Here is a 72,089-nt window from a genome sequence, read left to right as displayed (position 1 = left end):
AAGCAAATGGGATGCATTGAGTTTTCTGATGGAGTCCAGCACTTTGCTTTCAGTAAGAATGTCTGAAATCATTCTTCCAAACGGAATAGTCGTTCTTGAAAGATGAGGGTACTTCGCCCTTTCCTCTTCTCTTGACTCAAGGATTGAAGTCTTCAGATTCTCAAACAGAATGTGAGAGATGTTGATCTCAGTCTTTTTGCCAATGCAGAAAAGAGTGTGCTTGTGATCTGGACTGATGTAAGAAGAGGAGAGCATCCTTTTTCTGTGGTGAAGAGAACCCAGAATAATCTCAGCCCATACTCTATAAAATGGCCTCAAGGTGCCTGTGTTATTAGAGTCAATCCCAGAAGACTTAGAGATTTGTTTTTCAACTATTGACCAATCAACAGATGTATGTCGAAAACCAGACCAACCTTCTTCATCATTCAGATTGTATAGCTTCCTGATCAGTTTTTCAGAGATAACCACTTCATGCCCTAGCACGAATGAAATGATGGCCGTTGGGGTAACCGTTGCATGTACCCAGAAATCCTTCACAAGATCAGGATAAATTGGACCAACCAATCTATTGAGATACTTGGACCATCCTTGCTCAAGGATTCTTGCATCACACTTAAAGCCATTCGCTTTAAGATTGTTGAAGTCCACAGCAGTTTCACATAAAACCTCCAAGTCCTTCGTGGGTATCAAGCAAGTTTTCAAAGGAGCATATTCATAATTTCGTAGAAGGATTTGTGAAGAAGTAAGTCTTTCTTTTGAGGAAGATGAACAGGAGGAAGAGTTCATGATGATAATGCTTTGAGATCAAATCAGAAAACTAGGGTTTGAAGAGAAATGCAACGAAGTGAATGCACAAAAGAGAGAGAAAGAGAGAAAAAGAGGGAATGAAGATGAAGCGGGTTATTTAAAAGATTTAAAAAGAAATCATTATGCATTTAATGAGAAATGACATTAGGAGAGAGAACACAGTAAATGAAATGATTTAATACAGTTACCTAGGTCGGCGTCTTTTCAACTGCACGCTTTGTACAAACCGTACAGACACGTGTTCACCATAAGATAATAGATGACAGCTGTAAATTTCAGAATAGACTTTACGCCTTCAGATTCAGATCACTGCTTCTGATCTGATCAAGTTTTTCTTCAGGAAATACTCCTTCTGAAGTGTGCTGATATAAATCTGAATGATCTTCTGATCCATTACTTCTGATATGCACAGCTTCTGGAGATTCACTTCTATGTTCTGCAGCTTCTGATACGACAAAGTTGTATCTGCAGAAATTCTTAAGCTGTTTGTTTCATTAGAAACAAGTTTATCATCAAACCAGATATTTATTGATTAGTCCACAATCAATGTTTCAATATTGTATATTCTGTAGCATTTAGAGCATTCAGAATACTTAAGAACGAAACATCATTGCTTTAGAACCAAACAAAGCAGATGGTTCCAAGACTAATAAACTTTCTTTTCTGATCTCCTACGAACATAGTTTCTTCAACAGATTTAAGTACCAGAACTTGGAAGACAGTCCTTCTTCCCTTCAAGTGTTGAGACCGACTTGAGTCCAGGTGACATGTCATGTTGACTTTTATCTTCTTTGTCGCCAAGAGAATCTGCAAAAGAAATAGTTTTTTTCTTTGGTACCCACAACTTCTTGGGTCCTTTCTTGTTAAATTTTCTCAAGTTCTGATTGAACTTGGGTTTAACATTGTAAGCAATAGGAGAAACAGCATGATAATTCTTAATGTGAGTTTCATGATATTTCCTAGGTTGTGTCACATGCTTTTTGGTGTGTGTTATGTGAAAACTTTGAGCATGTGAAGTGTGCCTAATATCATGGGAGTGACCATACTTGAACTGATCATACAATGGCTTGTATGTGAATTTCATTTCATCAACAGGTTCAAGTTTGTATGGGGTTTCACCCTCAAAACCAATGCCAACTCTTTTGTTTCCAGACACAGCATATATCATAGAAGCTAGCTGACTTCTGCCAATACTTCTAGATAAGAACTTCCTGAAACTTAAATCATATTCTTTCAGAATATGGTTTAGACTAGGAGTGGATTTTTCTGAATCAGAAGGAGATCCAACATTATTGGATAATTTTAGAAGTTTTTCTTTTAATTCAGAATTCTCCAACTCAAGCTTCTTTGTTTCAAATTCAAATAGCTTTTTCAGCTTTTTGTATTTGAGACTAATCTGAGACTTGAGTTCCAGAAGTTCAGTTAGACCGGAAACTAACTCATCTCTAGTAAGTTCAGAAAATACCTCTTCAGAATCTGATTCTGATGTAGATTCTGATCCGTCATCTTCTGTCGCCATCAGCGCACAGTTAGCCTGCTCATCTTCAGAGTCTGAATCATCTTCTGACTCATCCCAGGTTGCCATAAGACCTTTCTTCTTATGAAACTTCTTCTTGGGATTTTCCTTCTGAAGATTTGGACATTCATTCTTGAAGTGTCCAGGCTCATTGCATTCATAGCACATGACCTTCTTCTTGTCAAATCTTCTGTCATCAGAAGATTCTCCACGTTCAAATTTCTTTGAACTTCTGAAGCCTCTGAACTTCCTTTGCTTGGTCTTCCAGAGTTGATTTAGCCTTCTGGAGATCAAAGACAGTTCATCTTCTTCTTCAGATTCTGATTCTTCAGGATCTTCTTCTTTAGCCTGAAAAGCGTTAGTGCATTTCTTGATATTGGATTTTAATGCAATAAACTTACCTTTCTTTTGAGGCTCATTTGCGTCCAGCTCTATTTCATGACTTCTCAAGGCACTGATAAGCTCTTCCAGAGAAACTTCATTCAGATTCTTTGCAATCTTGAATGCAGTCACCATAGGACCCCATCTTCTGGGTAAGCTTCTGATGATCTTCTTTACGTGATCAGCCTTGGTGTATCCCTTGTCAAGAACTCTCAATCCAGCAGTAAGAGTTTGAAATCTTGAAAACATCTTTTCAATGTCTTCATCATCCTCCATCTTGAAGGCTTCATACTTCTGGATTAAAGCTAGAGCTTTAGTCTCCTTGACTTGAGCATTTCCTTCATGAGTCATTTTCAAGGACTCATATATGTCATAGGCCGTTTCCCTGTTAGATATCTTCTCATACTCAGCATGAGAGATAGAATTCAGCAAAACAGTTCTGCATTTATGATGATTCCTGAAAAGCTTCTTCTGATCATCATTCATTTCTTGCCTTGTCAGCTTTACGCCACTGGCATTTACTGGATGTTTGTAACCATCCATCAGAAGATCCCATAGATCACCATCTAGACCAAGAAAGTAACTTTCCAGTTTATCTTTCCAGTATTCAAAGTTTTCACCATCAAATATCGGCGGTCTAGTATAACCATTGTTACCATTGTATTGCTCAGCAGAGCCAGAGGTAGATGCAGGTGTAGATTTTTCAGATTCACCAGCCATCTTTTACTGAAGCGTTTTTCTCTTCCTGAATCTTTTCTAAACACGGTTAAGTGCTTGCACCTTAGAACCGGCGCTCTGATGCCAATTGAAGGATAGAAAAACACTTAGAAAGGGGGGGTTTGAATAAGTGTAGTTTTAAAAACTTGACAGATAAAAATAAATTGCACAGTTATTTTTATCCTGGTTCGTTGTTAACTAAACTACTCCAGTCCACCCCCGCAGAGATGATTTACCTCAACTGAGGATTTAATCCACTAATCGCACGGATTACAATGGTTTTCCACTTAGTCAGCAACTAAGTCTTCCAGAGTCTTCTGATCACACACTGATCACTCCAGGAACAACTGCTTAGATACCCTCTAAGACTTTTCTAGAGTATACTGATCCACACGATCACTCTAGTTACAACCTGCTTAGATAACCTCTAAGACTTCCTAGAGTATTCTGATCCACACGATCACTCTAGTTCCTTACAACTTAATGTAATCAATTCTAAGAGTATTACAATTGCTTCTTAAAAGCGATAATCACAAACTGTGATATTTCTCTTAACGTTTAAGCTTAATCTCACTAATATATTACAACAGCAATGTAGTGAGCTTTGATGAAGATGAAGATTCTGAGCTTTGATTTGAACAGCGTTTCAGCAAGTTAATATGAGTTGTTTTGGTGCAGAATTGTTAACCTTGCTTCTCATCAGAACTTCATATTTATAGGCGTTGGAGAAGATGACCGTTGAGTGCATTTAATGCTTTGCGTGTTCCGTACAGCATCGCATTTAATGTTATACGCTTTTGTCAACTACCTCGAGCCTTGTTCACGCTGTGTCTACTGACGTAGCCTAGAATAGCTTTTAACGTTCCTTTTGTCAGTCAGCGTAGCTTGCCACTTGTACTTCCTTCTGATCTGATGTTTGTGAATACAACGTTTGAATATCATCAGAGTCAAACAGCTTGGTGCAAAGCATCTTCTGATCTTCTGACCTTGAAGTGCTTCTGAGCGTGATACCATCAGAACTTCAGTGCTTCTGTTCTCTTGTTCTTCTGATGCTTCCATAGACCCATGTTCTGATTCTGCTTCGACCATCTTCTGATGTCTTGCCAGACCATGTTCTGATGTTGCATGCTGAACCCTTTGAGACAAAGCTTCTGAGCGCTGAATTATGCGTACTCTTTATATATTTCCTGAAAAGGAAATTGCATTGGATTAGAGTACCATATTATCTTAAGCAAAATTCATATTATTGTTATCATCAAAACTAAGATAATTGATCAGAACAAATCTTGTTCTAACACATGCCTATGTAAAATAGTAAAATGCACAAAACATTGAGGGTGCCTCATTAAAAACCCATGCCCTTGCAAGATAAAAGAGTGCTATCAGCCAATATTCTTTTATTAATGATTCATTACAATTTTCAATTGTAGTCAAATTTTCGAGTTTGTAAGCACCATTATTGAGTATCTCACGGATCCTGTACGGGCCTTCCCAATTAGGAGTCAACTTGCCAATCTTCCTAGAGTTGGTTATTCGCTTCAAGACAAGATCCCCTTCATGAAAGCTTCTCGGCCGTACCCTCGAGTTAAGCCTCCACGCCATTCTATGCTTTGCAACTACCTCTTTTACCTGAGCCATAGCTCGGATTTCTTCCACCAGGTCGACAATTTTATCCAAACCCTAACTTATTCCGTCATTAAATTTTTTCCTACGCTAGGTAGGCGAATCAACCTCAATCGGTATCAATGCATCGGCCCCGTAGACCATGCGAAACACAGTCTCCTTGGTCGCTGAATGCGGGGTGGTATGATAAGACCAAAGTATCTTGTGGAGGTAGTCAGCCCATAGTCCTTTCTTCTTCATGTCTGGAAAAATTATTTTATTAGCAGCCTCTTCCTGGTCGTTAGCATGCGGATGCTCCACAGATATGAATTGATTTTGTATTCCTAGGTTCCTGCAAAATTCAACAATAAACGAGATCGCAAATTATGTGTCATTATCAAATACAATAATATCAGGCAGGCCAAAACGTCATATGATGTTTCTCCAATAAAATTGCCTAACTCTTTCCACCGTAATCTGTGGTACTTCCTTCGTCTCAACCCATTTAGTGAAATAATCCACTGCCACTATTAGGAATTTGTGCTGCCCAGTCGCCAGAGGATTTGGGCCAAGTATATCGGAACCCAATTGGTAAAATAGCCAAGGAGAAATCACTGAATGTAGCAACTCGGCAGGCGAATGTATGAAATGAGCATATACCTGGCACTTTTCACACATGTTGAAAAATCGAGAGTAATCCTGCAACATACTTGGCCAATAATACCCAGCTCTAAGTATCTTTCTTAAGAATGCTCACCCTCTAATATAACTACCACAAACGTCGTCATGTACCTCTTTCATTAGTGGTCTTACCTCCCATTCAGAGATGCACTGTAACATCAGTGTCGATCTTCCCATCTTGTACAGTTGGTCGGCCACCATGATGTATCTAGCTGCTAATCTCTTATTCGTCGGGCCACCATCTTATCGTCGGGCAACTAATCCTGGGTGAGATACCGTATGATAGGCCACCTTCAACCCTGAGCATTATCCAACACCATAACCTCCCCAAAATCTATGCTTGGTGAGTCTAGTGTTTCTTGGATAATCGACCTATTGAACCCTGAGCCTTTTGTATTGGCGAGATGGGCTAGCAAATCGGCTCTTGCATTTTACTACCTTTGAATGTATGACACTTCAAACTCAACGGACCCCTTGGAAGACTGCAAGATTTCCTGTAGATACTTTAACATAGTTGGATCCTTTGTCTGATAATCTAGCTTGATCTGGCTAGCAACCAACTGAGAGTTCGTACGGACCGAGAAATGAGTGACTTCGACTTCTTTGGCTAATCTCAAACCAGTGATGAGTGCTTCATATTATGCTTGATTATTGCTAGCCTAAAAATTGAAACACAGTGACTGCTCCAAGGTTATATCTCTTGGCCCCTCCAACACTATTCCAACTCCACTTCCTTAGAGATTAGACGAACCGTCCACAGACAGCACCCTACACTCTGATGTTTCCTTAAATGAGGGAGAGCTCAACTCGACCAGGTAATTCGCCAGGAGCTAAAATTTGATGGTGCTCCTGGATTCGAATGTTATATCATACTCTGACAATTCGACGACCTAGGACACCATTCTTCCGTCCAGATTGGGCTTCTTTAATATATGTTTGATTGGACAATTTTTCTTAATAATAACAGGGTGTCATTGGAAGTAATGCCTCAGCTTCCGCGCGGTTATCACTACGGCCAACGCCAACTTTTCAATCTTCTGGTAACGTATCTCATCCCCTTTCAACACCTTACATACAAAATACACCGACTTTTCACCTGTCTCCCCGTCCTGAACAAGCACCGAGCTAACAACTTTATTGAATACATATAGGTATAAGATGAGGGGCGAGTTTACCACAGTTCGGACTAGGATAGGTGGTGACGAGAGGAACTGATTCACTTCACTGAAAGCCTGCCCTCATTCCTTTATCCAATTAAACTCCACCGACTTTCTGATAGCCGAGAATAAGTGTATTGATATATCGTTGGTGCAAGACAAGAACTGAGAGAGGGTGGGCAGCCTTCTAGTTAACTGTTGTACCTCCTTCACCGATGATGGACTCCTCATGTCTATTATTGCTTGGCATATGTTTGGGATCGCCTCTACCCCCCTGTGAGTAAGCATGAACCTCACAAATTTATGGGCTTGTACCCCGAAAGTGAATTTGTCCGGGTTGAGGCGCATAATAAACTTTCGTATAGACCTGAATGTCTCATCCAAGTCGTCAATGTTATTTATTTCATACGGCGCCTTGATCACCATGTCGTCCACATAAACCTCTAAGTTTCTCCCGATTTGGGAGGCAAACACCATGTCCCTAAGTTGTTGATAAGTGACCCTAGCATTCTTTAAACCGAATGGCATCATCTTGTAATAGTAATTATTGTTGCCAATCATGAAGGTCGTCTTGGGAGCATCTAGAGGGCTCATATGTATCTAGTTATACCCTGAGTATACATCCATGAATCTGAGTAACCAGAACTTCGACGAGCTATTGATGAGCCTATCAATATATGGTAAAGGATAAGGGTCCTTAGGACAGGATTTGTTAATATCGGTGAAATCCACGCACATACATTATTTCCATGTTTTCATTTTGACCATCACTATGTTGGACAGCCAAGTGGGGTATTTTATTTCTTGGATGAACCTTGCGCTCAACAGTTTTCTAACCTCCTATATGATGGCTTGCTTCTTCTCCCCTTCGCTTTTTTTGCTTCCTCAGAGCCACTGCCTTCTGCACGGGATCGATGGACAATTGGTGGCACATGATGTTCGGGTCGATTCCTGGCATGTCGGACGGAATAGGTCCACGTTACTCCTCAGTATGTAAACGATATATGATTCCTCTTCGGGTGCCAACCCGAATTCGATTTACGTGGTTTGAAATTCCTCGGCTCTGATCTGTACTTTCTTCGAGTCCCCTATGGGGATCAAGCTGTCTGGTGCAGAATCTTCCTTGGGGTTGAGATCTACCAAATTAACCTTCAATTAGTTGACCTCTTTTGGAAGATCTTCTCCTACCTTTTTCTACATCTTCAAACTGTCCTTGTAGCACTTGCGGGCCAATTTCTGATCCCCCTCAATCACTCTGACTCTGCCTTCACACAATGGATAATTCATCGTTAGATATAGAGTGGACTGAGCGGCCTCTAGAATATTGAAAGTTGGCCTCCCAATTATTATGTTGTAAGGTGATGAGGTGTCTTACTTTCACGGACTTGGCATTATCTCCACTCCCGAACACGGTCAATACTGGCATGTTCCCGAGTACCTGCACTTGCTCACCAGCGAAACCGACAAGAGTGCCTTTGAATGGGAGCATCTCAGAGGTATCCATGCCCATACCCTTGAAGGCGTCTCAGTATAAAACATCAGCGGATCTATCAAGATCGATCATCACCTGCTTAACACTCCATTCCAGGATATTAACCCCTATGTCGTTCTCATGGGCCAATACACCCCTCGCATCCCGCTTGGAGAAGCTAACAGTTGTTGACTCTCCTCCTTCACTCTCGGTAGACACATCCTGGGACACATGCATCACCGTCCGAACGTATATTTTTTTTCGTCGAGTTGGTTTCCCCACCCCGGAAAACCCTCTTGTAATGGTGCTTCGAGTGTGGTGTGTCACCCGTGCTTCACGCATCTCTTCGGCAGTTTTACCCTTCTTGCTATGTGCCTTTTCTGACCCAAATTATTTCTGAGAAGGACTTCTTTTCCTTGTTGGCGATGACCTGTCATCCTTGACGTAGGACAACAACTTTCCACGTTGAATGAGTATCTCGGTCTCCTTTTTGATTTGCTGGCAATATTTTGTATGGTGCCTCTTCATGCGATGAAAGGAGCACCAGGGACCGTCTTCCCTTCTCATCATCGCGTTGATTAGCTGAGGCCGGGGTGGCCTGACTATCAACTCTAAGTGATCTACCTCACGCAATATGTCTGCTCTTCTTGTGTTAAGTGGAGTAAAGGACTCATGGTTTCTATCAAATGGCCTCTGGCTCTGGCGTGTCATATTCTGATCTCGGGCTGTGTGCCTTTGATTTTCCTTTCTAGACGCACCTCCTTCCGACCTGGTCTTCGGATTTTCCTTAGCATCCTGGTTTCGCTTCTCCATATCACTTTACCCACCCTTAATGTAGCATTCGGCTCGGTTCATTACTTCCTCCATGTTAGAGGTTAGTCTTTGACCCAAGGACTCATTAAAGTCGTCTTCTCTCCGACCATTCTAGAAGGCCCTACGAACATTTCTTGATTGGGATGAGAAACTTTTATGGTATGCTCGTTGAACCTCGCTATGTACCCGTGTAGGGATTCAGAAGGACCTGACGCACATTGAACAAACTAGCGGTGGACACCTTTCTGTGTTCGCTAGTCGCAAAATACTAGACCATTTTGTGGGTTATGTCCTGGTACCCGGTGATTAAGGACCTCTCCATACTCATATACCAGCATAGGGCGACATCTTTGAACGTCCCAGTCATCAGCTTACATTTCAACGAGTCAGAAGCTCTGACTATGAGGATCTGACTATTGATGGAAATGATAAGCTCTTGGGGATCGCTCTTGCCATCAAAGGATCGCTCTTTCCCGTGATGGGCACCAAATTTTCTTGTAAAACACTTTTGGATCACCTCCCAGAAGCTAATCCAGCGAGGTTACAACTTTTTATGTAGACCTGAGTGTGTATATGAATTTCTTAAGGAATTCGAGTTGCACGGTAGTGATATGTGTGAACTCAAGAATGAATGTCTTACTTATTCCTCATGTGGGAGCCCTTATTTATACCTTTGTGCTAGTGATCTGACCTCATTAAGAACTGGCCCTTGGATATCCCTATTAATGGTGGAAATCCTAACCTCCGTCGTCGCTTCTATGAAGCATAACGCTCTGCATAACGGTTCGTGGGAGTCTCTTCATGTTTCTATAACCGTCAAGTTGACTAGGATGAACGGGGGACCGAAGTGGTACCCAGGATATCACTTCGGATTGCATGTCGTCCCCGGGAAGAGGTGATGTTAAGGCCAACCCAGCTTCATGACATACATAATCTTCCTTGCTATAGTTCCAATCTCAGATTCTGGGCTCACAAGTCGGTTTAAGTATTTTTGGTATGTACACAACTATTCAAAATGTCATAGGCGAGTTCAGGCTGATCTCGAATCATATCGTTAAACTCATCGTTATGAAAAAGGGCGAGTTCTTCCAACCACGAGATTGTCTCGACCCTAGATCATAAAATTAACTATGCTTCATTGACTCAATTACAACTCATATAAAAGTTAAAATAAAACTTACACACGTGCATACAAGAAGACAAGTCACTTGATTACTTTTTTTTAGGATTAAAGTACAATAAGTCCACGAAGAGTATCTAAAATTTTATAGACGAGTTCAAGTCAATTTTGTAAGCTTTATTGTTTCCCAGCAGCACTGATCCACCATCTTGACCACACAGTTCCTCAAACAAGTATTTGTTTGGAGTCATGTTCCAAGTGCAACTTGAATCCATAATCCATTCCTTGCAATAATTGTTGCTCGAAACTACAAGAACATCAAATTATTCAAAGTCATCTTGCACAATGACTGCATTATCATTGTCCTTCACACCATGATTTTTCTGTCAATTTGGGCACACCTTTTTTGTGTGGCCCTTCTTTTTACAATGATAACACATAATTGCAGAAGTGTCACCATAATAAGATTTCTACTGACCTTTACCCTTCTTCTTCTTAAACTTGTCACCTTTCTTCAAGAATTTCCCCTTAACGGACAAACCTTCACCAACAGACGATGGTTTATGCTCATTTCGTTCATTCAAATCCTTATAGTACAAGGTTGATTGAACTTCTTCAAAGGTCAGAAACTCTCTTCCATACAAGAGAGTTTATTTGAAGTGAGCATGACCACGTCCGTTTGACCACTCCCGAACACCGCAGAACAGGTCATGTATAAACCTTTGAGTTTCGTCCACACCCCCACCGCCATCTTTTCCTTCGACACTTGTCGGAAAACCTTATCACCAAGGCTCAAAATGATTGTGTAGTGGGCATTCTCTTTCATCGTTGCATTCTCCTTCGCTGTTAGGGTACCATCCATCTTTTCAATCCTTTCAATGCTTCTAACAAACCCTGTTGAACAAGAATGGCATGCATCTTCAAGCGCCATAAACTAAAATCGTTCACACAGGTGAATTTCTCAATCTCAAACTTTGTTGAAGGCATCTTCTCCATGCTCACTGCACCAGTCTATTGTAACGGAGTACATACAAGAATAAACCAAAACTATGAGAAAGATTGAGTTTCTTGAACAAACACAAGAAATTCTATTAGGTTTCACGAAAGAGAGAGAAGAAGGAAGAAGAATAAAAATTAGGATTTGTTGTAACTGTATTTACTTTCTCTATTAGAGTTTATAGGTTACAAGTGGATAGCAACAATCAACCTCTCTCACAATTCGACTGCAGCCAACTCACCAACCTGAGAGAACTAATGTATTTATAGATTACTAAGCTAACTTAGGCTACAAGCTAACTTAAACAATTGGGCTAAACAAACACGTCCAATTCGACATGCTAACAAACCTAGCATTATCGACTACTACATGCTAGAACACAGCTCGACTACAGCATACACGACTTCGACATCAGCATATGAACAAACTTTGACAACATGCTCAATTCCTGTCGAACTAAGACTATCCATGTCGAGATATTAGAGTTCGAGCCAAAATCTCTCACACATACACACACTTGACATCCACTAACCTCGCTTTAGGGTTAAAGCACGCTAAATCCTTGAAGACTATTCAAAATGTCATATGTGAGTTCAGGCCGATCTCGAATCGTATCGCCGAACTCGTCGTTACGAAGAGGGGCGAGTTCATCCAACCACGGGATCTATTCGATTCTAGATCATAAAATTAATTCTACTTAATCGACTTAGCTACAACTCTTGTAATAAGTCAACTAGAATTTACACACGTTCATACAAGATGACAAGATATTTGATAACATTTTTAAGGGTTAAAGTATAATAAGTCCTCTGAGAAAATTTTATAAGCGAGTTTAGGTTGATCTCGAGCCTTATCGCCGAACTCACTTCAATGAAAGGGGACGAGTTCATCCAACCACGAGATTAACTTGGCCTTAGATAAGAAAATCAACTGATCTTCGCTTACTAGCTACAACTTATGTAGCAGTTCATATAGAAGTTAACAAGTTCATACAAGAAGACAAGAAAATTGATAATTATTAATGACGTAAGAGACATAACCACCAATATCATTAAGGCACAAAAGCGATGGTGAATGGAATTCAGTACAAGTACACTAATAGACAACTAAGAAAAATACCCCTTTTTCACAAAATCCCTAGCCTGAAGATTTATGGTTCACCGCTAGTAAAGTCATACGACATACTTTTCGGAAGTAGTGTTATTATGACAATGTATCATATGCTATGACATCAAAAGAAGAGTAATGTATATTATATTCTTTTTATCAGCCCACAATGTATACAAGATAAGGTTATATTTTATCATATCTTTATTCCATTCTCACTACTAAATTCTAAGCAAATAATTACCCGAGTAAACATTATGTAATTAACTATTATAGGTCGAGATAGAAAAATTGAGTGTAAGCTCATGGTTCTACTAGAGCAAGACATGGAAATCCACTATCCCATGTATGAGTTGCATTAAAGTATTCTTTTAGGACTTCTATTGTAAATTTGCTTCTCCATCCATTATTCAATACTATTATTATATATTAGTTTTTGAATGGATTAGTATCATTATCGATATTAAGTTTGATTGTACTTTTGGTAATACGAGTTTGGTCCTTCATTTTCAACTATTTTTTTCTTTTCATATTTTCCATTTATAGTTGTGTATTATTATATAGGAAATTATTTTGTAGTGAGACATTTAGAGATAATTTATAAATATTTTTAGAAGCTTTTTTTTTTTATGTAAGATTGAAATTGACACTTTTGTTTTAATTGAAATGCATTCAATTATGATTATTATGGACTACGCGGACGCAACAATTAAAAATTTTTTAATTTAAAATTTTAATATTAATTCTTTTAATATTAAAATTTTAAATTAAAGAATTTTTAATTGTTGCATCCGCGTAGTCCATAGTAATCATAATTTAATGTGAATATTATTATTTGATATTTTTTAATTAAATAAAATAATATTTTACATTTTATATGTTGTTTTATATTTTAAATATCTTATATTTTCAGAGAGAAAAATATTTGTATAAATAGATCAACTAATACATTTCTTTTGATTAGTTAGTGAGATTCATTTCCTTTTTAAAAGATTTGTTGGATATGTTCAATTATCATTTTTATTTTTATTTTTTGATGAATCTTGATTTTTTTTATTTCCATCTTTTCTATTTTTTTATTTAATAATTTGTTTTTATTAAAGAAGACTCATTTCGATTTTCTTCAAAATTTAAATTATATAAATTTAAGAAATTTTAAAACATTCTGTAATATATTTTTTATACATATAATAAAATTATTATATTCTATTCCTATTTTAATTTGAAACAATTATCAAATGAATATTATGGTTCTGTTTATAATTTTTTAAGTAAATAATATATCCGAATTATATAAAAATTAAAAGGCCATCAAATATTAAATCTTAGACTATTAATTTACACCTATTTGTCTCAACTAAAATATACTAGTTGAATTATCTCATCCATCTCATATTAAAATTTATCTTATTTTATATTTATAGTAAAAAAAGTTTATTCTAAAAATGGTTGAATTAAATTAATAAAAAATAATTTGTTTAAATTAACACATATAATCATATAATAAAATTATTTAGTTTTTTTTATATTTTTATCTAAAAAATTTTAAATTGGTTTTTCAATTTTTCAATGATTTTTTCTTTAAAATTATTTTATTACTTTTAATTTTTTTCAATATTTATGTTTATGTACTAGATTTAAATATATTAAATATTATTTTTTAGAAAATTAATTTTATAATTTCAATATAATATGCATTTATTGAATGTGTATCTAACATACAAATGATAAAATAACAATATTACATTACTTATCATCCTGGGCAAATCAAATATAGGGATAACAATTGTACTTAATGTTAGAGCATCTCCAACCGTGAACCTATTTTTGGGTTCTTTGTGGGACCTATTAAGCCACGTCAGCTTGAAGCAATTCAACTAATTTTTATCTCCAATGGTGCAACTCTGAAGAACCCATATTGGGTCCCACAATTTTACTTTATTTATTAATATTTTATTCATATTAAATTTTATAATAATTAAAATAATAATTTTAATTATTTAAATTAAAATTGATATAAAATAAATAAAATTCAAATTGAACTTATAATTTAAAATGATAATTAATATTAATCTCAAATACATGACATATAATTAAAAACAATAAAAATAAATAACATCACATAATAAATTAAACTTAAACTTCATCATCTACGTGTCCAAAACGTTCCCAAATATACTCGACTAAATTTCCTTGAAGTTGACGATTTGTTTTTCTCGAATACTTGCTCTTCTTTGTAGTCTTGTTGCAAGATTCGGATGAGGACCGCTAAATGTTTCGGTTGTTGAGTTGTTGTCATCCACATTATCATAAGAGTAATCAAAATTACCTCCATATGTATGTCGTTCGTCTTCAACAATCATGTTGTGCAATATGATGCATGCATATATGGTATGCTTGAGGGTGTCCATGTGCCAAGCACGTGCTGGGCCACGTATAATTGCAAATCGAGATTGAAGCACTCCAAATGCCCGCTCCACATCTTTTCTAGCTGATTCTTGATGTTGAGCAAATAACTTTTTCTTTTCTCCCTGTGGCATTGAAATGGTTTTGACAAATGTAGCCCACTCAGGATATATACCATCTGCTAAATAATACCCCATATTATATGGTGTCCCATTGATTGTATATTGCACATTGGGAGCATGTCCTTCCAAAATATCGTTAAACACATTAGATTGGTTTAACACATTAATGTCATTGTTTGAACCTGCAATACCAAAAAAAGCATGCCAAATCCATAAGTCTTGTGATGCCACTGCTTCAAGCATGATTGTGGGCTTACCATGATCACCTCGACAAAATTGTCATTTCCATGCAACAGGTCAATTTTTCCATTCCCAATGCATACAATCAATAGAACCCAACATACCTGGAAAGCCACGTGACTCTCCCATTTGTAAAAGATGTTCAACATCAGTGTTGTTAGGCTTTCTCAAATACTCAGCCCCAAATACAGCATTCACGCCCTGAACGAATCTTTGTAAGCACTCAATTGAAGTGCTTTCACCGATTCGAACATACTCGTCTACAATGTCAGCAGCAGACCCATACGCCAACATACGAATAGCAGATGTACATTTCTGCAATGGTGAAAGACCCATTTTACCAGTTGCATCGACCCTCATTTGGAAATATTCATCATGATTTCCAAGGGCATCTACAATTCGAAGAAATACATGCCTATGCATTCTGAACCTTCTTCGGAATTGAACATCTGTGTATACTGGATTTTCCGAGAAGTAGTCATTGAACAATCGATTATGCCCTTCTTCACGACCTCGATCTATCGTTGTTCTTTTCTTTGGCCTAGAGGAACTTCCAGATTGAAGTTCATTCTGAAGCTCTTGTTCTTCATCACTGTCGTCCATAAATTCTTCTTCAACCAACTCCCAAAATTCTTGATCGTAATTATCTGAATCGTCTGAATCCATTTTAGTAAATAATGAGAGAAGAATAAGATGAGAATGAGAAAATAATGACATAAGTGGTAGTATATATAATAGTTTGAATAACGACTAGTTTGAATAACGGCTAGTTTGAATAACGGCTAGTTTGAATAACGGCTAGTTTGAATAACGGCTAGTTTGAATAACGGCTAGTTTGAATAACATAATATTTATTATAATTTAAAGTGGTACTAATGACCATGTTACATAGGTGTTGATAAATTAAAGTGGTACTAATGACCATGTTACATAGGTGTTGATAAATTAAAGTGGTACTAATGACCATGTTACATAGGTGTTGATAAATTAAAGTGGTACTAATTACCATGTTACATAGGTGTTGATAAATTAAAGTGGTACTAATTACCATGTTACATAGGTGTAGATACTAACTACATTCCATATTTTTTTTCATCTTATTACAATATTTTTCATGAATATCTCGTTGACTATCGCTCATAGTAGAAGTGTCTTTCATCATTAGTTGCACTACCTTTAATTCTATCTCGTCCTCCTTACTTTGCGCTAGTCTTTCCATTAACATTGCTCTTTTATTCCTTGCATCTTGCGTTTCATTTGGAATTTCCTTTGCCTTACCCTTCCTTTTTGCTGCTTTTTGTCCCATTGGACGCTCCATTGGTGATGATGAGTTAAACTCATAACTTGAAGGTGTATTTGGGTTCTCCGATGATGCCTCACTAGCATAAGTCTTTGTTATTTTTGAAGAACTTTCAATCGATTCTCCCATCCATTTAGGTTCATCTTTTAACAATCTCCATGCGTACTCAAGGTTGAATGTTGTACCTTGATCCTGAGCAAAAAATGCATTTGCAGCGGCCATGACATCGTTCTCCGATGTCCCACTTTTCTTTCCATTAACAGCTTGTTTGTAACACCCAACAAATTTTTGAACCAAGCCATTTATTCGATGCCATCGACATTTTAATTGTCCCTTTAACTTTTCCCGCGATTCCCCATGATACTGGTTATAATTGGCAGCGACTCTTACCCAAAAACTCTCAGCCTTTTGATCAACTCCCACAATTGGATCCTTTGAAACATTGAGCCATGATTGGATAAGTAGTATATCCTCATCCCTTGCAAATTGCTCTCGAGATTTTTTTTTAACAACAACCCTTTCTTCTTTTTCAGTACCAACTTGAGTAGAAAATGGTGGAACTTGAGTAGAAAATGGTGGCATCGGTGGAATTTGAGAATTTTGAGGATTAGGATTTTGATAATTTTGCATGAAATTGAACATAGCTTGTTGATAATGAAAATGATTAGGATCCATTTGACCTAAACAATTGTAATTTGAAGTAAAAAAAAATGAAAATTTGAATTAAAATGATGAAATTGTGAGAGAGAAAATTGAAATTGAAGAGAAAATATAAGTGTTGGTAAAATTTGTGTTGGTTAATTTTTTTCACAAAACTATATTTATAACTAAAAAATAACTAAAAGAAAAAAGAAAAAAAAAGAAACTAGCCGTTGGTAACGGCTACTTTTATTATTAAAATCAAAAAAAATTTTGAAGAACCGTTGCTTGTTTATACACTGATGGCCAAGTGGAGCTCCAAAGCAAAGAAAAAGTGGACCCCAAATCATTGCCATGCTGGCAAACTCTCATGAGGAACCACCGCTGGAGGTGGTCTTACTGGACACTTAAAAACTCGCAAAATGCGTAGGAATACGATACATGTAGTTGTCTATTAAAATATACGAGTATAAATACATATATGAGTATTTTAGTATTCATCTAATCTCTTATCCGCACAATATATATTTATATATTTTTATTAATATTCTTTTATTTATATATATATATATATATATATATATATATATATATATATATATATATATATATATATATATATACATATATATATAAAAGAATATATTAAAGTTAAACTGTTATACATATTTTAATATAAGTATTTCTTTATTTCACAATTCAATACTAAAATCTTTAATTTTTTATTAATTTTGTTTAAAAAATTAAAATTATTAATATTTTTTATTTGATAGTTTTTTTTACTATAGAGATAACTGATGCGATTAATGATACTTAGGTATCCACAAAGTACAAATACGAGTATAAACTTTAATGCCTACGCAAATATAGACTTAGATAAAAAGATTTTTTTAAACTACGGATATAAAAATACCCTACCATTAGGCATGGCAACGGGCAAGTCGGGGACAATTATTTCCTCCCCCAAACTCAAACTTGAAGCTTCAAACAATCTTCGTTCCCCACTCCAAACTCAAGTATGGATGGAGAATTAAAATCCATGCCCGACCCAAACAGGTTTAGGCTGAGTTTGGGTATCCCCGCCCCCTCCTTCATCGATTTAGTGAAATCAATTTTTTTTAATAAGAATACTTATTTTTTCCAAAATCAAATTATATTATAAATAATAAAATAAAATAATTTTATAAAATTTTATACATACATTTCAAATATATTTAAATAATAAATACAAGACAAAAATCAAAACATTGGTCACATATTTAATATCCTAAATTTTCAAAAATAAATAATAAGGTGTATAATAATATAAAAAATGAGACGAGTTCGAGATAAATATTATTATTCTCATTATCCGACTCATTCTCATATTTTATAATCAGAAAAAATTCAAATTCACATTCAAATCAAGTCAAAATGAATTTTTCTCATTAACTTCAAAACATTTATGAATTTTGTTGTCATACCTTCCTTTCCTATCATGTCATCCTTATCAAATAGGATAATAAATCTATCATACGACTATTATTATATTCTATTCTTATTTAATTTTTTTAATTACATCTTGTCTCTATCCATGTTCAATAGTGTAGTATCATTATGAGAGGGTAAAAAAAAAAATCAAAAAAAATAAAATAAGATGCAATTAAGCCAAATTCTTAATATTAACATTAACATTGTTGTTACATTTTTCTGATGGCTGTCTAATAAAGTCTAAACCAAATTTACTTCTTTCAGTTCCACAAGCAAAGCCTCTTCTACAACAATCCTCTCTTCTTCCCTTCTCTCTCTCAAGCAAGCAAGGAACAAACCAAACCAGAAGACAGAGAAAACAAAAAAAAACCAAACATGTCTTCCCCAAGCAAGCGACGAGAGATGGACTTGATGAAACTGTTAATCCTCAACTTTTCAATTTCACTTTACTTTCATTCAAGTTCTTATCTTTTTTCAATTGGGTATCTTAATTGATGACTTTCTTATTGTTTAGGATGATGAGTGATTACAAAGTGGAGATGATTAACGATGGAATGCAAGAGTTTTATGTTCATTTTCATGGACCAAATGAAAGTAAATTAGTTACCTTTCTCTCTCTTTATTTTCACTGATCCTTGTATTTTTTGGGTTTTTTTTGTTGTTCTATTACTTGACTTTGATTTTGACTTTAGTTACTATGGATTTAGATTTGTGTAGAACCTGAAAGATTCTCTTGTCAGACTCATAAAATTTTGTTTTCTTAATTCTTGTTTTGCTTATTGGTTTGATTCTTCAGTGGATTCTGCATAGTCTAGTAATAGATTTGTGAAGCAACAGTATGATTGGTTCTTATTGATTTCCTTTTTGTTTGTTACTGTTTTCTTGGTATGAGATTTTTTTGGTTGATTTTACTTTTACCTGTGTTACTGATTTTGAGTTTTGTTTTATTGTTCTGTCATGGTCCTTGATATTAAACTGAGAAAGGTGTTGTTGGTGTGTTATGTACCTTGCATTTTTCAAGTTCTTATTTGTGTGATGGATTTTGTCAGGTCCTTATCAAGGTGGTGTGTGGAAAGTAAGAGTTGAGCTACCGGATGCTTATCCTTATAAGTCTCCTTCCATAGGCTTCATCAATAAGATTTATCACCCAAATGTTGATGAGATGTATGAATCTTGTTCGAATAATTTACCTCGCGTGTTAATTTTAAGAATAAGCTAATGTTTGATCTTATTGGATGATAATGATTTCAGGTCAGGATCGGTTTGTCTTGATGTTATTAATCAGACATGGAGCCCCATGTTTGGTAATGATCTGTCTTTAAACCTTTTGATAAAATACTCACAAATTGCCTTTCGCGTCTGTTAAAAAATCCGCCATGCCTTTAAGCAATGGCTGCCATTTAACAACGCTGGATTTATTTCAAGTTTTTTCGTTTTGAATTTTTTTGGATTGTTGTTATATGTCAAAATCTGCTTTTTTTTTCCCCAGATCTTGTCAATGTATTTGAGGTGTTTCTGCCACAACTCCTTTTGTATCCAAATCCATCGGATCCGTTGAATGGAGAAGCTGCAGCGTTAATGATGCGTGACCGACCTACTTATGATCAAAGGGTTAAAGGTATTGTTGGTCCTCTTCTGTTGACTGTGTCATATACTTGACCATCACAAGTTGTTATTTGGTAACAGAACTAACATTGGCAAAGTTATACTCCCTCTGGTCCTATTTATAAGAAAAAGTTTACTTTTTAGATTCATTGAATAAACAATGTATCTAGACTGTATATAGAGGAGATACATTGAATATTCATTGAAGTGTCCAAGCATGACAATGACACAAACTATAGACATAGGCATTGTCTGAAATGTAGGATAAAGAGATATGATTCACATAACAAAATGTGTATGTGTGGTGCGTGTTTGTTGAGACTTAATCTCAATCTTTCATGTGTGACTATGTGTGAGATATGCAGTGTATGGAGCATATAAGTTGGGAGTTGATCCTGATCAATTACGTATTGTTGTATGGTCAAAACTATCTCCGATGGTTACATATTCAATTGATATGCCTCCATATATATATATACCTATGTGCGAGATACAAGGATTGAGTATGGAGCACACCGGATTGAGTAGCTCTTACAGTTAAAATCAAGTACAATATGTTGAAGAAAACATCATCGGAAGCTTTGTAAGACAGACACGTTCAAGAGTATCTATGCATCAAAGTCACTAACCAATCGATTTAGACTCAAAATGGAGTATCTATGCATGTATATCAGAAACAATAACTTCTCAACATTTGCTCATGTTTTTTTCTACTACCGATTTTCAGAGTACTGTGAGAAATACGCCAAGCCAGAAGACATTGGAGCCGCAACAGAAGAGAAATCCAGTGATGATGAAGATGAGGAGCTAACTGAAGATGAATATGATTCTAGTGATGAACAGGTGGCTGGTAAAGCAGACCCCTAACCTTGTGTATGCAAGTCCTGTTCTCTATGTATTTTATCTGTAAATGATGTTCTAGTTATTATGTTCTCACCTCATTCAAATGAATGTACTTGGATGTTGGTAGGGGGAAAATTCCCCTTGTTACTTTATTTTCTCAATGTAAATAATGTACCATTGATTTCATGATGCAATCTTATTTCTTGTTAACTGAGTTTTTTAGTGTGTGTGGTAATGATTGTCACATAGGATTCAGAAATTCACTAAATAGTTTGAATATGAAGCCCGAACTCAGACACAGGACACGACACGAACACGGACAAGAGGATCCCGCTAATGTAAAAAACATAGGACACGCCACGGACACGTCTATATATATTTTATATATTAATTTAATAATGCAATTTATAAGCACAATTTATAGAATTTAAAATGAGAAGCAAAATTTATGTTTATTTAAATTTAGTACTTTCAATTATCAAAAGGAAAAAAAGACATAAATCCACCAAATCAAAATGATACAAATCATATCATAGTCACTCCACATTGAGAAAACTAGTCTCTAAGCCTTACTCATCCAGAGACAAGTCAGCAACTTCAAAAAATTCACTGTCATCTAATGATCCAAACTCATCTTCAACGACATTTCACATTTTAGTTTTCTCTAATGATATTGGGGAGTGTTCCTTGATAGAAGTTGAAGGTTACTATGTACGTATACTAAAGCTTCCGCTCTCAAAGAATGAATAAATGAATATGTGCTCCAATTTCTTTCACAACATAATGATGAACAAGGTCTTGCAAGTAGCTTAAGCGCAACCTTTTGAAATAATGGAGTTCAAGCACCCTAAAGTACCCACCATGTTTATGGATCCATTTTATCTCAATCAACAATAGCATCAAGATTGTCAAAACCTTCTCTTCAATATGAGAAGTTTGCAAACTCTATATTCGTTGTCCACCTTTCATCAGCATCAGGAAACACCCTTCTGAAACATTTTTCTCTTTCGTCAGTAAGCTCAATGTCTTGATGTGGAGTGACTTTATTAGGATCTTCACTTAGTCATTATGTACTATAATACCTACAATAAAAAATACATATAAAAATTTATGTAATCCAAGAGAAGATGTAAGTTAAAAAATATCAATTTAAAACGTAATAACCTTAAATTTAGAGTATGAGCTAGGCAACGGAGAGGCGTGTTACTCTTAATCTAGCGCTCAATTAATATAACATGGACTACCTGATGAAAAGTTGACATTTCAATATTTGATATTCTTTCATGATTATATATGGCTTTTCTGACATCCTCAATCATTGAAGCCCACGTTTCATAAACTAGATGAAAACATGAAGCTTCTGTGTCAGTTCTTCTAAGAACGTTATAAATTAGGATTTGTGAAAGAAAGGATATAACCAACCTTTTTCCCACAAATTATCATCCAACAATGTATCCTTCACAAATTGTGCCTTTTGAACATCATCATCCTTGTAAGAAGACCAGTACTCACTAATCACCATTTGTTGGAGTCTCGTCTTCAAAAGCTTAAATCTCTTGAGCATTACAATAATGGATGCAAATCTTGTTGAAGTCACCGAAAGAAACTTTAATGGACTGAATGAAGTGAAAATTGACAATCTCATAGAGTGACCTATAACAAAGTTCTTGATAAATATTACATCATCCGCAATTTTGGTTTCGCTCATTTTGAAGTAACGTAGTCCTCAATTTGTTATAAGTTAGAGGTTGATAACCATGTATAGTATTGTTGGCAGAATAGGACATGCTAGTGTAAATTAAAATAAAATTAAACTTAGCATAAAAATTGTTTCATAATGAAATTTTGCTTATGTACTAATTTTTACTATTTTATAAAAAATTAAATAAATTTTTTAGTATAATTTCATAATAAATATAAAATTAAACATAATATTAAAATTTAAATTTATTAGACTAAAATAGTAGATGATAAATAAAAAAATTTACTTAAAATGAAATTAAACTTAATATAAAAAATTAAAATAAAATAAAATTATTTTATTGGCATATTAATTTAGTTAAAAATATCTTTATTATAATTTTTTTAATGCCTCCCACTCTCGTATTCTTCTCACTAAAGATTAATTTCAGTTTCCCTCTTATTTCACCCACTCTCTCCCTCAATATATTTTTTCAAAGTCAAACAAAGGCTCGTCCATGAAATGTCAACACAGCACTATGAGCTTACCTTTATGTTTTTAATACTCCAATACTTTTTAAAAAAAGATGGAAAAGGGCTAACTAACATGGACCAATAAATATTGTCAAAAAAAAAAAACATGGACCAATAAATTAAAAGAATTATTGTGAAGCTATTTCATTCATAAACATTTTATTTATTGAGATAAACAAAATTCAAGAGTAGTTCTTATCAGAGAAAATAAAGAATAAAACTAACAATATAAATTGTGCATGCTCTTTGCCATTAATCAAACCTTTTTTTTTTTTTTTTGATTACATGGAGGGCCTAAGCCCAAAAGAAACAAGCTAAACACAAACAAACCTAGGGTAAAGAACCCCTTTTAAATCTTTCTCATAACTATCAGTAAGCCAGTCAGGCAGCTCATGCAAAGTCTCAAAGCCACCTCCAAGCTTTTTCCCATGCAAGGCTAACAAGTGAGCACAACCATTCACCTCTCTAAACACATGCCTAACCTCCACCTCCTCCAGCAACAACATCTCTTTATAAATCTGCCTGGTCAAGCCACATTTCACTCCATAATCCTGAGCATAATTGAGGCATAAAGTAACAGCTTGCTTTGCATCACTTTCCACAACAACCTTCGAAAAACCCAGTCTTCGAGCCAGCTTCAGACCTTCTAAAATGCCCCACAATTCTGCTCGAAGCGGACTACATAACCCCAAGCCTTTAGCAAAGCCCCCACACCACACACCTGCTTCATCTCTTATGATACCACCACACCCAGCACCGCCATGAGTTGATTGAGCCCCATCCACATTAACTTTAACAAAACCTTGACTAGGAAAAACCCATCTAATCACCGTCTTCATTTTGCTATGCTGCATAACTCCATTCATACCCACAGCAGTGTTATAGTCACGAATTTTATTAATAATGACATGCTTCAGATCAAAAGGCCGCACGTAATCGTTATCATGCATTTGCCGATTTCTCCATTCCCAAATAGAATGACAAGCCATAGCCCAGTATTGATTCCAACTGACATTCTCCGGTAAGTTTGTTTGGCCAGCCCCATGCATATTAAGATCAAACCACTGTTGCAAATCCACTCTATAGAAGTCATTCCTCAAAATGACAGGGATAGAATTTTTCCAAACCTCCTTAACTAGCATGCAATCACGCAACACATGCAATGTATCTTCTTTGTAGCAACCACACAACCTACAGCTAGCACTCCCCAACCCAAACAAATTCATCCTCTCGCCATTAAGAATTCTATCATGCCTAACCAACCAGAGAAAGCATTTCACTCTTTCCGACGTCCGCAACCTCCAAATACTGCTCCACCTATCACTCTCACTAGCATCATAACCATCCTCTAAAAAATGGTACATGTTACTCACCGAAAAAGGACCATCCTCCAACATAGCCACTCCAAAAAGATCCTCTTCCGCTTCTGCAACCGGCGGGTGAATAGCAGCTATTTGGAGCTTTAACTCAAGCGGGAGCCAATCCAAAATATCCCAATTCCAATCACCCGTCACCCCTACAAGATCACACACATGAGCATTCATAAGATTCACAGGAATTATTGCATCACTGTCACCAATAGTTTCGCCTCTCTTCACCCAAGAATCCCTCCAAGCATGGACAGTTTTCCCATTACCAAGCACCCAGCATCCCAGATCCCTTAACGCCGGAGACGTTTTTGCAATAGCCTTCCACAGATTCGAGTCAGTAGCTTTTGCATGGATTTCTCTATTTCCTCCAGTCACCTTATACTTCCCTCTCAAAACTTTACACCACATGTCATCTTCTCCATTCATGATTTTCCCTCCTAGCTTCATGATACAAGCTTGGTTCATCATATCAAGTTTCCGCAAACCTAGCCCACCATAATCCTTACTTGTAGTCACTTTCTTCCAGCTCACTGCATGATAACACTTATGCTGATCCGTATCTCCCCAAATGAAAGATCGTTGCAGTTTCTGGATTTCCTTAATGTTAGCTTTCGGCAACATATTAGTCATCATGGGATAAATTGGAATAGCTTCCATAACACTCTTGGTGAGAGTGATTCTTCCTGCAAAGGATAGGTGTCTAGCTTTCCAGCTCGTAAGTCTTTTCTCAATTTGCTCCGTTACGTAATTAAAATCGCTTCTCTTCAAGGCCTTCCCTTTGAGGGGAATACCAAGGTACTTTCCAAGACACTGAGTTTCTTTGATACCTGCCATACTGCATAACTTCAACCTCACTCTTCTAGGAACATTGTTGGAAAAAAGGATGTTTGATTTCTCATAACTAATCTCTTGTCCTGACATAGAGCAGAATTTATCCATGGTACCAATAACACACTCCATTTGTTTTTCCGTAGCTTCACCAAAGATAAGCAAATCATCAGCAAACATTAAGTGAGTTATCTCAACCCCCTGCATACCAACCCGAAACGGTTTCCACTTCTTTCTAACCACCTCTTGCTCGATTAAGTGGGATAGCTTATCCATACATAAAACAAAGAGATAGGGAGAAATAGGGTCTCCTTGACGGATACCCCGTTGTGGACGAAAGAACTCGTTCCTATTACCGTTCCAATTAACATTAGTTTCCACACTAGAGACTCCATGCATGATAATGTCAATGAGTTTTTTTGGCAGATTTATCTCCTGTAAAATTCTCCATATAAACTCCCAATTGAGTTTATCATAGGCTTTAGATAGATCAATCTTCATAGCAAAGGTACCGGTCTTCCCTTTTTTAAGCCTCATGCTATGCATAACTTCGTTAGCTATTATAATATTGTCATGGATAGCTCTCCCAGGAACGAATCCAGTTTGAAGAGGAGACACCAAATCAGGCATAACAGGCTTCAATCTTCCAACTAAAATTTTCGTGATAATTTTGTAAAGAGAGTTACAAAGGGATATAGGCCTAAATTGAGTAACTCTTTGAGGCTGCTCCACCTTAGGAATCAGGCATATATCCGTCTTGTTAATGTCAGCAATAAGACTTGGATTATTCCATGTTTGTTTAACAAAATCACTGATACCTTCACCAACCACATCCCACGCCTTCTGGTAAAAACCTGCCGGGAAACCATCAGGGCCCGGCGCTTTCCACGGCTTCATCGAAAATAAGGCTCTCCTCACCTCATCAGTGTCAATGTCTTTACCCAGTTGCATAAGAACATCACTACTCAGAGTTGGAAAGCTAACATGGGACTGCTCCCAATTGCACCACTGAGTAGGACTTTTGAAAAGATTTTTGTAAAATTCAGAAACATGGTCCTTCAAAATATCTGGATCCGTCAACCACTCTCCAGCTTCATTCTTCAGCATGACAATCTTGTTCCTCTTCCTTCTAGAGATAGTCTGCATATGATAAAACTTTGTATTTCTATCACCATCAGCAAGCCACCGTGTACGAGATCGCTGATGCCACATGAGCTCCTCCTGATTCAAGATATAACTAAGCTCCTTCTGAAGGTTCACCTCTAGCCTCTTCATGCCTCCTACATTATCATACATTTGCATACTCCTCTGAATACCTCCAAGCCTACGCATAATTTTATTCTTTGTTCTCCTAATCTTATCAAAAGAATCTAATTTCCACTTCGCTATCCCATCTACAACATTCTTCAGGTTCCCCTCCACATTACTATCTTTTTTCCAAACCTCCTTGAGCATTGAGTAGTAGGAATCATTAGTAAGCCACGCATTTTCAAACCGAAAGGGTTTCTCACGCCAGTGACTATGCTCCTCCCTAAAATTAATAAGGATTGGGTGGTGGTCCGAGAACTCTACCCTCGCCAAGACTTTAACAAAAGCATCAGGAAATTGCAGCCTCCAATCATCATTACTCACCGCCCGATCCAACTTCTCATAGATACGTTGGCCACCACGAAATATAGGGCCTCTCCACGTAAACACTGGCCCCCTAGCCTCCACATCATTAATAAGGCATGTATTCATTCTATCGCGAAATCTCCTGCATCTACTCATAGAAGGAGTTGCTCCGCCTCTTTTATCACTCACATACGCAATGTCGTTGAAATCACCTGCCAGCATCCAAGGATCATTCATGTTACTCGCAATCACTTTCAAATCATCCCACAAAATCTTCTTACTATCCTCATTCGGTCTAGCATACACAGTAGTGAAAAACCACTTTGAATCATTATCTTCTGTGATACTCACATGAATATATTGATCCTTAATCTGACACACCTGTACATGCATCTCCTCCGACCTCCAACCCATCACAATCCCTCCTGCAAAGCCATCATTAACACTACTCTCAATCATGTCATAACCCAACTTCTTGAACGCTTTAGTGGGCAAGATTGGATTACATCTAGTTTCTACTACTATCATCATCGCAGGCCTATATTGATTCACATAGTTCTTACAATACCTATAAAAGGCACTGCTAGCAGCACCCCGACAATTCCACACGAAAATCTTATTATTTGTCAAAATCATTAAAACACATAGTAAGGAAAGGAGAACCATGTCGCTCACAAGGTTTCACAAACAACCTCCTCCTCTTCTTCTTCATCATCTACTCCACCTCTACTACTTAGCTCATCAACTTCCTCTCCTAATTCCATCAAGTAATTCTTATTACCAAACATGACGTTATTAGGTTCTTCTGGTCGCAGACATTTATCAGGCGGTTCTTCAGTAGCATTATTTCTGAAAGTGTTGGCATTGGCCACTTGAAGATCAACACCTTTTTTATTAATAAGGTTAAAGGTATTGAAAGAATTATTCTGTCCATTCCTTCCAATGTGGATCCCACCCAATAACTCTCCAACACCTGAAGTGCTAATTCCACCTGTTTTGTCTTTTAGTTGGATTCCTCCACGTGATGCGAGGTTATTGGATTTCTTTTTCTGATTCCCCTGCTGCTGTCTCCTACCACCACTCCCAATAAATATCACTGCTTTTTCCGGCCCCACTTCCTTTTGATGCCCCCCAATCAATTCTAGCCATTTCCTCGTATCATCTTTTTTATTCACATTTAATTCCTCCACTACATGTGCGCCATCTGTGCCTTTACTACCTTCCATAACCACGTGCTCCTGAGCTTTCTTGTTTTGGAAATCAGAAAGAGAATCCTCCATTGTTCCAGCAACGTTAATATTTTCCAAACTATCCGCCTCATTAATTTTTTCCATAATATCCTCCTCATTAATATTCTCAGCAATCATATCTCCATTGATCTCATTAACTTCCTCTTCATTGCTCTTTAAAGCAAAAAACCTAGATCCACCAATATCGCCATTAGCATTTAATTTCGCCGGAGCACCACTCCTCCGCCCCTCCACCACCTTCTTCCCTCTCCGCTGCTTTTGAACCACCTTCCATGGGCCATTAACATCCAAATTTTCACCAAGTAATGCGCTACCTCTCCCATCCTGCTTATTCACCAGTCTGCCATTGTTAACCCCACTCCCCACTTCTTTCTCCTTCCCTTTAGAATTGAGAGGGCACCCTTCCTTATAGTGTCCATATCTCCCACACGCCAGACACAAGAAATGTAACCCTTCATATTCTATTTTGTAGCAGCTGCCTCCAATCTTGAACATTCCCAGCAAGGGCTTAGATAAATTGACAGAGACACAAATTCTTGCATATTTTCCTCTCTCTTGTTTGGTCGTAGTTCTGTCGATTTTGATTGTGCGTCCTATACGATTACCGAATCCAGTCAAGGCTTTTGGATTGTAATATTCAATAGGTAACCCTGCAATTCGAACCCACACCGCTACCTCATCAATAGTTTCACTATCTGGTTGAAAATTTGGCTTCCAGTCCTTCACAGTTAAATAATGGTCATATATGAACCAAGGACCATTAGCCATGGCCGCCTTCTTATCATCATCATGCGAAAAGGCTACCAGAAAGTAATCGTTGCTCAAGTCAATGATACTAATGATTCCTTTCTTCACCCACATTTGATTAAGTCTATTCTCCAAAGCCTTATATCCAATCCTCCTCCCCAACAATTTCACGATCACACCCCTCCTCCATGGTCTCTGCATCCTCTCTTCCTCCTCAGCCGAAAAATTGAACTTAGGACATTCATAACCTCCGATCAACTCTTCCTCTATAGTGATATCTCCTTCCTTATCCTCCATAATTCCATCGCCATCTTCAACACTCACCATTTCAACCACCTTATCCTTCTTGCTCTCACCAGTGATAATATCTCGGAAAGAAATATTAGTCCTCTGGCTATTGCCTTCCACCCATGGAACCGTCTCTCCAGTGTTATTATTAACTTTTTTAGTGCTACGCTCTTGCAGATCCACCTCTGCAGTACTCTTTCCAACCTCTGCCGGTGACTTGACAAACCCTAGCAGCGGGTTAACGTCCTCCATTGCACTGACTATCCATTAATCAAACCTTAATAATAATAAAACTAACAATATAAATTGTGCATCAACTTTGCCATTAATCAAACCCTAATTTTGAGAAAACTAAGTAGACCTCCCTTATGTATCTCTTGGCGGTTAAGAATGATAAGCAGTGCAAATACGATGCTCCATAAGATCAAAACAACGATACTAGTTATCCACGATAAAAAGCTCACTTCTATAGCTGATATTAATGTTGTTATCAGAAGTATGTAGAAGATTCTCCGGTTAACAGAATAGTTTATAGTATCCCGTAGTATAAGTATTTGCCACATTAAAACCATAACGAGTGGCAGCTCTATATCAAACCAGTTATTAGCAAAATCTCCGAATCCTAACCTTATGAAATCAAGGATCAACAATGTAATGCATATTACACAGGAGTGTCCAAATACATTCAAAGTCACTCGATCATGTGAATAAGATTCTTCTGTCGCAATCACTTGATTAGCCGAAATAATTTCTTCTGTCGCAATCACTTGATCTTTCATACTTTTTTCGCTATCACTATTATAATATAAATATTTTCATAAGATACATACATACAATTGTAATAATTAAATGAAAAAAAAACATACAATAAAATTAACATGTATATAAAATAAATTAAAAGCCAAAAAAAGTGGTAAATTAAGGGATTGAGTACCTTGTGTTAATTGGAACATAGGATTTAGATTCTTCGATGGCAATCAGAATCACTTGATTTTCCATCACAACTAATTAGAGTGAAAAATTGAGAAGTTTCTTATTATTGATTTAAATTTAAACGAGTAATGACTTGGAGCTAATGTGCTATTTATAAGTGTGATAAGTGGGTTTTGTGAATTAAAATTTGTTACATAGATTGAGTTTGGAAGGAGAAACTTGAAAATTTGTTACGTAGACTGTTACATAAGAACGAAATTAAAGAGAGCAGAAGTAGGGTGGTTTTGTTGATTTAGATATAGGACAATGAAAGAAAATCTTTCAGTTTTAATATATTATTTTGTTATGCCAATTTAGTTGTTTTCTTTTTCTTTTATTTAACTATTTAATAATTATATCGTGAAGATGTTTTTTTATTTAAAATTTACTTATTAATCCACGTGTTTTTTTGCCCTTTCACTAAATCATATATGCCACTTATTTAAAGAAAAAAAAATACATATTAGTATTTTTTTTAATCAAAATTGTTTAAAAGTAAAATTGAGGGACTAGTTTCGTGAATGCACTATAATATAAAATTATAATTTAACCAAATATATTTAATACATATTTCATAATATTCAAAAAATATTATGTGTTTATTTAAACGATATTTATTTTAAAATTATCAATTACATAATTGATCTTTCCGACTGTGAGGTTTGAACTTCGGGACGGTTGAGAGAAAATAGGGGGTTGTACCTGCAAGGCACTCTGATGGCAAAGTAAGTGTTTGGACAACAAGATACAACTGAAAAGTGAGAGATTTTTGTTAGAAATGTGATTACCTGCCCTCTAGGACTAGAGGGCTATTTATGAGGCAATTCTATAACGGTCGATTCCACCTTTTGGGGGGGGGGGGGGGCTATGCGTGATTTGCGGCCAGGAAACGGAGAAAGCTAGCCGTTGCCGAGCACGCAACTCCAGCATAGGATGAAATTTTCTCTTTGTTAACATAGGTGTTTCCATCTGAGTCTTCAAAAAACATCTCTTGCTTGCAGATTGCGCGTCACGACCATAACCTCATCCTTATATGACTTCTTACCCGGTGTGACGTTCTTCCCCTTGATTTTTATGAGTCTTACATGCAGCTTGCTCTTATCAACAAGGTTTCCATGTTTCACACGATCCTCAGCTGATAACACAGTTTTCTTTTCCACTCTTGCATATTGCTTACTCTTACCAATAACGCCTTTGTGTATCATAGGATCCTCACCCGATACCACATATTTCAGTTGGTGATTTTAGTATCATCAATGTATTTTGGTAGTAATGTGATTTACTATAGGCCAATGCAATTATGCGTTAAGTTTGAAACGAGTTAGGGTAGTGCGGAGTGCACGCTCGTCGAGCCAAACGTGTAATTGAATACGAATAATAGAAACGGGGTTCCAAGGGGCGTAGCCCCTGGCGGGGGTGCGGGGCAGCGCCCCCTTCGAAAAATTCGTTTGAATAGTTGTACCATTTCCCAACCGACATAACCGTTTTCTGAAAAGTTGTACCTTTTTAGTTTCTGTTATTAATCTCCTATATAAGGAGTCATTTGGCCTCAATTTTGGCATACGAAATCACACTTCCTCTCTACATTCTGATCTGTTCTCTATTGTCAGAAACAGATTGCTCTTCGAGAATTATTCCCGCAAAGATTTGGTGAACCCAGACAAGAATAGGGTCGAAATACTTTGTTCGGAAAGTGAACAAACACAATTCTTCGAAGATATCCAGGATTATCATACCAAATTTCTAACAATTTCTCCTTTCTAAGCTTCTATTTTTCATCAATAAAACCTTCTGCAACACATGATGGTCCGTCTTTTTCAACTACCCAAAAAAAAGGATCCTACATGTTTCTACTTAATTTTTTTCATTATATACACCTCTTTCTTATAACCCACTTCGTATTATAACACTGGAACCCACATACCTCTCTTGCCATTTCCCACCATCACCAACAGACGGCGCACCCTTTTCCCTTTCTATTTTCGTTTCATCCGCAACAACATAAGCGTTTCCAGCCATCTCCGCCCTTTTCTTAGCCTCTCTATATTCATGAAGCTCTTTCACATGTTGACGGTAAGCAATGTGGATCATTCTTCTTCTCGACTCCCTTTCTCGCTCTACGTCTTCCACATATCTGCAAAAGCAACACCATATAAATACGATAACATAACTGGGTTAACATTGAAAAATCATAAGCATGCAAGGGAAAATCCATTTATCAACGGTGATGACATTAAAATTGGAGGAGTTGGGTCACTCTTGCTTTCCATGATTCAGACTACACCGCTTCAAAGAACAAAGTGATTGTTTGCTTTGAATACACAAAAACATAACTTCAGTACCTTTTGCAATTTTGTTTCACTCCCAATACAGTTCGATTACCAATGTTAACACTTTTGGGCCTTTACCATTTTATTATATGGGCTTCAAGGCCCATTTTTTACAGTTAACACATTATGAAATTCTACCACACCTCCTTATTTTAAATGTTTTAGATCAACTATTTCATCTTACAATTATTAGTTATTTTATTAAACATCTAATTACTTCTTCTTTTATTAAACATCTAACTACTTCTTCTTATTAGTTCTTTTATTAAACATCTAACTACTTAATAAAATATTAAAGATAAAAATAGTTGTATGTTTGCGGGGATTAAAAATAGGGTTAAGTATGTTTTTGGTCCCTATAAAATTATCAAATTTTGTTTTTGGTCCCTATTAAAAAATGATATGTTTTGGTCCCCACAAAAGTATTATGCACGTAGTTTTAGTCCTTACTGTTAAACCGGTGTGTATTTTTTAATGATTATTTTACACACATGTTTCAAACGTTATAAAAAGTTCCTCGAAAAAAAAAGAAACTCGAAATTTGATTTCTAAGTCGAGATTTGCATTACTTTTATCATTATCTTTTGAAATTTAAAAAATTTATATTTAATTCTTTTCATTTTAAAAAATTATATAATTTGGTAAAGCAATATGTTATAGTATTTTAAACACTTATAAAAATATCATTAAAAAAATTTAAAAGTTTAAGAGTTATTAAATATTTTTCAAAATTTTAAAAAATAGTAGGGACTAAAATTGCATGTTTATAATTTTTGTAGGGACTAAAATATGTCATTTTTTTAGAAACTAAAAATAAAATTTAAGATATTTACCGGAACCAGAAACATACTTAACCCTTAAAAATATTAAAAATATTCTTTACAAAAATTAAATCAAAACTTTAACATTTGAATTGACTATTTACATATCTACTTAATATAAATCCATGGTTGTCATGATGACAACCTTGAACACAACCCTAACCCCAATTTTTATGTGGCATGATATTATAATCCTAAGGATTATGTGGCATCATATTAAAATTTAGAATTTTTATCACTCCTATTTTAATTCTTCACACCAACTCCAATTCATACCACAATTAATAATAATATAATAATATTAAACCATCATTATTAATAGTAATAAAATAATATCTAACTAATAATAATCGTAAAATAGTAATAATAATATAATAATATAATAACTGACCACCATAATTATAAATAATAATAATAATATATTCAATTAACACTATTCCTTCTTTCTATCCTAATTCTCTTTCTTTTATACAAAAATCTTTAATTCTCAAATAATAATAATAATAATATAATAATAATATTAAACCACTACTATTTCGTATATCCCTTTAATTCTTATATCCCTTTAATTTTATAAATTTTATATCGTGTAACTTTTTTGTCCCTTTAATATTGTGTAACTCTCTTATCTCATTCTTGTTTATATAGGGAATAATCAATTTTCAATTTTGTAACCACTTTTTTTTATTTAGTTTAATATCATTTATTAATACCACTTTTTTTCAAACAATATTACTAGCATTTATACCACTTTTTTCTAGGAATATTATTAAATCATCTTCCTACAATATTATCTAAAAATAGTTTTTCAATCCTTTGAAAAATTAATAAAAATATATAATAGGAATAGAATAAAAATAAAATATAAATTTAAACTTTTGAAATAATTTAATATTTATGACACTAATAATTTAAAAAATTATTCAGTTACGATTACTCTAGTATTTATAATTTTGCATAATGACACATTATTGCCGTTAAAGAAATATCTGACAAATACAATTTATGATTATCAGACTTTAATAAACCAGTTTGTTACACATTTTCGTTAAAGAAATACGATAAATACTAATTATGGTTACAAGAACTCAATAAATCAGTATGTTATGCCTAAGCCAATATTTATTCTTACCTTTTGCATTATTCTACATGAAGTCCTATTTGAATTGAAAATTAACTCAACCTGAATACATTGACACTCTAATTTCTCCACAGTATAAGAGTTGTATTTGTTGGTTAATTTTTACCAATAGACCTCATTCATATTCTGGCCCACCATAAGTATTATGTCCTTTTTTTTTTATTATTGTTAATCTCAAATTTAATTAATTTTATATTTTGTATTTTAGTCTCTAATTTATAAATATATTTTTATTTCAATTTTTAAAATTAAACTATGTTTACAAGGTCTTATTATATGTTTGATTGCATGAAATGCAAATGAATTTTTGATTCAGTCAAGGGTTATAAGGATTATATCGAATTAATTTATTCTAAGTTATATATTTAATTAATTCATTTTTTAAATTATTATTGTTATTAATATTTTGTCATGTGTCTATGTCAGTATGCTGAAAAGGTTGTTTCATATTTTATGAACTTTTACCTCAGCGATTGATATTATATTGTTTCATGTTTTATGAGTTTTTGCCTCAACAATTGATATTATATTGTTTCATGTTTTCTGAATTTTTGCCTTAACGATTGATATTATCTTTATGATATTTATTTCTTTTATATTTTAGTGTTGAACTGCACTTCTTTTATCAACTTTGAGAATTACTTCTTTTTTTTATAACAATTTTACAAACATTAAATTTATTTGATTTTAGAGAAACAAAATAAATTGCTTAATATAATTCGACTTAAAAGGATTACATTCAATTAATTCATTTTTTAAATCTTATTATTACCGACATAAAAAATATAAAAATACAATAGTTAGGAGAATAGTAAAAGGTTACAAAATTTAATTAAATATAATATCAAAAGGTTTTTTTTTTTAAAAAAAAAATAAGATACTTTATTACTTCAAAAAATCAATAAGTACAAGCAATCCTCAATCGGATCCAGCCACTATCCCGAAACCCTCAAATGACTAACAAATGACTAATTATAGATAAAACTCTAAACTATTATCCCTCTAACATTAGGATAGTTATATATTTCCTCATATTATTTTTATTCCACTCTCTGTATATAAGTCTATCTATAATTCTTTTTTCAACTATTTTGGTATCAACATTCTCACTAAAACTTTTGTTATTCCTAATCCTCCAAATTTCATATACCTCATTTAGGTCAAGCATGTATACATTGTTTACCCTCGGGCCTTTGAACACATAATCTTTCGTATCATCGTTTCTAATTGTGTAACTTTCTTTTGAAAACGATACAGAGTATCTTTTGTCGCACAATTGACTGATGCTAATAAGATTGTGTTTAAGGCCCTCAACTAGAAGGACGTCTGAGATAGTAGTAGAAGAGGGATTACCTACACTACCTTTTCCGAGTATTGCACCCATGTTGTTATCACCATAGGTCACAAATCCTTTCTTCTTAGCCATAAAGTCATAGAATAAGGATAAGTCACCCGTCATATGTCTTGAGCATTCGCTATCTAGAAACCATCTTCTCTCGGATGGCTCAAGACATTCCACCTACAAATTTAAACAAGGGAAATAGGTACCCAATTTTCATTGGGTCCTTGTGTGTGAGTGAAACAAAGGTTGCTCTTGGGAATCCATTTGAAAATGCCTTTTGGAACCAAAAATATCCAAAAGCGACATTTCCTAATGGTATGACCCCTTTTGCAAAAATATAGACATGTAGAGTTTGGATGGTCATTACATTTGCTCGATTGATCTTTTATCACATAAGTGTATCGTTGATATGGATTTATCATACTATTTTTTAAATGTGAACGATCAATGGCATATGTAACCTTAGGTAGTGAAGCCTTGTCTAATTTGGCTTTGATAGTTTTAACTTCTTTTTGCCAAATGTGACAAGTTTCACATCCTCCCCATCTAAACCAAGAACTCTTGTCATCTTCGCTTTTGTCTTTGATACTTTCAATCATAGATTCCTTGAGAGTTTTTACTTCCTTTTTGGAATCGGAAACTTTCTTCTCAAGGTAGTTAAAAATCTTTTTATTCGAAGCTAAGCGTTGAAAGGCTTCCTTAGCTTCATGATGTAAAGTATCAAAGGCATATTTTAATTCAAAATAAGACATAGAATCAACATTATTATATTTCTCATGACTTACAATCTTTTTCTTCTTTTGATGTGCCATGAGACATAGGTTGACCGTTTCCTTTTCATCACTCGAGCTTTCTTTGCTAGTTGAGTCACTATCACTCTCCCAAGCGATATAGGCTCTTCTTCCTTTTGTTTTCTTCTTTTGAGGTTTGCTCTTTGCCTTATCTTTATTAAGCAATGGGTACTCCGGCTTGTAATGACCCGGCTTACCACAATTGTAACAAGATCCTCTAGGTTTAGTTTTCTTACTCTCATCTTGCTTGTTAGGCTTTGCTTGACGTCTATAGTCGACTAGATTGTTATCCGAGTGTTTGATTTCATTCTTTCGAAGATACTTATTATACCTTCTTACGGACAAACCCATGTCTTCATTCGGGCTATCATCTTCGTCACTAGATTCACTATCACACGCATCTTTGGTGGATGACTTTGAACTTGAAGCCTTTAAGGCAATAGACTTCTTTTCGGTGTCCTTTGACTTCTCTTTCTTTTCTTTCTTTTCGTGCTTGTTTAGGTTCATGAGATCTTGCTCATGTTCTTCAAGCTTTCCAAATAGAGCCGTGAGATCCAATGTAGAGAGATTGTTGGCTTCTTTGATTGTCGTGACTTTAGGTTGTCATTCCCTACTAAGACATCTCAAAAATTTATTAGTAGCAACAGCATTGGGAGTAATATGTCCTAAAGTGTGTAAACGATTGATAATATGAGAAAATCTCTTTTGCATTTCCGCAATGGTTTCACCTTGCTTCATGTGAAAGAGATCAAACCCTTGCGTCAAAGTATTGATTCTAGCTAGCTTAACATCATTAGTTCTTTCATGGGCGACTTGTAATGCATCCCACATTGCCTTAGCCGTTTGGCAATCAATACACGAAAGTACTCATTAACCCCTAAGGAAGCTATAATCATGTTTCTAGCTTTCCAATCATACGCGTAATTCTTTTCATCTTTTTCATCCCATTGTGCTTCGGGTTTAGGTCTAGTAACGCCAGCATTGTTGGTTATGGTGATAGCCATAGGACTATTGACGATGACATCCCAGATTTTTCTATCAACGGAGTTGATATGAATGCACATACAGTCTTTCCAATAACTATAGTTTTCTCCGGTGAAAACAGGCGCTTTATTATATGCCCCTTTTTGACCGTTCTCCATTTTCTAAAAAGTTATATGCGAAGCACTAGATTAACCGGCGCTTGTGATACCACTTGTTAGACGACAGGGATGGTCTAGAGGGGGTGAATAGACCACCTTTTTCTGACTTAAGAAAATTCTAGATTTTGAAACGTGATTCCCCGGAATCAACTTTATCGTCTTTGAACGATCGAGTTATCGGGGACCGGATATGTGCACTAAACTAACCGGATGAAAATGGCGAAATTTGAATTACATTTTAACGAATTTATCAATTAACTAGCATACACACTTAAGTGAATTTTACTCACAATGAACCGTTTTACCAAAAATTGAATGTGTAATTTTATCGAACACTTGGTGAGCGATTTTCACCAAACTTCAATTTTTGCTCAACTATGGATTTTTACCGAAAACAAATATTGAAAAGATAAAACTAAGAACGATAAAGAACACAGGATTTGTTAAGACAGTTCCTCTATCGTCCTCGCAGGAATACGTCTGCCCCTAATTTCAAATGAAATTAGGAAAGTTTTATTTGATTACAAATTGTTCAACAAGGAAAGAGTTTACCAATCACCAACTACACACATGCAGTAAAATTGAATACAATTCTTTCCTTCCCTTGATTCAAGTAGAACCAAGTCAATGTCAATGATCTTCACCGATCAAGACCCCGATCCTTCCTTTTCAATCCTCCGGTTGTAGCAAATTTGATGAGCGAATCTTCAATCCCTCAATTCCTTATGCTCGGCTGAATTGATTCCAAAGCGAAGCGATCGTCAAAAACCTTCAAATCAAACCCTTGATGTAGAAGGAAAAATCCTAAGGTTTTATACAAGAAACACCCTCAACAATCTTCACTCGAACAAGACAATTGTCTACCGTCAAACCTTATCAACGCACGTTCCTTACTCCGATCGAAAAAGATTATTATGTGTGATTTTCGATCAATAAGCGAAAGGTTGAAGATGAGAAGAAGCTTGAGTATATCTTTCATGTTTCTTGTTAATTTGCTCGAGAATGATCAAATACAATATATACCACACCCTTTGCATTAGCCAATTAAACACAGCAGAAAACCAGTAAATTTAGCGAAAGGGCAACCTGTCCATCTGTGTAGGTCGACCTATTGCAGTCCAGCACTTGTTTTTGGATCAACCATGACACATGCGTCGACTTGTAGGGTCGGCGTGCGCATACCCGAGGTTTCCCCAAAATTTCATGCGTCGACCTGTAGGGTTGGCGTGCGCATACCTGAGGTTTCCCCAAAATTCCATGCGTCGACCTGAGCTAGCAATGCGTCGACGCATTCTGTTCCAACACAGAATTTTTCTTGAGTCTACCAGATAGGTCGATCTATAGCATATGTGCGTCGACCTATTGACTGAAATTTGCCAAAATTATATTTCCTTAATGCATCCACTTGATTCCTTTGTTTCCACATCAATTGTGTCAAGTTCACAATGTTTTGACATCATGAAAATACACATTTGCCCTCACATATTTTTCGCCCTTTGACAAATGCAGCTTGATTATCTCCAACTATTGAATAAATATATAAATATAATTAATAAATTTTTCAACTATTTTTTCCTATTTTGTAACTCTTATCATTTAATTATATTTATCCAGTCATCTTGATACAAATTTTAATTAACACTTAAATTATTTATTTATTTATTTTTATTATTATTTTTATTATTATATTTATAACTAAGTGTATATCGATATTGAATTATCATCATTTAATATTTTTTTTATTGATTTTATAGTCATAATAATAAATATAATAATATTTTTAAGTTTAAAATATTATATACAATAACAATAATATATTATTAGTCAACTGCGCAGCGCATGGGTTATATACTAGTTTAACTCTAAAAACGAGTTTTTTTATATAAAAACTAGTAGGAAACCCGTGCTGTCGCACGGGTCTGGTCGAGGTTTCACATTACATGTATCTAAATATCACTTGTAAAGTTTTTTATATAAATCAACCATATATATTTAACCAAAATGCAAATAAATTTTAGTCAATGTTAATCCCAAAAACATAATAGTTAACAATGAAAGAACTAATACATCAAATTATTTTAGCTCTTTAAGTAAAAACAATAAACACATGGATTCATATTACACGTATCAATGACTAAATTATTAAATATGACATCATATTTTTCAGTTAGATAACATTAATATATTTATAACTTATAATTATTTATCAAAATTTAATTGATGTGTTTGGAATATCAAACATAATATAACTTATTTTGTAGTTCATAAATATTCACGTAATTTCGATCAATAACCGATATCTCATAGATATATTCACATCTACCCGTCAATTAATTTTATAACTTCAAATATATAAAACAGTAACAAAAGAAATAGTTAAAAGATATACATTAAAATGATCTGTCAATCACTGGTATCTCATATATACGTTCACATCTACCCGTCAATTCAGATGAGTTAAGAAACCCCAGTTGAATTTATTAAATCTATTTGAGATATTAGTCAATTTTCCCAAGCGTAAAATGAATGACAACTCAGGTCAAATGTTTAAGAGTTTCTACATTTAATGTATATTATTATAATATAAAAAAATATAATTTTATAAGTTTAAAAAATATAATTTTAATTAAGAAATTAAACATAGTTAGAAAATACAATTTATTAAACCTATTTGAGATATTAGCTCATTTTTTTCAAACCTAAAATGTATGACATCTTCCGTCAAATATTAAAATGTATACTTAAAATATTTAAAAATTAAACAAATAATAAAATATGAGTATGTTAATAAAGTAATTAGATCTTGAATATGTACAATTATAAAAAAGTGAAATTTAAAACCTATGAATGGTAAATAATATATCTTTATTCTCGCATATTTAAAATAATCACATTAAGTAGTCTAATAAATATAAAATCTCAAATTTAAAATGCTTTGTAACTTATTCCCGATTATAAAAACAATCGTAGATTATTCAATTTATAAAATTGACTATATTAATAAATTTTTATCTTTTATCATTATTTTTTATGATTGTCATTTATCATTAAATTTTCGTGACTACCGAGTAACATATTTTTAACATGATTACAATTATAAAGTTAATTTGAAAAAATTCTGAGAAATTTTAGTTATTTAATAAGTTTACAAAAATTACAAAATCTCAATTGATTTTGATTTGTTTTATTAACCTTTCTATAAAAGTCTCAATAATTTCAAAATATATTTTATCTCAAATAAGGATCTAAATAATTACAAAATAATTTTTATTCTTATATTTTTATAATGAAAAACTAAATATATAACTTTAGAATAAAAAAAGTTATAAGTTATAGTAACTATACTACATAACGTTTATATTTATTACTATATAACGTTTTAGTAATTATAATTTAAAGTTATTAAAATTTTATAAATTAATTCAACCGCCATGTCAATATTTAACGACTCATACTTTACAGTAATTTTTATTTGTTTTATCATTCAATCAATTATAATTATTACATCCACATTCACGCTGACATTTATTGTAAAATTAATTGACTAATAAATAGTTGTATACCAAAAAAAATCAATAATAAATTATCTTAAATTCTAATAACAAAAAATCAACAATACATTATATTAAATTTCCTTAAATAAAATACTCATTAATTTTGCACTATTTAGTATTAAAAACACGGAAAAATAATTGCTAATAAGTAATATAAAAAATATAAAAAAATCTTCCAAATATACACTAAACACGTTGTAATTGTCTTTTGATATCTAAATTCATCTAAAAAATATTTGCATCACATTATCAAATCATAATGATTTATAATGACATCAAATTTTGATAATGATTTATAATGATTTATTTAGGAAAAAGAGATTTTAAATGTAACTTTAAAAAGGTATTGAAACATCGTATAATATATTAACAAAATTAGCAAAAGTTAAAGATTTCCCGTGTAACCTTTCAAATTAATTGAGGAATAAAAGTTAGTTTTAATAGTTATAATAGATTTCCATTTTTATTGTTTCAAAAATGTTATATAATAAATAAAGAAAAAATTAAAGGAAGAGAAAATAAATTATTTTGAGAAAAAAAAAGTTTTAACATATAAAAATAAGGATTTTGAAAAAATATTAATTAAAATAAAATAAGTATTGTATTGATGTGCTAATATAATCAAGCGAAGATCTAATTATTAACATTTGATATTATAAAAAAATTAAATAATTTGTTTATATTAATTATTATGAGTACTAATTTAAATACACATTATATATTAATGATTGATATTATATATTAAGATTTGATACTCCTACATTTTATTAATACATAATATTTATGTGTCATAAGTTGTCTTTAACTCGTATCATAAGTTGTCTTTAACTCGTTTGATGTCATGAAGAAATTGTCTTCAACAAACATTCAACTATATTGAATCCAAATATAAATATTTTTCGGCCAATTTTTTTAAAAATACAAATATTTTTTTAATCATATACATAATGAAATAAAATATCAAAGATCTGCAACAAAAGTTATTGGTGCTATTTATATTTATAAATATTTAAAAAAAAATCTTTATAGATAAATTTAAGCAGCAATGTTTGACAACAAAAGAAATAATGGCAGAGTATAACATTTGATGACTAAAACTAATAATTTTAAAAAGTGAAATCAATATTAACAGTAAATTCTCAATATTAAAATTTGTTAACAAATAGAAAAATCAATCTTCTAATTTTGAAAATGAACCAATGAAATTTATGAACAAACTTTTCCAAATTTGATTCATCCACTATCCTCTTGCACTTTCTCCATCATTCTTGCTCCTTTAATAACTCTAAAATTATTCAATCAATTGTGTTCTAGCAAAAGTATCCATTGATCCTGACATTTGTATACCTGCTACCATTGCAGAACATCAGCTCTAATTAAAAAGGAGGAGAGTTAAAAGGTATTGAGAAACAATATCCAGCAATGTAAATTCAATTGTGCTTTGAAGAATATAATCTAATGCTTCTTCAACTATTTCCTCTATCGCATATGATTTGCTTGGAAAAACCTGTAAAAACTGTTAAATGATTGGTTTAAACATTATCAGTATCAATATATATATCCACTTGCATGCCAATTTATATCCAAAAACAACCCCAAACTAAACCCTAAATCTCTTTAACTAACCCAAAATCTACTGACCAATCAAAATTAATTGAAAATTATTGATGAGAAGGGGAACCGAGAAACCAATGGAGAATTGCGAGAATGAGACTCTGTTTTGTTTGCTTTTGTTTCTGTTCGGTTTTGATGAGAGAGTAAGATGCATTTAATTGGTTTTGGGAAGAAGCAAATAGTATGGTTTGGTGAATCTGTAAAGAGACATTTGAGAAAGATGAAGAGGGAAAAATTATTTTTCTATTTAGACGATAAGGCTGGTGGAACAAAACCAAAAGAATTGAAATGGCTTTGGATATATCTGTTTAATTTTTGATCCAAGCAAAACATAAATAAGGCGTGGGATTCTATGTGACTTTTGGTTGTTCTATAATACATTAGTTGAGTAGAATATTAATTCAATTTTTTATTGAAAGTTGGAAAGTGGTTATTATTTTTATGGAGAAGTGAATTAGATTTTAATGTACTTTAACGATAAAATTAAATAATATAATAAAATAATATATAATAACAATTATAAAAAGGAAAAACCAAAAAAATAAAAATGAAATCTACCAATCAATATGTGACACATCAAACAACATTTAATGTCAAATAAATATAATTGATTTATTCTTCAAAATGACCAATATAGCCATAGAATATGAACGGTTTTAGTTGTTTAATCAGACGGCTTAAAATGTAATCATCATGTACTTTACTTAATAATCTTATTCTATAGTCTATTGCAATTTTAAATTAGTGCATGATAATATTTTTTAAGTCCTTGTTGATATGTATGCAATATATTTGTACCAAAATAAGTTTGTGATGTTATAATTAAGAAAATTTAATTTAAGTATAAATGTTATTTTTGGATTAATATAAACCACTCAATTTATTTACATTAAAAGTGATAATATATTTAATAATAGTATATATATATATATATATATATATATATATATATATATATATATATATATATATATATATATATATATATATATACAGGGCCGGTCCCGACTTTTTAGAGGCCCTGGGCGAATAATAAAAATGGACTCTTAATAAAATCCAATTTATTTAAAAAGAACGGTAACTGGTAAATAACATCAACATATAAATTGAATCAATAAATTCCGGAGAAATGAAGTTGAACCGATAAAAAATAAAAATAAAAATTATTAGTAAATAAAAATAACATTTACATAAAAATAAAATTAATAAATTACATAAATAAAATTACCAAGTAAAAATTAAACAACAATAAGTATCATCTACCAATTAAAAGAAAAAGTTATTAATTTTTTTCTTTAATTTTGTTAATAAGAAACAATAGCTAATAATAATTAATTGAAAGGATACGTGAAAGAAAAAAAATACAATAATGTTTTTCTTACCTTAGAAATGGGTATTGAAAAGATATTTAATTTTGCTGGGTCTATTACTAATTGGGCTTATTGTTTGAACTAGGCTATATTAATACTAATATATTTTTTTTTGAGGCCCCTTGCATGTTAGAGGCCCTGGGCAGTAGGCCTGTTTGCCCTGCCTCAGGGCCGGCACTGTATATATATATATATATATATATAACTTCTACATGATTAAACGATACATTTACGTTTTAAAAAGTTATTTTTTTTTTTACGATTTACTTGTCATTCTTGTATCATTAACTATTTTATTTTAATTTTTAATATCAGTAATTCTCTTAAATTTTAATAACATTTAATTTAATTACTTTTTTCCATTCCTCTCAAATTTTAAATCTACTTAAAATCCATAATAATTTTCACTAATATCAATGGCTCCAACAATCATTTTGATCTTATAGTGATTAATTAATGTAATAATTAGGTGAATTCATTATATAAATAATAGAAATTAAGGTAAATTGAGAAATAAATTCTTAAAAGGGTTATTCAAAAATGAAATTGAATATTTGATTTACAAAATTTTTTCTTAGGACACCTTAACTTTATTTCAAATGATATTTCAGTCCTTTATCTTTTTTTTTTCTATTTTAATAATATGTTTTTACATATTAACACTATTATCATTTTTTGCATAATATTTTAAGAAATCTAAAATTCATATCAATTTATATACCATTCAAGAAAAGACTCTTAAACCACCAAAGAAAAATCTCTTTATTGTTTTTCAGGAAATGAAATCTTCAATAAATTCCAAAAATATTATTGTGTTTCCATGAAATAAAATCTTCAATCAATTCCAAAAATACAATCCTTTATTGGCAATCCTTCATGCCTACAAATTATTGGCCGTGTGCAAATCATAGGCTGGAAATGGCATTGCAATTGCTGCATAGGTTACTCAGTTTCAATCGGATGGAAATAGTAAAAATATTTAAAGTATATAATAGTTCAGAAGCAGGGCATCCAATATATTTATATGATCAAATTGTAATACTTTGAAATGGATCTCAGTTTCTTCGTAAAGTTAATTTCGACATATGCAAAGATATTATAATTTGTCATGAAAACCAAAATTACATTACTCTATGTGCTCACAATCTTAAATTGGACAAAATCTTTTTGAATTCTAAAATCCTTGTTTGGATGGATCCTTGCTTGTGTAACTCCATGCTCATTTTCTCACTTAACAAAAGAGGAAGAGAGACAAAATTTAGAAAATCAGACTAATTAAACCGATAAAAGAAAAACAACAAATGACAATGAAATTGGAATAAATATGTCGTGAAGTGGGAAAATTCTCTCTCTATTAAGCCAATGGTAAAACTAAGAATTTCAACCATTCAATAAAAAATCAAGCAACATTGAAGACTTAATCACCATCCAAAATCCTTACCTGGTTGAGAACATCGACATACCAAAATCGATGGCTTTCAAAGCCTCTTTTTCCTTCTTATTCGCAAACAAAATTAAAATTATCGGATTTAGATCTCTATGCATCACACCATGTTTATGGCACATCTGAAACAAACAACAAAATAAATAATTATAATTATATTGAACAATCACAACTCACTAAATCATCAATGCAAATGAAAAACAAATAATCAAAGCGTGGAACCTCCAACCACTACAGTGAATAATATCACGCTTAAAAAAAAAACAGAAATAATATTTGTTAGTAATAAGGCAGAACACAGTGTGTTTGAAGAACTTGTTACAGACCATATATGCTTACAATTAACTGCAATCTTCCAAAAATCCTTCGACTCATTGATGTCCTTCACAGAATCGATAGGGCGAGCCATGGGAATGCTTAAATAGTTGCAAGAAGAAAACATATTTCACTTGTTAAATCTCAAATCCTACATATTAATAGAAAACAAAAATGGAGAAGAAGGATCAAACCTGTAAAAGAGCAAGTGAATATTGGTATGCCATTGTTGGGGGTGATATATACCATGAGAATGAAAAATTTGAAACGCATAGAATACTGAAAGGGCATAAGTAATTGATTTTGGGTAGTGGAGGAATTGTATTTTTCCAACGCATAGAAAACATACGCGGTCAATGATGAATTAACTTTTAGGTTTAACCATTTATTTAATTTAACGTGAAGATTTGAAATGGAAGGAAAAAAATAATCTATTATTAAAAACAAATAATTAACAAAAAATAAGAGTCTGCCACATCAGCAGCAATAAATACCAAATCAATATTATTGTGTTATTTTGACAAAAGACTTTTATACCCGTGGAATAAGAAAAGATTTAGTTCATTTATCAGAAGGCTTTTACTGGAATTTCCAAGTACTATTACTTTTATATATTAATAATAGATGTTCTTATATGAATTGACAACAAAACTAATGTTTTCATATTAGAAAATTACATAGAAATTAAATGTGAATATTATTGTGTTTGCGTATAGAACTTCTGCAACGCATTGTAATGAAATAAATATGTTTGAATATACAACTCCTGCAATGCATTCTAATGAAATAATTATGTTGGAAATCTATTTTGTATACTGATACATGACTACTCAGAGACATCAGCAGCTTGCATCGGTGTTGAATTTGTTTGTTGAAAAATCTCTCTTTCATGTACCTTGGAGCGCCCATTCTTAAAGATAGACCCAAAATGTTTCATTTTCAGGATATTGCTGACAGGATAAAGAGTAAGTTATTGCCTTGGAAAGTCCAATTTTTGTCTATTCCATGTTAGTGCATACTATCAGGCCAGGCCCAAGGGGTAGGCGACTGAGACCACCGCCATGGCCTCCAAATTTGATTTTCTATTATTCGTGCTATACTACTCTAAACTTGCTGATTGTGTTTTAACAAATTGTAATGCGAAATGTGCATAACCTACCCCTACCGCAGCTTCGCCGTTTTATATTTTAATATGGACACATTTTAAAATTGATTTTTGGGAATTCATAAACAAAAAGTTCAAAACTAAATAAAAATAACAACTACCAAGAAAAAATAAATGATATAATATAAGCTTTACACATTGAACAAATTAAAATTCAATGCGAGAATAGGTAGCCAACAATAGACTGGTGTTATTTAAAATGAATTTTTTTCAATTTTAATTAGATAAAATAATTCTATTATTAGTTAAAATTATTAAATAAAATTGATTATAATAAATTAATCTGTAATTTAATTTTCAAAATATAAATATATTTTAAAAGTTATACTTCACCTTAGGCCTCAATACGCGTTGGGTCGGTCCTGATGCTAGCAATTTTATAATCCAGTGCTTCTATAGATTGCACATTAAAAGCAATTTCTAGTGTTAATACCTTTCTCTTTTTGATTCAACATTGATATTTAGGGTGGAAGAATCTTGCGATGGACAAGAAATTAGAGGCACAGAGACTGATTTTGTTTTTAGCTTTTCCATCTTCAATGTATATTCATTGTCCATCCTTTTCAAATCTAGAAGTTTGGTTGTTGTTACTTCTTTACAAACTTCCACACCTTGTCCTGAGATCTTCAACAAGTGTGCTACCACTCTAGTATAAGACCCACTAAAAGTTACTCCATCTGTCTCAACATAAGAGTCTTTTTAGTTAAAGAAATTTGTTTCAAAATAAGAGTTTTTTTACATGTAACATTAATTAATTTTTACGAACTTTACCATTCTTTACACTACTTTCAAACTATTATATTACATCATACTTACTTTTATGACAACCAATAATAATTAAGGACGTTTTATTAAATTATTATATTTAATTAATCAATCATTATTTTTTTTAATCTATGTACAACAACCTTAAAACTTTTATTTTGAGACGGATGGAGTAGCTTACAAAGATGACATTGAATTTCATTTTTCTCCACCTCCCACACTCATTTTTTTATTATCTTTGTAACATATGCTTGATAGTAGGAGTGGCAAAATGGGCCCAGCCCGCGGGGAAAGCCCGTTTTACCCGCACTTTTTTGCGGGGCGGGGCGAGGTTTTAGGCCCGCTCCCTTTAATGTGCCTACCCCGCCCCATTTTTTTGAGGGCTTTTGCGGGCATGAGCTTTTTCATACAATTTTACTATTTTTAGGCCTAAAAGGTTCAATGCCCCCGGGCTTTCTCCGCTCCGCCCTCACTTTTTTGCAGGGCGGGGCAATGTTTTAGGCCCGCACTCTCAAATATGTCTGCTCCGCTCCGCACCGTTTTTTCGCGGGTTTTTGCGAGGCGGGCCTAAACGGGACTGGCATGCCCGTTTGCCACCCCTACTTGATAGTATCTTCTTGTTTGGCTTGAACTTGACTAGAACTTAAAACACTCATTTTATAAATATAAATTAACAACAAATTTTCAATTAATAAATTATATTGAAAAATAAATAATATTGGAGCTATTAAGAAAAAGAATACTTGGTCTAAAAAAATATAAAACTATAAAAACAAAAAAGTAAATGCAAAAGATGAAAAAACAAAAAATAATGAAAAATGAAAAACAAAGGCATATGAAAGTAAATACTTCTGGTCACGTTATTAAAAAAGTAAATATAAATAAATAAATACTTCTGGTCCATAGATATGACACATTATAAAAATATAAAACTATTAACTTCGCGAGTGATTCAATTAACTATTTCCCACATACTAAGAAAAGTGTATAAAATTAAGAGAGAGAATAATCTTTCACTATTAGTACCTCTTATCATATATTGAGAATGATGAAACTTTTATAAATTAGAAGGTATAATTGAAAATGTATTGGAAATTGAAATGAGTCATTTATTTTGAGACACTATTAGACACTATTTTGAAATGACTCATTGTGGGACGGAGGGACTACGTCAATAGGACACGTTATAAAAATATTTCTGGATAGTACTAATTTACTAAACTACAAAACTAAAATATATGTGAAATATTGGATCGAACTATAGTATGGTCGAATGGCAGCTTCTTAGTTTGATAATTCGGGAGGTTCATAGCATGTCGTCGAAGTCTATTCTCATGTTGTGGGCGAAGTATGCTAGGACTGTTAGCATGTCAAATTTGTCCTGGATTAGCTTGTGTAATGGGCCTATGTGAAAAAGCTCATTAGTTTAGTGTGTTAGTTTTCTTATAAATAGCATCCTAGTCTCTCATTATTGCATAGTGCAAATCCTAATTAGGGTGAGAGATGTTATTTATTATTCTGTAACACTTATAATATGGTTTCAAAGAGAAAGTAAAGAATAGCAGTTTATAACCAATTCATTGTGTTCTTATTTCTTCCCTCTTTGCCACCCTTGTGTGTTTCTTGCCAACAAAGAAATCTATTATACTTTGTTATTCCATCATCGTTTTCACAACAAATTGGTACGGTGAGCGTGAAGAAGATGACGTTAACAAAGTATGAGATTGAAAAGTTAACTGGAGTAAGCGATTCTAGTCTATGACGCTTGAAGATGAAAGTCATATTGGCTCAGTAGGTTTGGTTAGAAGCGTTGAAGAGAGTCGCGGTCATGGACGTTGCGTTAAGAGGGAAGGAGAAAACGACTATGATAGAGAAAGTCCACAACGCCATCTTATTTGAGCCTTGGTGATAAGGTTCTCTAGAAGGTTTCGAAGGAGACGACGACGTCATGTTTATGGGTGAAACTCAAAAGTTTGTAGTTGACCAAATCATTGGTCAATTGCCTCTACCTAAAGCAAGCTCTGTATTCATTCAAGATGAGTGAAGACAAAGTTTTGGTTGAGCAGTTGGATATGTTCAACAAGTTGATTCTTGATCTTGAAAATATCGATGTCAAGATCGAGGATGAAGATCAAGCGTTGTTGTTAAATAATACCTTAAATATTATAAACTATGCGATGTCTTCAAAAACTAGCATTGGTCCGCCAACAACGACACCATTTTGTTACAAGCATAAAAGTAAGTTTTATAATTATCGTATCCACAGAGACGGGTGGTTTTAAACACAATTCAATTGTTTTTAAGATTTTAAGTAGAAAAGGGTTTTATAGCTGTTTTGAGGCGTGAAAGTTAATGACAGAAAATAAAATGGAGATTTCGATGTTAAGAGTTAGAAAATTAGTTAGGGGTAGATTTTGTCATTACATATTTATCATACATAACCATAGGTCAGTAATATGCTCTTTACTCAGCTATTAATATTTTGTATCTCCTGTTGATCTCAACGCCATGAGATTAGTGCATTAATTAATAGTTGGTGTCTCGGTCTATTAACCAACACAAAACATTAAGTTTCAACATTTATAAAGCAGCAAAACTCCACATCGATCCAATTACAGTACGTGTAAATATTAAACCTAACCATATGTCTAGGCATTAGCATCCAATAGAGGATAATCTTGGATCTAGTAATAACAAACACCTTTAGAATGTCAAGTTACGCCATAAAAACAAGTTGTAGGTAGTAAATAAAAATCAGTAATTAAGATTACAAAGTCAATATTAAAGCTTGAGTAAATTTACATACACCATGACCTATTCAATGCATGGATATAATGACTTCATATAACCCCCAACAAAGAGAGTTTTAGCAACGCTTACTCATCGTAGTTGTACCGGTAATCCCGCAAAGACAAGCTTGGAAGTTTATATGTCATGTCACTTGAGCATCGCTTCTCCCTTAAATCTTCCTATATTATTCTTTTGTTGTAGACCAAGATGAACTTACTCTAATTCTATACTAACTCACTCCACCAAAACTTCCTTAGAACAGAACTAAAAGCCCATATTTGTAGGTGTTGATTTAGGGTCCTCGCTAGGCAAACCGCCCATTTATGTCTAACGAGCCTGCTTTCTTCTAAATTTAGTAATGTTAGTTGTCTGACATATGGCCCTAGTTGCCTTGCTTCGATAGGTGCACCTCCCATGCTCTTAACTCAAAAATCTTTTATTCATCATGAAGTATTTTAGCATTGAAGTGTCATATGTCCTTCTGAGCTCGCTAGGCGGGCCAATGAACATGGCCTAGCGAGTCTTGCTTTGCAGGGACTTGCTCTGACTTGGTCTTTATGTGCTGAATTGTGGTTTTCTAGTCCTTTTACATGTTTTTAGTTAATGTATTTTAGGAAAGCCTAAACAGGTGTTCTATCACTTTTTATAGACAAATTGATGATTTTTTATTAATTGCTTGTAAAAAAAATAATAAATACCTATATATTTTTTGTAAATTTGACACTTATTAGCCCATCATAGTCATTGGAATAAATTCAACATCATCTTGTATTCCACGTCACATTTCACCAATAGTAGTTTGAATTGTCATCCATATATCATATATAAGTATAATTAGTACCATAATTAGATATGATTTCATTCATTCTTGCAAGTTGCACCTTACAGATTTGAATGTTTGGATGCTAACATTTTAGATACATCTCGTTCTCCTCCCACCTGAGACTCTTGCCGTTGTATCGAAAAACTTCTACAATGACCTCCATCAATACTTTTTACCTAATTTTTTGTTCCACGCTAAAATATGTTCATCTAAATTAATCAATTGTATTTTTGTCCGTGATTAGTGATGTTCCATAGGTGTAAGCAAAAGATGTCGATAAACTATTTTCTATTATCAAATAGGAGTAGCAAATGTCATCTTTGAAAAGGAAAACGACAAAAGAGGGTTTTGCTTATGTGTGCATAAAAAAGATTCTGACCAACGCTATGATTGAAAAGTATGATTTCTTTTGTCCTAATCATTATTTGAAGAAGTCTTTTCGTGAGTGATTTGAGAAACAATAGAAGTGCATTTTCATTGTATCAAGACATCAATTTGGTAGGAACCTTTATCTATTACTCAAACATTGTTTGACAAGGACGGTTGTAGATATCACAGTTTTTTCACTTTCTTTTGTCAATTATGTGATTATTTCAATAGGAGAACGGGGGAAATCAAGAACTTACATGCAAAGTTGAGGAAATTAAAGTGTTTACTATGATATGCATCATCAAAATTTGTTGGTTATTACTATAATTCAATTTAAAAGAAAATTAATAAAATAATGAAAAATTAAAAAAATTATTTTAAAAATAACTATTCCAAATAAATTTGAAGTTTGAAGTTTTTATGTAAATTTTTTTTACACAATAAAAATCATTTAAAAAAAACTAAAACGGACCCTAATATTATCATTTTTTATTTGATGTGAACAAAGTTGTTTTCACGAATAATGAACAGTCTAACCATTTATGTTTTTTAACAAAGTGATAAATAAAACAAGAAGAAGAAAAAAAACAAAGATAATGCAAGTTAAAAGATACTACCAACATAAAGATACTGTTGAAAGTATATGCAAAAGCATGTAACTTGATGCTTAAATTAGCTTTCTAATAATCTTCATGTGCTTTTGAAATTAGTTTATGGAAGAAAAAGATGATTAAGGAAGATATCACAGCTAATAAGATTGATAAGATAACCAGAAATCACTATAATATTATTTGTTATTGATAAGATTCAAAAGAAATTCTAATTCAAAAATTTGAAGAAAAAAAAAAACAGTTCACTTCTCAATAAGAGAAATTTTAATTTATTTCAAACTTTTTGCAAATGAGGTTACAAACACTTAAAAAAAATTGCATAAGTGACACCACTCTCTAGACTCAAGTCTCATATTGGATTATATAATTTTTTCTTAAAATAAATGTATGAAAATAAATTATTTTCAGTGACATGAGATCATCTAAATTTATATTAAAACTATTAAATTTAGAATTTATATTAATACTTGAATCATCTAGCAAGTCCAAACAATATTTCCTTTGCATAAAAAATTTTCAAATTTGGAATGTGTAAATTCAATCCCAAGTATTTGAGCTTACCTAGATCCTTAATCCTAAAAAATTGTGTGGTGTAACTTTAATAAAATTCAATTCAGATATAGTGCCACTGGAAAAGATCACTTCATCCACATAGACAAGAAGAGTTGTGAATGATGAAGGAATGTGCTTAGTGAAGAGAGAATGATTTGAATTGGCTTTGTATTCAAGTTATATATACATGAATTTATGACCATTGTATTTTCTGACAGTTTTGTGACATAATATTGAGTTTCAAGCATGGTGGTGAAGTTATGTACTTGAACAGAGAATTCTGATTTATCTTTTAGCAAAATAATCCCAAAAAATATTGTATGTTCATCTAGAATGGTGAGGAAATATTTATGAATCAAAATCTTTAACATGACTCTAACATTTTGGAAGAACTCCAACAAGAAGACATTGCAAGATAAATTTTTTCAGACTAACATGAACCAGGGATTTACTATACAATAGTTTCAGCCACCTACAAGAAAAGTAGCACCTGCAAGAAGCAGATATCATAACCCCCAAAAAAATGGAGAACAGCTTACATTTAACACATTCAAGTTATACCTAAATCTATATTAACAGTATGATGGTAAACTCTATGAAGTGCCACTAAAACTCTTGTTGAAATTAGCAACAATAAGTCGATTATTATATATATACCATCTTACATATGACTTGGTCTTCTCTTCCCAGAATCTGTTCTTAGCCTCTTTACGGGATTAGCCCACCCAACTGACCCATTTGGTTGTTGAGATGGTTGGCCGACCCATCCTTGAGTCTGTTGAGTTAATCTATCTTTGGGGACTGAACCTGCCCCAGGACTTCTCATCGGCGGCGAAACAGGACCAGTCCTAGTCTTCACCGTTGATTTCTCCCTGTCGTTTCTTCTTTTCTTGCACACGACTAGCTCACCTGGATGAGTCAGTAGTGGTGGAGAATCATCCTGCAGCCGGGGTTGCTCTCGTATACTGCTGCTGCTAACATTTCCGGTTTTTGATTCCTTCGGTGGCATACGGACTCTAATCCTACTGTTTTCTCCACTAGAAGCTGATCCGCGTTGCAGTGGTCTTTGTGAAGGGTGGGGATCAGGTTCCACCTCGTTCATCAGCTTGTGCCTCTTGCCTTGCCCAACAGCTACTTGCCTTGGAGATGATACGGTGGTTGAGGCAGAAATTGGACCGGCAAAAGAGAGTGCACTTCTTGCGTCTCGGAAGTCGGTATCAGGAAATGCAATTTTCAATATATCAAAAAAGAGATCATGAACCTTCCTTGCTTCAGTTCTTACCTGAAAATAATGATGTATTTAACATTTAACATTCATAGTAATTTTGGTAGTAGACCCTTCAGGAATTCTATATTAGACAGCAATAAGTAACTGAAGATGAAACATCTAGATTTCTTCATAAAAAATAAAACTAATGTCCGGAGTTGTTTTCGGAAAACGACAATTTTCATAAAGTGAACCATTTTGTATGAAGATACAGATAAGAAATCTCACCTCAAGGGAAAAACCATAATAATGCATTGCACTCTTTAACATGAACTGCACATCAAATACAAGATCCGTGGCTCCAGTATACTCCAATTTATCAATCCGCTGATCAATCTTCCGTAGATCCAACAAGTTATTCCCAGACCCACCACTGAACCCAGAATTCTCAATCCTCTTCCACAAATCTGTTAACAGAGGTACAATTTGATGGCCTTCCTTGTCTATTCTCCTTTGGAGCTTGCTAATTACATTTTTGCACTGCAAGTGCAATAATTGCATGAGTTCAAATGCTAACAGTATTGGCAAACAAGAATGTGAGATAGAACATCTTGTAACAAGTGCAATTAAATTAATACAGCCAACAGACAGTCTTTGTGGAAAGTGAAAATTAACATAGTAAAAAATATTCTCAGGATTTCAGCCAGTAAAAAATATTAGGGAAATGCTAACGAGTGCCCCTGGGGCACTCTTTAAGTGATTAAAGTGATAAGTTTTTTTTAAAATGCGTGTATTTAATGCATTGAAAATGCATTGGAATTTGAAATATTGACTTTTGTAAAGAATATTTTCTTTATTTAGTATCCTTAAAGAGTGCCCCGGGGGCACTCGTTAGCATGACCCAAAATATTATTGGGCTTGCACGCACCCTTAATTGGCAACCTTTTTTGTCACATACCTAATATTGTAAATCGAGAAAAAAATAAGTATTACTGCTTGACATTATAAGACATGCAATAGACACTCGATCCAAGAAAACACAACCACCACAGTAGAAGAAAATAAAATGATTGTTCAATTAACGACACGTACCCTTCTCTGGATGATTTCTGTCATCCTAGAGCCATGAGCAGAGGATCCACTTGAATTGATAGGCTTCCCCTCCCAGCTTTCCCTGGAATGTTCGCCACCATCCTCTGAAGGAGCAGATATGGCATTCAAACGAGTAGGCTTTGGTGAACCATGTAATTTGGATGTATTAGCAACCCTCCTTGAAGGTAAAGTTCGCTTATTTTTTAATGAAGTGTTTTGATCATTCCTGCTGGCATTTGAATCTACGTGGGATTTTGATTCTAGGTCAGTCCTCAGCTGTGCCTGATATTTACAGTCTGCTTGGACTGACAAACGAGGTATCATTTCACTACCAGATCTTTCTTCAGGTTTTTCAGTGGCGTGACGGGGTCGAACGCGAAGACTACGTTTGCGTTTAATCTTTGGCTTCTGCAAAACTTGTTCATCCTCACCTTCATCACGATCATGAATCCAACTTCCAGACTGTTGATGCTCCATGTGAGAATCAACAGACATTGCAATTTCCCCTTCCTCTAACTCATCTGTCTGGCAAAAATTATCACAATAAAATCAGAATAAGATAGAAAACCACCACGAAAAAAATATTCAAAATACAAATAAAGCAACATACCATCCTTTTTGAAATGGAACCTGGCCGGGCATCTAATGCTGACAGGGAGCCAAATTTCTGAGAGGAAATTGATGGTGATACTATCTGTGTCACTTTTTTACCGTCAGAGGAAGATCCAGAGGAACCAGCTTCTTGAACCACCTGATTATTTCTGGCAATTTCTAAAGATTGAGAAAATTCATATCCACCATCACATAGACCATCTTCCATCTGATCTTTATCAATGGGCTGAGCTCCATCGGCTCCACTATACCCATCATCTTCCAAATCTCCTGTTTCCCCTTCTTCATTTGCAGACCCATTTCTCTCTTCAAAGCTTGCTTCAGAGTATTCCAAATCTTCATCTTCCAGTTCTTTATAGCTAGTATGTTTTTTCGGTCGTCCTCTTTTTCTTTCTGAACCAAGTTCACTTGTATCCACGGCAACACTACCACCCAATAAACTTTTCTTCAATGGTCTTTTTGATAAAGCAGCAACAGCAGTATTAACTTCTTTTGTATTGGCACGAATCCATTTAGGCACATGATCATACCGTGTCATATCATCAATCCAATCCAGTTCATCATCCATTTGATCAAACAGTTCCACTTCCTCCTCGCTCCTAGCAATCATGCGATTTACCTCCTGCAATGACGGCACATCATGGACAGTTTCTTGATACCTCTCGTCATCGTGTAATAATGTCTCCAAAGTCAAACGCCTTTCTTCATGTGTTGTTCTTTGATCGAAACGCCCAGCATTAATTACCTCATCAGCCATATCTATCTTATATTGCTGAATATTGTTTCTTATTAGGCCCTCAATAGATCCTATGTAGCGATCCTTGCCTACAAGTTCATCCTCCAAATCAGCAGTGCCTCCACCTCTCATTTCATCTTCCTTCTGATGACTAGGGATTTTATCGACAACTGCTTCCATGTAGATAACCTTGACTGGTCTTTTCTGTCCAATACGATGAGCTCTGGCAACAGCCTGCTCCTCATTTTTAGGATTTGGATCAGGGTCATATATAACAACTGTGTCAGCAGACTGAAGATTAAGGCCTCTTCCAGCAGCTCGAATACTAAGCAAGAAGATGAAACAGTCAGAATCAGGGCCATTGAAGTCATTTATAGCTGATTCACGGTCTTCCAAACTAGTTGTCCCATCAATTCTTCTGTACACAAGTCTTCGCCACTGCAGGTATTCTTCCAAGATGTCAAGAAGTTTTGTCATGGTACTGAACAGTAGAACTCGATGTCCGGTTCTTTGAAGTTTTATGAGGATCCTATCCAGGATCCACAATTTTCCACATGATTTTACAATGAACTCTTTAGATAAGTCACTGAAGAATGGATAATTAAGCAACGGATGATTGCATGTTTTCCGAAGCTCCATGCATCTGTTGTTTAAAGTTTTATATTGTTTCACCTGGTAGTTAGGATTCCTCTGAAGTTTACGTTCCTCATCCTCGGGATCAAGACGAAGAGTACCAGTTGATTTGACCCAGTCATAAATAGCACTCTGGACAGATGACATTTTACATCGTAAAACTATGGAGTCCTGCAATGCAACAATAATACTAGGTCTGAGCCACAAGAAAATAAACAAATGGTCAAGTAAAGTTAGGGGGCTATAATCATACCTTTGGTGGTAGTGAGCCTTCAACATCTTCAACACGGCGCCTGAGCATGAAAGGCTCAAGAATCTGATGAAGTCGATGGATTGTGATGACTTTCTTTTCTGTCTCGAGCCAATCATCCTCTGCATTTTGAGTAGGACCTTCTTTTTGAAATGGTTTTGAGAACCAATCATGAAAGGCTTTCTTATTATCAAAAACCTCAGGGAGAAGTAAATTTAAAAGTGACCAGAGTTCCTTCAAATCATTCTGCAAATAAAATCACACCACAACCAATCCCATCAACAAAATTTACATTGTGTCAAGTATCTATAGATTCTATATGACTTATCAATTAGCACTTATTCCCTTTGGAATTAAATGTAAGCAAAAAAGTACCATCCTTGACACCACTAGTACTTGAAACCAACTCCATTAAGAATATCTAGTAATTGAGGGTAGAGAGCAACCAAGATAAGTAATAGGTCAAGCCATTATAGAGGATTTGGAATTAATGGTTGTCTGTTATGACACTGATATTTGTATGGAGTTACTTTGAAGTATCGATACCAGATTGAAAATGTTCTGTACAGGATCTCATAATCCCTTTATTATTTTTAATTTTGACCCTACAATTTGATTTTGCATAATTCAACAAATAAGGAAGACCAAGAAGATTAAAAACTGTACAGTTGATGGCCAGAATGGTATTGTTTGATCCAAGTAGTGCACAAAAGAAATAAAAGTATATGCAGTAACAGACACTATTTGTTTACAATAATGCAGTATGTTGTATCAAAAGAAAGCAGACCTGCAACGGTGTTCCTGTCAAAAGCAGACGTCTTTGACAACGATACCTATCAAGGTCACGTGCTAAAACTGAATCTCTATCCTTCATTCTCTGTGCTTCATCAATCACAATATACTTCCAATCAATTTTTGAAAGTTTTGCCCGGTCATACATGATGAACTCGTAAGTAGTCACCAAGACATTAAACTTCAGAGCAGAAACCTATTGTAAATATAGAAAGGAAAATTAGGCAGTAATTAACAAAATTATAGTGAGAATTAGGAGGGATGATTTTATTCTCCTTAACTTTATTTTATCTCATTAGGTCCTATTTGATTTTAGTACGATTTGTATTGATTTATTTCAAACCATTAATAGTCCTAATGATTGGGACAACATTAATTTATTGTAACGTCTGTTTATAAACAGACTCAAACTGTGTTGGTAAACATGAAAGTAACTTTGCCATTACTTAACAGTACGTGTGAATAACTTGAGGCACACTTACTTGATGAAATAATTTTGTTCGATAATCTTTCCCTCCAGCATAAAAAATGCATGACACAGATGGTAACCACTTATATAACTCACTCTGCACAATAAAGATAGTTTTTCTAGTTAAAAAATTACAAAATAGTAATATTAATCAAATGAACAAGTTTAGAGACTCACCTTCCAGTTAACCATAACAGCATTTGGGACTATTATAAGATGTGGACCATAGTTTCCTTTGAATTCCATCAAGTATGCAATCAATGCCATAACCTAGGGAAAGAAAAAAAATGTAAGTTTAAAAATTATTACAGTAAATTATTATGCAATACCCTTAAAAAACAGATGAACATTTTACATCTCCCATATAAGACACACTGAACTTAACTATGAAATATGAAATCACTAAGCTGCCAAAAAAGATAATGATGTATATCTTTTTTCAATCTAAGGAAGAGAAGAGCAACAAAAATAAGGCTAACCTGTACAGTTTTACCAAGACCCATCTCATCAGCTAAAATTCCATTTAATTTGTTGTTGTACAAAGAAAGCATCCATTGCAATCCAACCTTATTAAAAAAGTGTCAGCCTTGAAAACATGCTCAAGAATACAACATAAGGCAATAACTTAAAGAATAACTATTTCAATAATGTAGCAACCTACAAGCTGATAGTCTCTCAAAGTTCCAGCTCGTAACAGGGATGGTTGTCTTACAACCATTTCATTCACCGCATGTGCGAGGTTGTAATACCTGGAATGTATAAAAATAAATTCAGTTTTAAAAAACAGATATATAAACATGATCAGGGTACTTAAATCAAAATGCGCAGAAAAAAATACATAAACACATTTTGCATAAAAATTTCATTACAATCACACCTTCCCTCGAGTATTTGAGTAAAAACGCAAAACATACATAAATATTAAAACTAAATCAACAAAAACTCACTTGTTGACAGATGAACTGTCTCTAGGAGCATTCATCTCGAGAAAACGATTCCTAATCATCACTTCCTCTCCTGCACAAGCAGCAGCAGCTCTGACTTCTTCTTCAGAAAGACCCTATGGTCAAAAACAAATAATGAATCAGAGACATGCAAATGATGATCTTATAGAACAAGTTTATATAGGAAAAAATCAGAATCCTCAAAAACTAATACGCATAGAAAAAATGGGATTTAACAAAGACTTTTTTTTCAAAATATTAGATCAGTGAAGGAGAGGGGTTAATGAAACATGCCTGCAACCTTGCAGCAGCAGCAGCTGCTTTTGCTGCCTCTTCTACTTCTTGTTGGTTTTTGGCAACTGTTATCTTACTTCCTAGTTTATGTAGATACTCCTCAGTCTGGGATAAGAAAGATGAAAGAACTTCATATCTCTCTGCAGCATCACCCGGAATGCTAGTCTGCTGTTCCAACAACATCTCCCTATATCTGTCAACATCATTGTTTTTTAGGGCTTCCATCCTTCTATTTCTATCGTCATCTTTATGTTTTGAGAATTCCCGCAACATCCTCTCATGATATTTGGCCACCCCCCTGTTGCGGGCAGTACGGGCATCACGAATTGCCCAGTGTGCCTCAAGAAGTTTCTTACGCCATAGAAATATAGATTTGAGTTGCTTCTCCCTAGCAGCTTTTTGAGTTGCCTGTACTTGTCTAACAAGTTCCACCCTCTGGCGTTCACACAACCTAACAAACTTACGATATGGCCTATCTGGCATTGCCATTATCTCTTGTTGCTGTTGATCAATCTCATCCCTCAAACGTGCCTGAAGATCTAAAAGGCGGAGCTTTTTCTCTTCAATTTGCAGTCTCAACACAAGGTCAGGCCTAATTCGTTTCCTCTCTAAGTTTACAGCCAATAAGCCTTCAATCTTCTTCAAATTTTCTGTTCGCTTCTTGCCAAGTACTTCTATGCCTTCCTCAAAAAGAAGATCTTTGACATCATATGCCAGTGATAAATTATTGCTGTTGTTTACCATCATAGATGACCCAAAAGAGTCATGTTTCCTAGTGAAGAACGGAAAATCAAACAGGGGTCCATGATATTTTCTGGTTGGTCCCACATCCTTTGGCTGAGAAACAGTGTTTGCCTGTGCCGGTTTTGTAATTTGCATTGTGTCAGATACAGAGGCTTGTGGTGCAATTGCCTTCCCCCTATCTAATGCCAACTCATTTCTAACAGGAGTACTGTTATTTCCATGTTCATTGTCCTGCTTTGGCTTAATAGAGGATCCAATTGGTTTCTGCTCTTCCTTTCCAGCAGATGATGTTGAAGCAGATTCCTTTGATACAGACGGCACAACAGCTTGAATATGAACTGGTGGCGGAGCAGATTTCTCATCTCTTGAAAAGGATTCCTGCTTTACAGAACTGGGTCCATTAACAGCAGGATTAGATTGTGATTCATTGGCCTCAACATGCCGTGGTTGTTCTGGCACAATATTTCCAGCAGATTTGACTTGATTTTGTCCTCCTGCAGGATGGTTTGGGTGTTTTGCCTGCAACTCAAGAGGTGGTGGAGTGATAGCTTGAAGAAGTTCTTGAGGCAGAGTACCTTCTCCTTTCTATAAGCCAACAGAAAATAAATTAGTACGATTAAGAATACATATAGCACATCTTTGCTGGAAGTATATATATACATAACACAAGCACGCATAAGGGGACGGAATTAGAAAGATGCAGATAAAGAGAAAAGACTTGGAGAATCAACCTTTAACCGCCTAAATGCTAGTATCTGTGCTTTAAGAACATGTAGCTGTTGTTTCGTAAATCCATTTTGTCGCTCATGCATCTGAGCTGGAGCCCCTTGAGATTTAGCAGAATTTCCCGAACCCCCTTCTTTTGTTGAGCCTCCAGCCTGTGTCGTAGATTGGTTTAACTGCCTCGGGTACTGCATTTGAGGAGGTTCTGTACCAGAAGATGAACCTTTTGCATTCAAAGGATGGTCTGCACCTAGGTTCATGGTTGCAGAGGATTGCTGAGAATGATAAGAGGGCATTCCATTTCCAGCTTTTACTTGTTGCCTCTGAGGAGCTTGAGACTCTTTACCATGAACGTTGAATTGCTGCATGGCCATGTCGCTGGACTGACCAGCTGTACCAGCATTTGCCATTGAGCCGAGATGGCTGGGAGGAACTGTATGCCTGGCTTTCGATGAACCTGACTGCCCAGACATGTCACTTGATGAATTAGCATGCGCCGAGCTCTCACTTGCAACTGCTGGAGAATTAACCTGCTGCTTTGAAACAGGGACCGATGACGACTGTGCGCCGATGTTGCTCTCACTGGTTTTTGGTGGTAGGGCCATCCTTGACTGCATCAGTGGAATGAGCTTTGCCATTAAATGTGCATTTGTAGGATGTGATAAATCAATATTATTCTCACGTGCCCATGCCTGCATGGCTTGCAATTGAGCAGCTACTGCAATCTGGCTGTTCATAACATTTTGGATGCCGTGCTGTGCTTCTGGTGCTTGAATGGGTCTTATCTGTTGTCCTTGCTCCATCTGCTTTTCTCCACGGACATTGTGTTCAGATGAATTCCTAGAAGACGATCCTTGAGCTTGATTCATTGCCTGCATTGCCATAATGTCCTGCATTTTCAGATTTCCCATGCGCATTTCCTGATCTTTTACAGATGCAGGGTTTAACATTCCCATCTTAGCATGCTGTTGCGTATGAACTCCCAAAGTAGGCTTTTGTTGCGCAGCCTGGAAAGCATATTGAAGATATGCTTGGTGGACAGGGTTTAACATTTGCTGCTGCTCGCTATTTTGACCTCTGAGCTGAGCATCTTGATTGGAACCATGTTGCTGAGCTATATCGGTGAATTTTCGAGACTGCTGGGGCAGTTGCATAGCATTAGGTTGTTGGAAATTGTTACTCCCAAATACACCTTGACGCCCTGCTTGATATGCTAAAAATGCTTCATTTCCTTCAGGCTTTCTAAGCAGCTGCTGTTGAAATGTCTGCATTTGAATACAGTTACATAAAGTCATTGTTCCAATAACACTAATCATTTGGCAGAAAGGTTGCACTAATAACAAGACATACATACATAGCAAGCAGAAAATCAGTCATATATCAGTGATCACGGTATTTCAAGAAAGAAGATAACGTGATGATTGCATTAGATACAAAACTAAGTCAACAAGTATAAAATTAATGACATCCCTCAGATCTTGCTATTAATACGTAATAATAGTAAGTTATACGTGAATCAACAATATGCAGAAGCTGACGAAACAGCACTTTTAACACCTGCAACCTCAGCTTGTCTGGTTGTTATCAACAATCAATCAACATCTTTAAACCAAAACAAATACAACAACACAAACCTCAAGTTTTATCAATTAGACATTTCATAAGCCTTATCAATGTCTAAGAGAAAACTCCAGGAACATTTCAGAAAAGAAATAGTTACTATATTTCAAAACAAGTAAATAAATGTCACATATTGAACATAAAATAAATGCAAAAAAGACCAAACAGTTATTGAGAAAAAAACATATCAAAACCCACCACAGATATCATAGTGATTAAAAGGAAACTTAACTAGAATAAACTGACAATGACATCACATAACTGATCCTGAGTTCAATTCAAAGACTACCATTTTATACAAAAAAAATAAAAAATCAACATAAGCACATACATAGTTTGACTACTCTAGTACAGCCGAAAATTAATTGTGGTTGAAATAAAGAAACAACAATTCCGACAATCTAGGACAGAAAAAAAGACAGGTAAGAGGTTGTCACAATTAAAACCCAAAATGAAAAAGAAAATAAATAAGGAAATTTCAGCATAACCCAAATTCCAACCCCCACTACACAGTACACTCCCAATTCCCAAAACACCATAAAAATTCAAAAACCCATAAACCAAAAAAAGCAACCTTTGCACACACCACACACTACTACTGAAACAAAGATCATAAATTAAGCTAAAACTCATAAATCCCACACCTGTCTAGAACCTAGCTGCTGCTGTTGCTGGTGTTGTTGCTGGTGTTGTTGCTGCTGCTGTTGCTGCTGTTGATGGTGTTGCTGCTGCTGCAAAGATTCAAATCCTAACTGTGATGCTGAAGATGAAGATGAGGGCGAAGCAGCTGCCGAAGTCGACGGCCGACCCGCCGGCCGGCCAGGACCACCACCACCGGAATGCATACAAACTAACTCAGAATTTCAATGGGTACTACACGTGGCAATAAACAACCCCACAATTTCCAGATCACTCACACTACAAACTACAAACCCAGCCCAAAAAAAACAAAATTTTCAAAATCAATTCGACCCCACAAAACGAAAAACCTCAAATCCCAAGAAAACCCCAAAATCTTCGGGGTTCCTTTGATTCAAATAGCTTAATTTTTCTGCTTTTTTTCTCTCTCTAGCTGAAGCTTGTAGACACCGATTTTCTCTCTCTAAAAACCCGCGATTTTAGGGAGAAGATGGATCTTGGGAATCGAAGGGTGGTGACAGAGAGGGGAGTTGTCCGAATCGGTGTGGAAATTCCACTGAGCGATTGTGCAATTTTTGGTCAAACCCTAGCTATTTTTTTTTTGTTTTTTAAAAATAAAGAAAATGGTTTTTTTTTTCTAGAGAGAGGAGAGAGAAAAAGTTGAGGTTGGTAAAGTTGAGAGTGTATTATTAAAGAAGGACCCTTTTGTGTTTGCCCCTTCTTTCTCGTTAAAATTACCGACGTAGCCCTTTCTTAAATTATGAATCTTGTTTTATTTTTTTATTGTTTCACAAAAAAAAAAAATTACTTTTACAATTTTTTTTATTTACAATGTATTGGAATATTGTAAATTTGAACGGGCATAGAGTTTGTTTTTTCAATTATTTTTAAAAAATAATATTTAGAATTGTATAAGTTTTGTGTTGGCGACATCGAAGATACGACGATTAATGACCAGCGTAGATTCGGTGTCTGAGCGCTTCCTATAGGTATAAAAGGATTTCCGATCGCCAGACAATATCTCCTCAAACTAGATCCAATAGGTTGTGATGGAGCATGCTGACTCTATTACACTTTTTCATTATCGTTTAAGTTAATTATTATCGAAAGAGCAGTTGATTTCAGTGACGACCTTCTAGTAAACTTCCGCTTCCCATTGGATTTGGGTCTTTGCATCAAGAAGTAAAGACATACAAGCATAAGGTGGTCGAAGAACAAGAACACAATATAAACTACCGCATCAGAGACAACAAAGCTCATATGTGTTGGATATTATGTTAAGAAACAAATGATGGATATTGTCTCCAGAGAGACTACGGACTAATGGGCTAAGGTAATCACTTTATCCTCATGCATATAAAATATTTATGTCAGTTAAGTTAATGTTGTTGTTGTTAGCTAGTCAAATGTTTATGTGTGTTGTTGTTATTGTGGAGATTGAGACTTAAATGTTAGTGTTGTTGTGATAACATACTTTAAATTTTATTCAAATTATATGTATTTCAAGATGAGACATCATTCACTCAAGAAGTTATATATGACATCTGTTTAAGTTGGACTGGTTGCTTCCTAGAATTATTATGATTTCTCATAGGTTGTTGCATAGTAACTTAAATTAGTATGATATTAATGTATGTATATAATTTTGGGTTGGTTGTAATCAATGTATGTGTTGCCTTGTTAAAAACATGTGTATTATGTCACAAAATGTGTATAGGTTTTTGTCCAAAAATGTTTACGTATGCTACTTTCTTGGTTTACTACAGATTGAGAACATGTCCCAACATGTTAATATATGTGTTGTCAATATATAGGAATAGGATCAAATGACACAAAGGTGTCAAAATTTAATTTGACATCAAATCTCAACCGTTAAAAAAATTGATCCAAAGATCATATTAAATTAAATAATAAAAAAATATGTATATATAATGAAAGTTATGTAATTATAAATAATAATAAAAATTCATCTCGGTTGGTAGTTTCAACCGAGGTAAATACTCTTTTTTAACCTCGAGTAGTAAAAGAAACCAAGCGGTAAAGTTATGTGCGCTTTGAAATAAAAATACGGTTGTTGGGGATTGAATCAATGATCAGTAGAACTTTTCCTTCAGTTGGTATGTCAACTGAGGGAAAAAGTGGCATACTTTCCATGACACCCTTATTTACCTCGATCAGCAGATCGAGGTAAAACCCTTTTCTCAACCGATGTAAAATCAATTATTCGTAATAGTGTCATCTAAACCAGACTTTTATTTGTCTTATCTCAAAAGAATCCAATATTTTATCCTCTTCTAACTAGCGTTTTATTTCCCTTTGCAATGTTATTCTTAAAATAGTTACCAAAATTATAACTAATAGAAACAAACCTCATCTTAATAAAATTGTTAAACCTAACCAAAGTTCATTTATCCTTAATAGATTGATAAATGATAATACTATATTAGCCTATAAGACCTTCAATACTCTTAACAAGAATAAAAGTAGGAATAATTGCTATGTTGGGTTCAAGTTTGACATGGCCAAAGCTTATGATAGGTTTGAGTGAGTCTTTATTGCGAACACCTTAAATTATATAGGTATTCCTAATAATCTGACAAATACTATCATGAAATGTGTTAAAATTGTCTCTTTCTTTGTTCATATTAATGATAAATATTTTAATTGGTTCACTCCCACCATAAGCATTAGGCAATGAGATCTTTTATCCCTCTATCTTTTCATCCTACGTGCTGATGTTCTATTTGGTTTACTTAATGATAGCTAGAATAGGGGCACTATTAAAGGCTTGACTATAGACAAAAATTTTCTAACCATTTCTCATACTTTCTTTGCTAATGATAGCCTAATTTTTTTATAAGGAAAAAAGGAGAATAATCTAGAGAGCTTCATAATATCTTTGAGAAATACCAAATTAAGATCTACAATGAAATGACTAGAAAATGATTCCCTCAAAAACTCTGCGAAGTAAAAAAAGAAAGGATCCTAGATCCAAATTAAGATCTGCAATGAAATGACTAGAAAATTAAGGCAATTTCCTTGAATATAATGTTGAAGATTCATGGTCCATTTTTCGATCTAACATCGCCTGTTTCTCCCGCCGGCAACGTGATATTTACCTTGGTGGCATCGAAGATACGAGAGTTCATACTTAATAACCAGCGTAGGTCCGGTTTCGGGGCGCCTCCTATATGTACAAAAGGATCCCTGGTCGCTGGACAAGATCTCCTAAAATTAGATCAAATAGGTCGTGATGGAGCATGTTGACTCTACTACATTTTTCCTTATCGTTTAGGTCAATTATTACCGAAAGAGCAGTTGATTTCAGTGACAAACTTCTAGTAAACTTCCTCTTCCCTATGGATCAGGGGCTTTGCATCAAGAAGTAGAGACATACAAGCGTTAGTTGGTCGAAGAACAAGAACACAATACAAACTACCACCTCAGAAACAACGAAGCTCATATGTGTGTGGATATTATGTTAAGAAACATATGTTGGATACTATCTTCGAAGAGATTAAAGACTCATGGGCTAAGGTAATCACTTTATCCTAATGCATGTAAAATACTTTTGTTAGTTAAGTTAATGTTGTTGTTGTTGTTAGCTAGTCAAATGTTTACGTGCGTTGTTGTTGTTGTTGTTGTTGTGGAGATTGATACTTAAATGTTAGTGTTGGTGTGATAACATAATTTAAATTTTATTCAAAACATATGTATTTAAAGATGAGACATCATTCACACAAGAAGCTATAAATGACATTCGTTTACGTTGGACTAGTTGCTTCCTAGATTAATTATGATTTAAACTAATTTCTCATAGGTTGCTGCCTAGTAACTTAAATTAGTATGATGTAAATGTATGTATAAAATTTTGGGTTGGTTGTAATTAATGTATGTGTTGTCTTGTTAATAACATGTGTATTCTGTCACAAAATGTGTATAGGTTTTTGTCTAAAAATGTTTATGTATGTTGCCTGCGTGGTTTGCTACAAATTGAAAACATGTCACTATATGTTAATATATGTGTTGTCAATATATATATATATATATATATATATATATATATATATATATATATATATATATATATATATATATATATATATATATATATATATATATATATATATATATTCTTGTGTAAAAACTTTGTATAGTGTAGCTTGCCATCGGAGGTGAGGAAAGCTTAGGGAAAGGATGATATTGTCACTGACTTTGGGGATTTGGGTACTACCATAGTGATCAGTATTGAACCAAGATGGTGTATGGCTTATCCATACTGTGGGAGACTCTTTGTGTGTCTATTAGGTGACGGGTCAGGTCATGGTCCTCCTTATCTGAGATCTTGAGGCCTATTTATAGTGTAGGCCTTAGCTCTTTATTGAATAGTCATGATTAATGGCCATAATAATGTAACTGTCCATTACTCACTTGTAACGTATGTAACTGACCCTAATGGCTCGTAACGCACTTAACCTCCCATAATGGCTTGTAACGTTTCGACTTCCGGTTAAGTACCCGATTTCTGCCTACATGCAGTTCTCGGCTAAATTTCATGTTAGTCAGGTAGGGCATAGTGCTCAGCCATATGCGTATTCCATGCTATAGGTCGCGTCTTTATAAATATCCCGAGTATGGAACAAGCCCCCCGAGTATGGATCTTTGTTGACGAGAAGATATGCTCGGTCATGAAGGTCTCGGATATTTATAGCCATTACATGTGTCAGGAGCCCTCTTGTGCCTAGCTCTGGGATAATGAACCTCAAGCGAGCTTGTCATGGTTTTTATTGAGCCTGGGAGTTGCCTCTGCGAGAGTTACCCGTTTGGTTTTGGTGGGGTCGTAACCGACTTAGTGGCAGGCAAACACCTTAAGGCGTATGCCAATAGCTTTTGCCTACAAGCTTTGTCTTTTGAACTGCCCTTTGTGGCTTTTTATTCTTATGCCTTTCGCTTATTTGATTGCTTTATCATTTTTATTCACGTATTATCCGAGTAGTTAATAGTCGAGTCTCAAATCAGCTTATGTTTGTGCCTTTCCCTAAATTTCTCATATAAGGAGTGGCTAAGGAACTTTTTTGAATTTTAAGATCTTTTTTCCCTTTAACAATGGATAAGACTGAAGGTAAACAACCCTATAAAGTCTCAAGACCATACAATTTGAGAAAGGTAAAAGAAAGTGTTGGTGAGACTAGGAATGGGTCGAGCTTTCAAGGTCGGATTTCCCATAATGCGAAGGATACTTCCAATACTCAGAAGAATACATAGACTAAATTGAAGCCCCTTGGGAAAAAGGATGTTATTAGGGAGTCTGATTCGTATTCCAGGGCTGGTGAAGATTGGCTTCAATACCTCACGTCTGAAGATCATCAACTCCACAAATAAGAAGAATAATTTTTTATTCTTGCTTTTGTATTTATATAATTATCGTCAATCATAGATAAAGAACTTTCATTCCTTTTATTGCTTTGTTATGACGACTTATATAGCTCCCCGATCATAAAATCGGGTGAAAGTCTGTGTTTATGTAAGCCCCAGGCGTTTTTTATTTGCTGTAATAGCTAATATTAAATATCAAAGTTACGCTCAATCGCGCAGCCTACTCGACTGCTAGGTCGGGTAGCTTACTAAATATTTATTCGGATATCCATTGTATCTTGCACATAGCTTCGCACGTTTATGAACATTTGATTTATGGATCCTCTTTATTTTATATACTCGGATTTTTAAGCGAAGAATTTATAATTGCTTGTCTCCTGGACGAGAAGTTTTAATTTCGCTTTGTCTGAGTTCTTGAGAGTGCTCAAAATTTTTGTTTTATTTCAGAGACTTCAAGTGCACTTGGACTCAGTTAGGCTAGAGGTTTAAGTTTACTTAGTCTGGCCGAAGCCAATTATGTCAGAGGCTCAAGAGTGCGCAAGGGTTTTTGTTTTACAACCACTTGTCTGCTGGACGAGAGGCTTTTTCTTTTTTGTCTGAGTTCATGAAAATGCTCGGAACTCTTTCTCTATTTTAGAGACTTCCAATGTGCTTGGATTTGGTTTTGGCCAAAGGTTTAAGTTTTACGTAGCCCCCTTAAATCTGATTATGCTAGAGGCTTTTAAGAGTGCGCTTGGACTTTTGACTTTGGCTGCAGAGCCCCTTCTAAGGTTGTTTAAGGGCCTTAGCGAGGTTGACTGGGTCGTTTTTGTGGTTTAGAGCCCCTTGCAAGGATTCACCGAAGACGGTTTGAGAGCCTTGGCGAGGTTGACCGAGTTACGGACAACAGTCCGAAGACTTAACTGTCTTAGAGGTACAAAACCCCTTGCAAGGATTCACCAAAGACGGCTTGAGAGCCTTGGCGAGGTTGACCGAGTTACGGACAGAGGTCCGAAGACTTAACCAACTTAGAGGTACATATCCTCTTGCAAGGAAACACCAAAGACGATTTGAGAGCCTTGGCGAGGTTTACCTAGTTGTAGATAGAGGTTCGGAAACTTAACCGTCTTAGAGATATAAAGCCCCTTGCAAGGATACACCGAATACGGTTTGAGAGCCTTGGAGAGGTTGACCGAGTTGCGGACAATGGTTGGGAGACTTAACCGTCTTAGAGGTACAGAGCCCCTTGCAAAGATTAACCAAAGACGATTTGAGAGCCTTGGCGAGGTTGACCGAGTTGCGAACGGAGGTCCGGAGACTTAACCGTCTTAGAGGTACAGAGCCCCTTGCAAGGATTCATCGAAGACGGTTTAAAATCCTTATCGAGGTTGACCGAGTTGCGGACAGAGGTCCAAAGACTTAACTAGATTAGAGGTACAAATTCCCTTGCAAGGATACACCGATGACAGTTTGAGAGCCTTGGCGAGGTTGACCGAGTTGCGGATAGAGGCCCGAAGATGTAACCGACTTATATGCGGACACATTCCTGGAGGCGTAACCGACTTATAGGTTCAGGCTGACAGTTTTCCTACTATTTTACAGTGGTGTTACATTTTGTTTGAATTCCACCTAACTCTGAGACCTAATAAGAGCATGATGCCTCCCGCACATGCATGGGAGATGGACGACAACTTTTACTTCTTTTAGCATATCTAAATGAGATTTTTTTACAAACGGTAGAGACATCAGCTCGCCTTTATACAACAATGCTAGGATTTAGTTTGAAGTATAAATTTGCGTCTTGTCCAGCTTTGTGTCAGATTCTTTCTCTGATGAGATGAGTCGAGTTGCCAAAAGGTGTTGAGCATATTTTTGTGCCGACTTTTGAGAGTTTGACATCTTTGGGCTCTTTCAATAATCTTTCTAACCGGGATGCCTATACAACCCCCCAAGCGTGAAGTTTTGTGAAACATGATGAAACACTTTGATCAAAAGCTATACCGGTTTAGACACTTCAGCCTAATTTCTATGAGTTGAGAAAAAGAGGAGGTGCCTCCTACCCGCACAGGGTAAAGGAGCGACACCCTTTACATTAAGCTTGGAAGAGCTCTTTTAAAAATAGTTACAAACGGGCCTTCCCAATGATAAACATAATTTATAGTGTGAGTATATATACATTTCTATCCTCTTAGATAGAGGTCAAACACTGACACGTTTGTTCTTCTTCATTTATGTTGTTAAACCCATTCATAACTTGTTGCTAAATCTCGCATGAGATAGATGATAGCATATTGAAGGATGAACAACTTATTGTAAAAGATTCCCTAAAAAATGAGCACAATCAGTAGCCAAAAATATTAGTTATAAATTTAATGTGTCCATGAATTTGGAGTTTTTCCCATTTTATTTTTGTAATAATCCAAAGCATAGTTATCATGTGCTTTAGAAGCCATTAAGATCCTGGACATGGTTTTGTGTTCAATTTGGACAGCATTAGCAGTAGCAACAACTTTGTTGATTTATCCACGTCCGTCAAACACGCCACACAACAGCTTTGTTCACGACACCTGCCCTAAGCATATTTATATTGGTAAATGTATATAGGACATAACACTGGTAACATATCAGTGGTGCAGAAAAGGTCCCATGATAAGAAATGGCCAACTAAAACGTTGATAAGAACCATTATCAAAATTTCAACAATGAGCATACTAGCATAAATCACATAAGATTCAGTGGACTTGTCTTTCAATGACTGTGATG

At 34.5% G+C, this 72,089-nt stretch overlaps 4 protein-coding genes across 4 annotated transcripts; 1 reads left to right on the top strand and 3 right to left on the bottom strand.

Annotated features, from left to right (window-relative positions):
* Nucleotides 1–14,552: 14,552 nt before the first annotated feature.
* On the bottom strand, nucleotides 14,553–15,803 carry LOC131627433 (uncharacterized). The gene is made up of 2 exons (XM_058898290.1): nucleotides 15,242–15,803; nucleotides 14,553–15,079 (listed from the first exon to the last, which is right to left on the bottom strand). The coding sequence occupies exons 1-2, from the start codon at nucleotides 15,801–15,803 to the stop codon at nucleotides 14,553–14,555; spliced, it is 1,089 nt and encodes a 362-aa protein (XP_058754273.1).
* A 403-nt stretch (nucleotides 15,804–16,206) lies between these two features.
* LOC131627432 (glutathione S-transferase T3-like) lies at nucleotides 16,207–17,112 on the bottom strand. Its single transcript, XM_058898289.1, has one exon. It carries the CDS (start codon nucleotides 17,110–17,112, stop codon nucleotides 16,207–16,209), a length of 906 nt encoding a protein of 301 aa, XP_058754272.1.
* A 1,643-nt stretch (nucleotides 17,113–18,755) lies between these two features.
* On the top strand, nucleotides 18,756–21,208 carry LOC131627434 (ubiquitin-conjugating enzyme E2 5-like). Its single transcript, XM_058898291.1, has 6 exons — nucleotides 18,756–18,965; nucleotides 19,061–19,140; nucleotides 19,596–19,710; nucleotides 19,798–19,850; nucleotides 20,036–20,164; nucleotides 20,879–21,208. Exons 1-6 carry the CDS (start codon nucleotides 18,922–18,924, stop codon nucleotides 21,016–21,018), a joined length of 561 nt encoding a protein of 186 aa, XP_058754274.1. The 5' UTR covers nucleotides 18,756–18,921; the 3' UTR covers nucleotides 21,019–21,208.
* Nucleotides 21,209–53,647: 32,439 nt separating this feature from the next.
* On the bottom strand, nucleotides 53,648–64,643 carry LOC131627461 (ATP-dependent helicase BRM-like). Its single transcript, XM_058898314.1, has 14 exons — nucleotides 63,977–64,643; nucleotides 61,721–62,977; nucleotides 60,246–61,574; nucleotides 59,955–60,067; nucleotides 59,669–59,756; nucleotides 59,487–59,573; nucleotides 59,185–59,277; nucleotides 59,021–59,104; nucleotides 58,534–58,734; nucleotides 57,750–57,992; nucleotides 56,126–57,667; nucleotides 55,516–56,040; nucleotides 54,712–54,963; nucleotides 53,648–54,498 (listed from the first exon to the last, which is right to left on the bottom strand). Exons 1-14 carry the CDS (start codon nucleotides 64,175–64,177, stop codon nucleotides 53,878–53,880), a joined length of 6,636 nt encoding a protein of 2,211 aa, XP_058754297.1. The 5' UTR covers nucleotides 64,178–64,643; the 3' UTR covers nucleotides 53,648–53,877.
* Between the last annotated feature and the right edge of the window lie 7,446 nt (nucleotides 64,644–72,089).

The sequence above is a fragment of the Vicia villosa genome, unplaced genomic scaffold (genome assembly GCF_029867415.1).
Source record: "Vicia villosa cultivar HV-30 ecotype Madison, WI unplaced genomic scaffold, Vvil1.0 ctg.000364F_1_1, whole genome shotgun sequence".
In the NCBI taxonomy this organism is placed as follows: domain Eukaryota; kingdom Viridiplantae; phylum Streptophyta; class Magnoliopsida; order Fabales; family Fabaceae; genus Vicia; species Vicia villosa.
This window is presented reverse-complemented; position numbering and strand designations above follow the sequence as displayed.

What these genes read in the sequence shown, in the direction of transcription:
- LOC131627432 (XM_058898289.1), bottom strand. Translation starts at nt 17,112, where the DNA reads ATGGATCCTAATCATTTTCATTATCAACAAGCTATGTTCAATTTCATG.
- LOC131627461 (XM_058898314.1), bottom strand. Translation starts at nt 64,177, where the DNA reads ATGCATTCCGGTGGTGGTGGTCCTGGCCGGCCGGCGGGTCGGCCGTCG. An exon ending in CTTTGAGAGACTATCAGCTT is followed by an intron (nt 59,574 to 59,668) that starts GTAGGTTGCTAC and finishes TTTTTTAATAAG; the next exon opens with GTTGGATTGCAATGGATGCT. An exon ending in GAACAAAATTATTTCATCAA is followed by an intron (nt 58,735 to 59,020) that starts GTAAGTGTGCCT and finishes TATTTACAATAG; the next exon opens with GTTTCTGCTCTGAAGTTTAA.
- LOC131627434 (XM_058898291.1), top strand. Translation starts at nt 18,922, where the DNA reads ATGTCTTCCCCAAGCAAGCGACGAGAGATGGACTTGATGAAACT. An exon ending in TTTTCATGGACCAAATGAAA is followed by an intron (nt 19,141 to 19,595) that starts GTAAATTAGTTA and finishes GGATTTTGTCAG; the next exon opens with GTCCTTATCAAGGTGGTGTG. An exon ending in TTATGATCAAAGGGTTAAAG is followed by an intron (nt 20,165 to 20,878) that starts GTATTGTTGGTC and finishes ACCGATTTTCAG; the next exon opens with AGTACTGTGAGAAATACGCC.
- LOC131627433 (XM_058898290.1), bottom strand. Translation starts at nt 15,803, where the DNA reads ATGGATTCAGACGATTCAGATAATTACGATCAAGAATTTTGGGAGTTG. An exon ending in AGAGTCACGTGGCTTTCCAG is followed by an intron (nt 15,080 to 15,241) that starts GTATGTTGGGTT and finishes TTGGTATTGCAG; the next exon opens with GTTCAAACAATGACATTAAT.